Here is a 72,089-nt window from a genome sequence, read left to right on the forward strand (position 1 = left end):
TCTCCTAAGTCCCAAATCACCTCCTGAATCTATCCAAACCATCAAAATTTACAAGCGAGTCCTTTTTGACATAAGTCAACATCCGGTTGACTTTTCCAACCAAAGCTTACTCAAAAGAGACTAAATGTCTCATTCCTTTCCAAAACCTCTCCGAACCCGAACCAACCAATCCTATATCACATAATACAATTGAAAAAGACAATAAAAAGTAGAAATGAGGTAAACGAAGTGGTAACTCATGAAACGACCGGTCGGGTCGTTACACAATGCCACAGATTAAGATCTTTTGTGCCTTGGCATTCTTCTACACAACCTTGACTTCTTCATTATTATATTTCTCTCTAGTTGTAGGGCCATTTACTTCACTCTTATCATCTTTTTCCACGGGAACATTTGGCGCTCTCTCAACGATGTCCCAGAGTTCTAAATCTTCGTTTTTTAGAAAAATCTTGCATTCCTTTTTTCACCATCAATAGTATTTTCCATTGAGCAATGGTGGCCTTATTGTTAATTGTCCTTCTTGAATGCCCGGAGGTGCAGCCATTTTAGGTTCCTTTAAGGTGTTAACCTTTGCTGAAAGAACCTTCTCTGATAACAATTTTATTTTAGGATGCAGCTAGACATAAGGGGGTGAGTTGTGGCTTGCCCCATTTTCGCGTGCCAAAAAATATGGTTCTTTGATTTAACTATTTTGACACAAAATTGGAAGTGAAGTGCGAAAATTAAACACCATAACACTTTTACATGGAAACCCTCTTTATTTAAAAGCGTAACAAATCATAACCTCCCCTAGTAGGATTTGCTCAAAACTTCACTATCTTCAAAGAGAAATTTTAGGTTACAACCCAATAACCAAAGGGACTAACTCTAGTACCTTACCTCTAAAATAAATCTCAATTGTAGCTAATAAGCTTTTGGTTACAACATTATAACCAAGGAGACTAAGGCCTCATTTATTTGCACTTAATGGAAGTCTGAACCGTAATTATTTAGATCTCAAACATTAAGTATGTTTGTTTACATTACAACTACTTAATGTGTTTAAATAGGTCTGTATGATTAAGATCTATAATCAACTACTTAAATAGGTCAGACATTTATTTGCACTTAATGGAAGTCTAAACCGTAATTATTTAGATCTCAGATATTAAGTATGTTTGTTTACATTACAACTACTTAATGTGTTTAAATAGGTCTGTATGATTAAGATCTATAATAAAGACTTTATTTCATTAAGATGCTATTTTCCACATTCATTACCAACTGTTGTCACCGCCTACCATTATCAATTACCTCTACCACTATACTCAACCACCACCATCACCACCATACTCAACCATAGCCGCCATCGCTACCACCACCCACCACCCTCACCATCATACTCAACTACAACCATACACTCACTCACCTCAACTACTACAACCAACCACCTTATCACCATCAATAACCATAGCCAGCACTACCCACCATTATAAAATACCACCCACCTACCATCACCTTTCTCAATCATAACCACAACCACAGCCACCACCCACCATTAATAACCATCATCACCCACCACTACTATCCTCAATCATAATCGTCATTGCTATCAATCACCACTAACTACTACCCAGAATTATCACAATCAACCAAAACCGCCGCCTCTAGTCGGCATTCACAAGCACCCTTATTAGCCATCACCACCGTCAACACACACACACACACATATATATATATATTGAAAGAATATTAGATTAATTAGTATTTTGTTTAAATTTATATTTGTTATTTTTTAAATAAAGATAAATTTTATACATTCAGATGTTAAAAAATAATAACTGGTCTTAATTATTTAATATTCATATCTGAATGTACATCTTAATATCCAATGTGTATTCAGATTTATATGTCTTAATCTTAACGCACATCTTGATATTCAGATATGTATTCAAATTCAGACGTCTTAATCTTAAAAAAATAAATAAGGCCTAACTCTAGTACTCTTCCCCTACAATCAACCTAATTGTAGCTACCCCTTTCTAAGCTAATTTAGCTTATAATGCGAAACAAAACTCTTTAGAATTGTTTACGTTTGTTTACTTTTCTTTATAAACAAAATAGGTTACAATTTAAGAACAACAAACTCAACCTAAACAACGAAAGAACTTCAGCAGCTTCATCTTCTGTATCTGGTTCTTTAGTTAAGCAGCTTGAATCCTTGAAAGTATATTCTTGCTATGAATGTTATTTTCTTTGGATGATTCTCTGTATTTGTGCAGCACAACCTTAGTTAAAATGGCAGCAAACTAATGTTTTACATATGCATGAGGTTGGATAAAAGTCTTCTCCAAGTTATGCTCCAAAACCTAAAAAAAAATCGATTAAGAAAAAGAATCCTTTTAGAATTTGGCTTCGTTATTTTTTCCCAACTCCTTAAGCCTTTTCCTTTCATGCAAGTATTTCATAATTGTTGAATCCTTTTCGAACCCGAGTTCCTCCAGTTAATATTTTCTTATAGCCCAACACTACTTTCAAGAGTTCTAGTTTGTTGTCAGTTGTTGGTTAATCGTCAAAACTACTTTTAAGCACATATTCTTCAGACATCTACTTTAAGAGACCTGGTTGTACTGTCAACTATTTGTTAATCATCAAAACTAATTTAAGCTCAGACATGATCCATTAAACTCTGATGCTCATCCACTCGTTAGTGCTATTTGCCTCGGGTAGAAAGTTTCTGCTTCATTATAGAGTAAAGAATGGGCATAGATATTTCACAAAATAGTAGTACCATGCCTTGTAACGACCTGGCCGGTAGTTTTGAGTATTTTATCCCCATTTCCCCAATTTAATGCTTTACATATTTGTACTTACAAAAATGTGACTTGCGGGGATGGTTGGTTGGGTTTCGGAGAGATTTTGGGTTAAATTGGTACACTTAGTCCCTTGGTTGGATGCTTAAGTTGTAAGAGTAGACCGGAGTTTAACTTTTGAGTAGACGATTCCGGAATGGATGCGGAAATCCTGGGCAAACTTTATAATTCGAAGGGTTTGGTCATTTTCTCATTTTTGGAGATGTGGATCACGGCTAGGGGAGATTTTGGAGGGCTTTTCATCATAATTGAAGGAGTAAGAAATTCTTATTTGATTTTGGTGTTGGATATTGATTACCCATAGAATATTACACCTAATCCGTATGAACAAAAGGTGGGATTTGGAAGTTTTGACTTTGCATAATTGATTCAAGATCTTAGGTTTATCACTTGGAATATTTTTCTATGGCTTTTATTGATGATATTAAGTTATTTTGGCTTGATTCGAGCTGTCCAGGGGTTGATTCACGGGGGAAGGAATTCTTAGAGTACTGATTTGGATTTCTTGAGGTAAGTATCTTACCTAAACATGGTTGAGGCACTAGTTGCATGAGTTATTTATAATAGTTACATGCTATAGGTGGCACACATGTGTGGGGTTGAGCCCATGTGCGTGCACCAGGCTATTATTCGTGCCCGGGATAGTGCTTAGGTTATGATATGTCTTGAATTGGGTGCCAAGTTTAATAATGTGATGTTTCTTATACATGTACCCCTGTTATGAGCTATTTGAACAATATTTAAGGTTATATAGAGGTTTAATCCATGAATGAACTTGATAAAGATAGTCAGATGAAATTTCCTAATTGAGTTGTGATAGCACACTTTGCACATGCATACACCTTAACATGTCACTTATACTAGTCCAGGAGTATGATATTTGATGTTCACAAATCATGTACTTGTATTCTTACATATCTGCTTTATGTATGGTATGGATTGGACTGGTAGCACGTGACCACGCCGTACGGATTATGCTATTGAGCATGTGACCATGCTGGATGGATTGTGATATTGAGCATGTTACCATGCTGGGAGGACTGTGATATTGAGCCTTTGACCAAGCCAGGTAGATTGTGATATTGAGCCCGTGACCAAGCCTGGTGGATGTGATATTGGCTTGTGAGTTGTCTATGCAGAACGTGAGTTATCCGTGCAAATTTGAGATATTTATATTATTGGCACGTGAGTTGTCCGCACATCACGTGAATTGTTCGTGCTATTGATACTATTAGCACGTGAGTTGTTCGTGCAGCGTGTGGATATGGATCAATCCTCCTAGGGGCACCCTCTCATGTTCCTTCTTGATGGTGTACATGCGGTTTGAGGAAAGTTGGTCAGTGGTTTAGAACATTTATTAAGATTTTGAGGAAAAGATGGCTAGTGTTTGATTTGTTTATTGCATTTCATCTTTACTCGCAATTTCCTTGGTTGTTTACCTAATTTATTTGCATATCTTCTTTATATGTAGGATTATTGTCTACACAGTGTATGTTAAGTTATTGTGTACACTAAGGTGGTTTTAATCTGTAATTCATGACTTGATCATCTTATTCTTCTGTACTTGTTGGAATTGTGAACTATACAGGTGATTAGTGAGTAGCATTTATAATCTTGCTTCTATTACCTCACCGATGTTAGTAATGATACTTTCTATGGCGTATTTGCAGAATTGTTGAGCATAAATGCGAAGGAGGAGGCTAGGATTTGAGTCCGCAGATGTAGAAGATTAGGTACAGATACGAAGGCGCATCTACGATGCTGAAGGTGCAGAAGCGCGATCGCAGATGCGACTGGGTAACCGCAGAAGTGGGATGTTAGGATCCAAGTGAGGATCACAGGTGCGGTCTTTTTTTCTCAAAAGCGGCACCACAAATGCGGTTAAGCGTCCGAAAATGCGAAAATGCTGCAGACTTTATAATTCGAACGGCTTGGTGATTTTCTCATTTTTAGAGTTGTGGAGCTCGGCTAAGGGAGATATTTTTGCTGGGGGTGGGGGATTTTCATCACAATTAAAGGGGTATGTAATCCTTACTTGATTTAAGTGTTAGATATTAATTGCCCGTAGATTATTAAACCTAATTTGTATGAATTAAAGGTAGGATTTGGGGGGGGGTTCGACTATTATTTTGGAAAGTGAGAATGTATTATTTGAGGGTCAATATGAGGTTGGAATTGGATGAAACACATATAATTGGACATGTATCGACATGGGTGTTTAGAATTTATGAGTTTTGTCGGGTTTCGGAGTGTGGGCCCGAGATTGACTTTTTGGGTTGATCTTGCATAGCGGAATCAAGATCTTAGCTTTATCACTGGGAATAGTTTTCTATGGCTTTTATTGATTATATTAAGTTATTTTAGCTAGATTTGAGCCGTCCGGAGATTGATACATGCGGGAAAGGGCTTTTTAGAGTACTGATTTGGCTTGCTTGAGGTATGTATATTACTTAAACTTGGTTGAGACACTAGTTAACTGAGTTATTTGTGATAGCTACATGCTATGGCTGGCACACATGTGTGGGGTTGAGCCCATGTGCTTTCATCGGGGTATTATTCATGCTCAGGGCAGTGCTTAGATTATGATATGCCTTGAATTGGTTTCTAAGCTTAATGCTATGATGTTTCTTCTATTTGTACCCCTATTGTAAGCTATGTGAACTATGTTTGAGGTTACATAGAGGTTAATCTCCTTATTGAACTTGATAATTGATACTTTCATGATATATTTCCTTGATTTGAGCTGTGATAGCATGGTTTGCATATGTAAACGCCTTAGTATGTCACTTATACAGTCAGGAGTACGAAATTTGATATTATAACAACCTTGCCAGTCGCTTTAAGTGTTGTGGCTCCGTTCCCCCATTTACTGCTTATTCTATGCTCAATTGTTGTTATGTGACTTGATGGGGTGTTTGGTTTGGTTCTAGGGATATTTCGGAACGAATTGGGATACTTAGTTCCAAGGTTGGAAGCCTAAGTTGAAAGAGTTGATCGAATATTGACTTACATGCAAATGGCTCCAGAATGGAGTTTTGATGGCTTCAATAGCTCTACAAGGTGATTTTGGACTTAAGAGTGTGTCCACATATTGATTTGGAGGTTCGTAGATGAGTTTGGTTTGAATTGGTAAAAGTTGGAAAAATAAAAGTTTGGAGAGTTGAGAAGTTTGATCGAGAGTTGACTTTGTGGTTACCGGGCACAGATTTTGGTTCCAAGAGTTGAATTATGACTTATGTGCAAAATTTGAGGTTAATCGGAGTTGGTTTTGTATGTTTCGGCATTAGTTTTGAAAGTTAGAAGTTCATAAGTTCATTATGCTTGAATCGATGTGCGATTTGTGGTTTTAATATTGTTTAATTTGATTTGACGCTTTGAGAGAGTTCGTATGATATTTTAGTACTTGTTGGTATGTTTGGTTGATGTCTTGGGGCCTCTGGTGTGATTCAGATCATGATCGGCGCATTTCATAACTTTGAAAATAGCCGATTTTTGCTGTTGTTGATTTTCTTATATGCGATCGGGTAATGACCCAGCCAGTCGTTTTGAGCATTTGCACTTCGCTCGGTTGTTTGAGCGAATGAGAATATCATTATGATGTATTATGACTTATGTGATTTTCAGGCTATTGAGAATTGATTTAGAAGAATGATTCTCAGCTAGAAGCTCTAAATTGGAAAGGTTTGACCAAGTTTGACTTTTTAGTATTTGAACTCGAATTGAATTTCTGATGGTTCCATCAGCTCCGTTAGGTGATTTTGGACTTAGGAGCGCGCCCGGATTGTGATTTGGAGGTCCACGGTAGAATTTGGCTTGAAATGGCGAAAGTTAAAATTCTGGAAAGTATGACCGGGAGTGGACTGCTTGATATCGGGGTCGGATTCCGATTCCATAAGTTGGAGCAGGTTTGTAATGTCAAATGTGAAATGTGCGCAAAATTTGAGGTCAATCGGACGTGATTTGACAAGTTTCGGCATCGATTGTGGAAGTTTGAAGTTTCAAAGTTTATTGATTTCGAGTTAGGTGTGATTCGTCATTTTGATGTTGTTATGTGTGATTTGAGGACTTGAGTAGGTTCGTGTTATGTTATAGACGTGTCAGTATATTTATACAGGGTCCCGAGTGGCTCGAGTGAGTTTCGGGCGAGGTTCGAAGCATTTTGGAAATTTTGGCTAAGGCTGGTGGCTGCTTGTTCTGGTGTGACTGCACTTGCGGCTGGTTTTGCGCAGGTGCGATGGTCCCATAAGCGTTAGAGGGTCGCAGAAGCGAGAAAGGGATCTAGGCATGAGGATCGCAGGTGTGGGTGCTTGGACGCACCTGCGCAATCGCAGATGCGGTTCAAGTGCACAGATGCGCGATCGCAAAAGCCGCTTAATGACCGCAAGTGCGAGGTCTTGCTGAGTCAGGCTGTTTCCTAGAAGCAGTGGTCGCAGATGCAACAATTTGTCCGCAAATGCGGAATCGCTGGGCAGGATGTTATAAGTTCGATGGTTGGTCATTTTTATCACATATTGAGCCATGGACTTCAGAATGGAGCAATTGTTGGAGCAAATTTCATCACAAGGATTGGGGTAAGTGCTTTCTACTCTGTTTTGGTTATATTCCATGAATCTATCTTCGATTTTAGCTTTTGGTTAATGAATTTTAAAGAGGAAATTGGGAGTTTTTGCCTAAAGTTTCATAATATGAAATTTGAGTTTTGAACACCAATTTGGAGTCAGATTTGAGTAAAACTAGTATGGTTGGACTCGTAATTGAATGGGTTGTCAGATTTTGTAAGTTTTGTCGGGTTCCAAGGCGGGGCCGAAGTGTGACTTTAGGCCAGTTTTGGGTTTTAATTGAGGAATTGATCTTTATCATCTAGAGTTGTTTCCTTGGGCTTTATTTGATGAATTTGAGTTGCTTTTGGCTAGTTTTGAGCCATTTGGAGGTTGGTATGCACGAGATGGAATTCTTGGAGTATCGCTTGGCTTGCTCGATATTATAATTTGCTATTTAGAGGTAAGTAACTCTTCAAAACGTAGTGCTAAGGGTATGAAACTCCGAATTACATGCTACGTGATTGATGTTGAGGTGACGCACATGTTATGTGACAGGCGTGTAGGCGTGCACCCTGTGAATTGTGACTCTGTTATTTTTATGGCACTGTTTAGTGGCCCTATTTGTTGATATCTATGTTTTCGCCATGTGATAAAGCAACTGAGTTGTCAATCATGCTCGATATCAAGTTTAGGCTTTATGCTGATATTGTTAGGACCGATAATGGTCGTTTCTTGTTGTCATCTCACTGATTTCATTGATATTTCAAACTCAGTCTTATTCATGCATTCATATCATATCTCAGTCTCAGTTGTTGTTTATTGATACATCATATTATTGTTGTCGGGCTAGTTTCATAACATTGTGAGCCCATGAGTGAAACTGGAGAGATTGATGGCTGAGTGAGGCTGAGAGCCTGATTATAAGTGACAATTATGGGATTGGGCTGCACGCTGCAGCAGGTTATGTTGATTTATGCCTAGATCTGGGTGTAGGAGCCCCTTCGGAGTCTGTACACACCCCTAGTGAGCGCGATTGACTATATTGAGGGATGGATCTTCCCTGGACATGGATGTTGTCCGAAGTATTTATATACCTGGAGATGGATCTTCTCCATGGGGCCGGATTGGCCTTCTTACTAAGTGACTGATGGTCAGTGATATATATATTCCGGGATGGATCTTCTTTGGACCGTATGGGCCATATATAGTACCGAGTGGTTGAGCATGATGAGTGTAAAGTGAGAGACAGTGAGATTGAGTACTCTGAGAGTGTTAGTGCATGATTCATCTTTGAGATACATGGCATTGGCATGCACACATGGCATACAAGCATAGAGATGCAGTTTTTCCTCATGCTGTACGGTATCACGTCATTCATGACTTTTTACACACATTGATATGTTGGCATAGAGAGGTATTTTACACTTGCTATTTGGAATGAAAATAAAACATCTTATTTATTGTGGAATGTGTTTTCGGAAAAATTACTATCTTCAAACTATCTCATATTTTTTGACGATTTCAGTAAAGGATTTGGGTTTTCACTAATATTCTTGAAAAGTGGAACTGTTTTCAAAAAATTGTGATAAAGTTGAGCATTTTATCTCTGAGTTACTTCCTTATTTATTTGCTCTACGTTGTTATGAATTGTTGTTGGCTACTGGTGTTGGACCCGACCATGTTCCATCTTGTCACTACTTTCAACTTAAGGTTAGGTTTGTTACTTACTAGTACATGGGGTCGGTTGTACTGATACTATACTTCTGCACACTGTGTGCAGATATTGGTTGTTGCTGTTGCTGTGTTCGATGGTTGCTTGATTTTAAGGTGTACCTGCGTCTCTGTTGTAGCTGCCTCTTGTTTATGGTAGGCTTAGTTTTATAAAACTCTATTTATGTACTTTTCAAACAGAAGATGCATTTACTTTATATCAGCTTGGTAAACTCTATTTTTAGAAGCTCATGATTTGTACTACCAGTCCTTGAGAAATGTATAAGATTCAAAGAATTCCTTTTGTTTAATTGTGTTATCAATATTATTGGAATTAGATAGTTATTTGTAGGCTTACCTAGCAGGTTGGATTAGGTTCCATCACGACTAGTGGATTTTAGGTCGTGACAAATTGGTATCAAAGTTCTAGGTTCATAGGTTCTACAAGTCATGAGCAAGTGTGTAGTAGAGTCTTTGCGGATCGGTATGATAATGTCCATATCTATCTTTGAGAGGCTATAGGACATTTAGGACATACTTCCCATCTTTCTTCCCTTATCGTGTGCCATTTATTCAGCTTGAAGTGTAACTCTTTGAATTCTCTCCACGCATTTGTATGCGCATATGATCGCTCGGTATCATCTATGCATGGACGACTTATGATTCCAGGGATGAGGTGCGAGATGTGATGTCAGTATGCTGATGATGGGCCAGCCTGGAGAACTTAAGGCCGAGTTATGAATGTAGCTTCAGCACAGAGGTGTTGATTGTGTGAGCACATACTTTTGGACCTATATGCCCGGTAGTATCCCTATTAGTGGAATTTTGATTGGATGACTATGTGATGAGTATGATGCGACTGCGAGATGTGTTCACATGGGTTGAATGTGACGAGAAAAGTTTGTTTGAGACATAGAAAGGACTATTGGGTGGTTGATTTCTGTCTTGATTTGACGTATAGTCTCGAGTTATGGGTGTATTGAAGGATCTTTTTATGTTGTTTAGTCGATAAGTGAAGTAGATTTTCATGTCGTGATATGAGTTCAGACTCAGGATTATTAAGTGATTTCATAATAGTTATGACTGTGGAAGGGTATAAAGAGATGTTAGTTGAGGTGAAGCAGGTGGGTTATCTCTTACGGGGTCTCCTGCGGGTTGTGTGATCTCTATGTTGTTTTGTAGCGAGTTCTCTTTTACTAGTGAATTATATGTGTTGCAGTTTGAGTTTGGATCATTTATGAGAGTTGGCTTGACTGTTACAAGGGTGAATGCGAGATTTGCAAATGATTGAGATATTAGATGGTTTGTGTTACATGAGCTTATGAAGGATTTAGTTGAATTTCAGTGCGGGATTTTGGGCAGCAACAGAGTATGGGTATTGTAAGTTATCAAATGCTTTAACTCTTTGGTTTTGATCCAAGTGGGGGAGTCTGCTATTGATAGTTTGATTGCGCAGTTATATGTTGTATTGGTTTCAGTTTGAGGTATACCGGTGAATCAGTTATAGCTTACAGAGGTTGAGACCGAGGATGACTTGAGTAAGGGAATTACTGGATATGGGTTGTATTACACTCTATGGGTATATGGAAATCATGGAATAATTGAGTGGTTATTCGTGAAGGATGTAGTGTTCATGGAGTAAAATTGTGCTCGGTTACTTAGAGGTATGAATTACTTTTTAGGGTGTTGGGGTGCAAATGGGGCACAGGTCGTTCGGTCCGTTTGGGCTGTGCTATTGAGATTTGACTAGAGTGCATGACTGTCGAGAATGGTTCTAATGAGTTCAAGATTATATGTGGCAATTGAGAATGTTGCGGATTTGTATATAGCTAGAAACTGAGAGTTACATTGGATGGTGTCGAGACTCGCAATATTTCCATATCATTATGGATTCTACATTCAATATTAGGAAGGTAAAATGAACAGCTTTAAATTCACAGAAGGTCTCTTTAGAGTGGGTATCTCGGTTGTGGTACTTTTGGGGGTGCTTAAGAGAGCATTCAACGGCTATGAGCCTTAGGGCGGTGTTGTTTTATGCTAAGGTCTCATGTGGTGAGTCTCAGTTGAGGATTGTGGTATTATGGCAAGGAGAATTATCAATTTGAAGGTGATTCAGAAGGAACTCGGAGAAATAGGAAAGCTTGGTAGTAGGTTGGATCGGCACGGTAATGGATATGATCGGTTCATTGGGTGATTATGAAGTGGTGAGTTTCTACAGGTGTTTCATGGAAATGCTCATGGGTTTTGGCGACCTGCGTGGCTTGGTTGATTTAGAGAGATTCAGTTTTGATCGCTTAGGTATGTGAAAATGGGCTTCGAAGAGTTCTCAATGGTTTCTACCACGGTTCGAGGAATATATTTCCTACTGGCGTGAAGAGCATGTGATGTATAGTGATTTTCTCCGGATTAAATCAAATAGAAAGTTCTTGGCTAATTGAGTACGTAGTTGCTTATGACTCGGAGTAGATTACGAAGTTACGTATTTTTCATATGATGACATGGTATATGCGGCGTGTTGTGTAGGCTTGAGATTTGCATGTGAGGCCAAGGTTCAATTTTGAAGGGAAGGACATGAATTCTTAGGCAACATGGACGATCTTAGATGACAACAACAACAACGATAACAACAACAACAAACCCAGTTTGATCCCAACAGGCGAGGTCTGGGGAGGATAGTCTATACGCAAACCTTACCCCTACCTAATGCAGGTGGAGAGGCTGTTTCCAATAGACTCACGGCTCAGGAAGGGCAAGAAGAAGAAAAGGAAAGCAAGGAAGAAAGAAAGATGGAAGAGAAAAGAAAAAGGGAGAGATACATGATAAGTGGTACCAAATAATAACAACATGGAATACAATACCTTAGGCGAACAAAACCACATAACATAATAAAAATATAAGAATATAAAGGGACATGCATGCTACTAAGACTATCAGTGAACAATTATAAATTACCTACTAACCTTATACCTTAATCTTTGACCTCTACACCCTCATATCAAGGGTTATGTCCTCAGTGAGCTGAAGCAGTGCCATGTCCTGCCTAATCACCTCTTCCCAATACTTCTTAGTCCTACCTCGAACTCTTATCAAACTCTTCATGGCCAACCTCTCACACCTTCTAATAGTAGCATCAATGCTTCTTATCTTAACATGTCCAAACCATCTCAGCCTCGATCTCAGATGACTAGGTAAATGATATTACTATTTAGTATGGTTTGATGAGAGTATACATTTCAGGGGGGCAATGTATCTTGATTTATGGATAGTACTATGGCACTCTCCTGGTTGATCGATTGTTGATATTCAAATTTTGCTATGTGATATGGAAGAATTATAGAAGTATTCCTCATGGGATGATCGTGTATAAGAGATGTGTTAGGTATTCGGGCGGTGGACTTGAGATTAGATATGGGGATTCGTGTGCTCTATGGATTTAGAGTTTGGGAGTTCTCATGAATGGATTGTTTCATAGTTATGGATTGTGAAGTTGTGGCCGAAGCTAGCCAGATGATAGTATGTGTTATGATTCAGTCATTGTAGACTTTTGGAGGGTTATCTATCTATTTGTGGGTGACCGGAGTTGATTTGTGGGTCCATTGGTAGGCCCAATTAGGATGTGTATTCTACAGAGTCGGATTGGTTGGCTCCATACTGCTATTATTGAGGGATGTGCCTTTCGGTTGATGTTGAGCTTATTCGTAATCTAAAATGATCTGTGAGTTACTCTTCTATGCTATGAAGAGTTGTGATTCGTTGGTTATATGCACATATAGTGCAGTTCTATTTGGTCTTTATAGCATAATTTGAGCGAGATGAGTATTTGGGGTGTTGCATGATTGATTGCACATTGGTTATGTCCTTTCGGGCTTGTGTGGCATTGCGTCATTTGCTTCTCCGTGGTTATGGTAATGCACTTTGGGAACTTGATGCCGAATCGCGCACGGTTGTTGATTTTGAGCAAGGTGTCTTGAGGTATATGCCATGGGCTAGTGTTTGGATAGGGTCACGCATTACAGCGGAGTTATATTGAGGTATCATCCTTTATGTTAGATTCATGTGTTTTGGTTCTACGGTGTGTGATGAGTTCTTAGCATTGCGTTGTGGTGGTACCCATTGAGCTTCCGAGATAGTTCTCTCATTTGAGTCATTTTCTATGATTTGAGTATATCCGGATTGTTCCTTACTAGTGCACAGATTGCACGGGTTGTGGCTTTAGATTGTATAGGTGTGGTGTGTCACTAGAGTGATTATGTTAGATGAGATGAGGTCATCGGACCTAGAATGGGTGTTATCTGATCTTATTGCGGTATATTTGGAAGGATATTGTTGTTGATCAGCTTAGAAATTTGTTATAGTTCCTATCTAAGGAGAGGGAGTTCCACAACTGGTCGATCCGATGAATGGTTATGAGTTCTGCGTGTTTCATACATCATTTGTAGTGTACGAAGGTTTTAGAATGAGGCTTTGTTTGATATGAGGTTTATTACTGGTATTGGGTTACTTTGAGAAGCTACTGTGATTAGAATTTTCGCTACGAGTATTTGAGTTCTGCGGTATATGATGTGATTAGATCTTGGGTTATGATTACAGCTTGTTCAGACTTATACAATGTGTAAATGCGAGATTCTGATCTTATAGAAAATTTCGGATGTGAAAATTTGGTTCTAAGGTTTATGGGCTAGGTTAAATTATCAAAATTTTAGTTATGTTGTGATTATCAGACCTATATGGGATAGGGTGATATGGGATCAACCTTGAGTATGTGCATGGTAAGGTTACACTGCGGTTGATAGCTTTGAGAACAAGTTTGGGCACGTTCGTGAACGAACATATGTTTAAGTAGGGGAGGATGTAACGACCCAACTGGTCGTTTTGAACATTTGCACTTTGCTCGGTTTTATGAGGGCATGAGAAGCTCAGTATGATGTATTATGACTTATGTCAATTGTCAGTTTTGGTTTACAAGTTATTCAGAATTGATTTGGAAGAATGATTCTCAACTAGAAGCTCTAAATTGGAAAAGTTTGACAAGTTTGACTTTTTAGTATTTGACCTCAGATTGAATTTTTGATGGTTCAGTTAGCTCCATTGGGTGATTTTGGACTTAGGAGTGCGTCCGAATTGTGATTTGGGGGTCCGCAATAGAATTTGGCTTGAAATGGCGAAAGTTGAAATTTTGGAAAGTTTGATTGGGAGTGGACTATTTGATATTTGGGTTGGATTCCGATTCCGGAAGTTGGAAGAGGTCCGTAATGTCAAATGTGACTTATGCACAAAATTTGAGGTCAATCGGACATGATTTGATAGGTTTCGGCATCGGTTGTGGAAGTTTGACGTTTCAAAGCTCATTAATTTCGAGTTGATGTGTGATTCATCATTTTGATGTTGTTATGTGTGATTTGAGGCCTTGAGTAGGTCTGTATTATGTTATGGGACCTGTCGGTATATTTAGATGGGGTCCCGAGTGGCTCGGGTGAGTTTCAGGCGAGGTTCAGAGCATTTTGGAAATTTTGGCTAAGGTTGGTAGCTGCTGGTTCTGATGTGATCGCACCTGCGGAAGGTTTTGCGTAGGTGCAATGGTCGCAGAAGCATTAGAGGGTCGTAGAAGCGAGAAAGGGAGTTGGGTATGAGGATCGCATGTGTGGGTGCTTGGACACACCTGGGCAACCGCAGATGCGGTTCAAGTGCACAGAAGCGCGATCGCAGAAACGACTTAAAGACCGCAGGTGCGAGGTATTGCTGAGTCATGCTATTTCACAGAAGCGAAGTCCTACCGTAGAAGAGGTGGTCGTAGATCCGACAATTTGTCCACAAATGCGGAATCGCTGGGCAGAATGTTATAAGTTTGAGGGTTGGTAATTTTTATTACATATTGAGCCATGGTCTTCGGAATGGAGCGATTTTTGGAGCAAATTTCATCACAAGGATTAGAGGAAGTGTTCTCTACTCAGTTTTGGTTATATTCAATAAATCTATCTTCCATTTTAGCCTTTGGTTGATGAATTTTAAAACGGAAATTGGGGGTTTTGGCTTAAAGTTTCATAATATGAATTTTTGAGTTTTGAACACCGATTTGGAGTAGGATTTGAGTGAAACTTGTATGGTTGGACTAGTAATTGAATGGGTTGTCAGATTTTGTGAGTTTTTTCGGGTTCTGAGGCGCGGGCCCCGAGTGTGACTTTTGGCCGGTTTTGGATTTTGATTAAGGATTCGACCTTTATCATCTAGAATTGTTTCCTTGGGCTTTATTTGATTAATTTGAGTTGCTTTTCGCTAGTTTTGAGTTGTTCGTAGGTTGGTACATGCGAGATGGAATTCTTGGAGAATCGCTTGGCTTGCTCAGTATTGGAATTTGCTTATTAGAGGTAAGCAACTCTCCTAAACTTAGTGCTGAGGGTACGAAACCCCGAATTATATGCTACGTGATTGATATTGAGGTGATGCACATGCTAGGTGACGGGCGTGTTGGCGTGCACCCTGTGAATTGTGACTTTGTTGTTTTCATGGCACTGTTTAGTGGCCCTATTTGTTGATATATGTGTTTTCACCATGTGATAAAATAATTGAGCTATCAATCATGCTAGATATCATGTTTAGGCTTTATGCTTATATTCTTAGGACCCATAGTGGTCGATTCTTGCTGTCATCTCACTGATTTTATTGATATTTCATACTCATTCATATTCATGAATTCATATCACATCTCAGTTTCAGTTGTTATTTATTGGTAAATCATATCATTGTTGTCGGGCTAGTTTCATGACGTTTGAGCCCGTGAGTGAGACTGGAGAGATTGATGGCTCAGTGAGGCGAGCCTGATTATGAGTGACACTTTTGGGATCAGGCTGCACGCCGCAGCAGGTTATGTTGATTTATGCCTAGATCTGGCTTATGATAGCGCTTGGGTCGTAGGAGCCCCTCCGGAGTCTATACACACCCCTAGTGAGCGCGATTGACTATTTTGACGGATGGATCTTCCCTGGACATGGATCATGTCCGAAGCATTTATATACCTGGAGATGGATCTTCTCTATGGGGCCGGATTGGCCTTCTTACTAAGTGACTGATGGTCAGTGATGTATATATTCCGGGATGGATCTTCTTTGGACCGTATGGGCCATATATAGTACCGAGTGGTTGAACATGATGAGCGAAAAGTGTGAGACAGTGAGATTGAGTACTCTGAGAGTGTGAGTACATGATTCATCTCTAAGATACATGGCATTGTCTTGCACACATGACATACAGGCATAGAGATGCATTTTTCCTCATGTTGTACGGTATCACGTCATTCATGGCTTTTTACACACATTGATATGTGGGCATAGAGAGGTATTTTACACTTGCTATTTGGAAGGAAAATGAAACATCTTATTCATTGTGGAAATGATTTTTGGAAAAATTACAGTTTTCAAACTATCTCATATTTTTCAACGATTTTGGTAAAAGATTTGGGTTTTCACTGATATTCTTGAAAAGTGGAAACATTTTCGAAAAATTGTGAAATATTTGAGCATTTTATCTCTGAGTTACTTCCTTATTTATATGCTTTATGTAGTTATGAATTGTTGTTGGCTACTGGTGTTGGACCCTATCATGTTCCAGCTCATCACTACTTTCAACCTAAGGTTAGGTTTGTTACTTACCAGTACATGGGGTCGGTTGTACTGGTACTACACTTCTGCACATTGCGTGCAGATGTTGGCTGTTGTTGTTGTTGTGTTTGATGGTTGCTGGATTTGAAGGTGTACCTTTGTAGCTGCCTCTTGTTCATGGTAGCCTTAGTTTTATAAAATTCTGTTTATGTACTTTTTAAGCAGAAGATGTATTTACTTCATATAAGCTTGGTAAACTCTTTTTTAGAAGCTCATGATTTGTACTACCAGTCCTTGGAAAATGTATAAGATTCAGAAAATTCCTTTTGTTTAATTGTGTCATCAACATTATTGGAATTTGATAGTTATTCGTTGGCTTACCTAGCGGGTTGGGTTAGGTGTCATCACGACTAGTGGATTTTGGGTCATGACAGATCGCGAGTGGAGGATCGCGATCGCGAAGAGTGTTGTAGGAAGATGGAGATTTTGTGCTATGCGTTTGCCAGAGAGTGTCTGTGATCGTGAAGCTTGGGAAGTCAGTGCATCGCGAACGCGTGGGTTAAGTTGTGTTTGTTCTTCGCGATTCACACGATTTGTTCTTCGCAATCACATGAGGAGGTTCACGATCACATAGTGTGATGAGTGTGTGAGTCGCGTTCGCAAAGCATTATTTTTGGCAGCCTATGAATTTGTGCTTCGAGATCGTGAAGAATTTCCCGCGATCACGAAGAAAAGCATCTAGGCATACTTTTAAATATAAAAAATGAGGGTTAGAGTTACATTTCAGAATTTTATTTTTGGAGCTCGAATTGAGGCGATTCTTCGAGCGATTTTCAAGGAAGTGATTGGGGTAAGTGATTCTAACTCAAATTTGGTTAATATACATGAATATATCATTGTTTCCATCATTTAATTAGTATTTTGGGTTGAAAAATTAGGAAAATTGTAAAAACTTCATAGGCTTAAATTTGAGGGTTTGAAGGTCGAGATGTGATTGGAATTGAGTATATATTTGCACGGTTTGAGGTAATTAATACTTCTAAACTTGGTTTTGAGGGTATGAATCTATGAAATACGTGTTGTGTGATCGGTTTTGAGGTGACGCACATGCTAGTTGATGGGCGTGTGGGCATACAACGTAGAAATTGTGACTCAGTCAATTCTGTGGAACTGTGTAGTCATTGTATCTGAATATTATTACTGTACTCTATGTGCTAGAGAATTGAAGCTGTGATTTATATTAAAAATCATGTTTAGGCTATGTGATGGTACTATTGGGACCCACAACAGTCGTTCTTTTGTTGTTGAGTTATTTGCTTAATTTGTAGTTATGTATACATTCATCATTTAATATCATATCTCAGTCTCTCTTTTCATTTATTGTCACATCATGTATCATTGTTTTGGGATGATTGGCATAGTGTTGTGAGCCCGAGAGAATGGAAAGATTGATGACTAAGTGAGGCCGAGGTCCTATTTGTGAGTGATATTGATGGGATCGGGCTGCACGCCGCAGCGAGTACTATTAACTCATAATGGGATCGGGCTGCATGCCACATGAGGTATTATTCATTCATGATGGATTGGATTGTGTGCCGCAACAAGTTTTATTAGCGCTTGGGCAGGATCCGACCCTTCGGAGTCTGACATACTAGTAGTGAGCGTATGTACAGTACAGTGTTGAGTGACTTAGTGTGATGACCAAGAATTAAGATAGTCAGATTGAGTACTCTGAGAGTGTGAGTATTTGAGGTTTTCATTATGCTGCATCACATGTGACATGCACATTGACATGTAGATATAGAGATGTAATATTCCTCATATCAGTCATACTTGACATATTTTATCTGCATTGAGCTTAACTGTTAAACTTGGAAGCATGCTTACATTCTTGCATTGTGTACCAACAGATTATGAATTACTCTGAAATACTATTGTCATATTTCCTATCATTTCTGTACTATTAAATTCTGTACTTAGAATGTATTGGTTGAGCTCGTCACTGCTTTCAGCTCAAGGTTAGTCTTGTCATTTATTGAGTAAATTGGGTCGGTTGTACTCATACTACACTCCACACTTCATGTACCAACATATTATGAATTACTCTGAAATACTATTGTCATATTTCCTATCATTTCTGTACTGTTAAATTAGACTGTATTGGTTGAGCTCGTCATTGCTTTCAGCTCAAGGTTATTCTTGTTACTTATTGAGTACATTAGGTCGGTTGTACTCATACTACACTCTGCACTTCATGTGCAGATCTAGGTACTTCCGAGCACGGAGGTTGCTAGTGCTGGAGCTTATTCAGTTCTGAGACTATCGAGGTAGCTTCCTTGGCGTTCGCAGACCTTGATTCTCCTCCTTTTTCTTTTAGTTTATTTATACTGGTCTACCTTCCTAGACAGTATTTTAGCAGTCAGACCATGTTACTGTATAGATGCTTATGTACTCAGTGACACCCGACTTTTGAGAAATTCTATAATGAGTTTTTGTGCTTTTTTCCAAATATTAGGAGATTTTTTTTACTGAAGCCAATTTCAGTATGTTTAAATTAAAGATGCATGTTATTCGTGAGTTGTCGGCTTGCCTAGTATCGCGATAGGTGCCATCACGGTACATGTGATTTTGGGTCGTGACAGATGTTCATAGATCATGTACCTTTATTCTTGCATATTTGTTTTTCTATGTTATATGGATTGGACCGGTAGCACGTGACCACATTATACGGATTGTTGTATTGAGTCTGTCACCATGCCAGGTGGATTATGATATTGAGTATGTGACCAGGTCGAGCTGATTGTGATATTGAGAATGTGACTATGCTAGGCGGATTGTGATATTGGCACGTGCGTTATCCGTACAACACATGAGTTTTTCGAGCGGATCCAAGATATTGATATTATTGGTGCGTGAGTTATTCATATAGTACGTGAGTTGTCCGTATAGTTGATACTATTAGCAAGTGAGTTGTCTGTGCAACAACTGAGTTATCTGTGCAGTGTATGGATATGAATCCATCTACCTAGGGTCAACCCCTCGTGTTACTTCTTGATGGTGTACACACGATTTGAGAAAAGTTGATTAGTGGTTTGGTTCAGTTATTGAGATTCTGAGGAAATGTTGGCCATCATTTGATTTGGTTATTGCATTTCATCTTTACTTGCAATTTCCTCCTTTGTTTACCTACTTTGTTTGCGTATCTTCTTTATATTTGGAAGTTATCCGTTAAAGTAAAACGCAGTATAGTATTGCGTATTATTTTATTTTTTTTAAATAATTCGCAGTACTATACTCCGTTTTACTTAAACGCAGTACAGTACTGCATTTCACTTATTAATGCCAGTTCTGAAGGAATGCATAGAACATTTTTTTGTAAAACGCAGTATAATACTGCGTTTTACACTGAAACGTACTAGTATACTGCGTTTTACTCTGATTTTTGGCCCCACCAATAATTAACTAACATAACAATAATTTAAATACATAAAACGTAGTATTGTACTGTGTTTTACATAGAAAAATTCTACACCCCAAGCTCGGACTTGCCTTATTTAAAGGAGTTTCAATTTTTTGAAAATCCATTCAATACTTTACTTCAAACCTACGTTCATACTTCTCTCTTCTTCTTATCAATCATTTTTTTACAATGTCTGAAGTGCCAAAAATAAGGATTTCACTATATATTGGGGGGGGGGTGAGGTTGTGCTGGAGAATAACTCTGTGAGGTATAGCTCACCTCCACAGTGTCATGTTAAATTGCTGCTTACTATGGAGTACGATAAACTGGTATCGTTGTTACGTAAAAAAATGAGTGATAGGAGGCGTTCGGCTAACCTTAAAGTAACCGGTAGATTTCCGTATTCAGTGACTCCGTAGGAGTTTGCTTATTATTCTGAGTTTAACATCAAGGATGATGAAACTCTTAGAGATTTTTTGCGGATTCCGGATGAATACAGGGAATTTATTGTAATAAAATTATTGGAAATGTACGTCAAGGTGGAAGACGTTCCCAATAATGAGGGCGTGCATAGTAGGGATAACCCCCAGTCATCGGGTGGTTATTCTAGAGTAGTTTTTGCCAGATAGATTGCTGATGAAAGAGCTTGGGTTGATTTAAACTTATCACCACCGGCGAATGAGCAGCCACAAAATAATTTTTCGACTTTATATAATCAACAAGACGACTGGTAAACTTCAATTTTACTACGCTTTAGTGATGTTTATTTTATGTTTTAATTGGATTTGTATTAACACTCATATTTTTCATAGGGGGTACTGTTCGGATATGAATTTTACAAGTTATGACCCCTCCCCTAGTTGGAATATGCGTATTTACTCGTGATTTGGCAGATGTGCAGAGTTAGGAAGATGATAGTGATTATGACAACAATGCAAATGAGTTTGGGGATGACACACCCTTCCATGATGAGGGTGATGATGAGGAGGAAGTGAATGTTGAACCTGAGCTGACGAGGGAGCATATTCCTCCACCTCCCGCTAGACCAAGAGTGTACGAGTCCCACGTGCCATTTCATGAGCGGAATATTCCCTACCTTGATAATTTGCCAATCATGCCGAACGTGGATGCCCTCACAAGGGATGATGATGAATTTCAGTCAGCGATTTTTGAGGCCCGGTAGCACCGAGTTATCTTTAATTATTATGCGTGTCAATTTCAACATTTTTAGAATTTTGTTAGTTTAAGGAATTAAATTAAAAATTATTGAATTGGACTGAATAATTATGTATGGGTTCCAGGCTCGATATTTGAGGCCCGGTAGCACGAAGTTATCCTTAATTATTATGTGTGTCAATTTCAATATTTTTAGAATTTTGTTAGCTTAATAAATTAAATAATTAATTATGTTTAAAATTGGACTGAATAATTATGTATGGGTTCCATGGTTGATTTTTGAGGCCCGATAGCACCGAGTTATTCCTAATTATTATGCGTGTCAATTTTCAACATTTTTAGAATTTTGTTAGTTTAAGGAATTAAATTAAAAATTATTGATTTGGACTGAATAATTATGTATGGGTTCCAGGCTCGATATTGGAGTTAATTTTACAACATATATTAATTTGTTACTTTTGGAAGTTTATTATTATAAATTAAATAATTAATTTTGTAAAGTGTAATTGGATAGAGTTTGCAGTTACTACATACTTAAACTACATAGACTCTACGCTAAAATGTTCTACATTTTACTACGCTAAAAGGCTCTATATTTTACTACGCTAAAAGGCTCTATATTTTACTACACTAAAAGGCTTTATATTTTACTATGCTAAAATGCTATTTATTTTACTACGCTAAAATGTCACTATTACATATAAAAACAACTAACATAAAATACAAATATGAACAACAAACAAAATAAATAATATTAATTTTTTATTTAACCAAATAAAAACATAACATTAACAATACAAATAATTTATCAAATTTTAATAATTTTTTGTACCAAAGCTAATAAATCAATTCGGGTATAAATAAGATACAAATTTAAACACAAACATAATACAAATTAACATGGAAACACATTAAACAATACAAATATGCATGTACTATAAGAGTTTCGACATAAACAAAATTAAAATACCTCGATTTAATTTTTTTGAATTTGATTGAAATCGAATTTTTGCACCCGAAAGAAGGAATTCAAAGTTTGTCTTGTGTGTGGGACCTACACTCCTTGCTCTTTAGGTGACGGGTGGGGCCCAAATCTTCTTTTTTTAACTTTGACGCGGGAGGAGGGGGGACCAGCAGTGCTCGAATTTTTTTAATGGGGGAGTCTCGGTTCTGTTGTTGTCCAAGGAAGAAAGGGATTTATTTTATTAAAGCAATTCGCAGTACTATACTGCGTTTTAGTTAGACGTAGTATAGTACTGGGAATTGCTTTAATAAAATATAGCTGAGCCCAAATTAATAAATGAAATGCAGTACTGTACTACGTTAAAGTAAAACGCAATATAGTACTACGAATTAGTTAAAAAAATAATTTTTAAATAATATATTGTACTATACTGCATTTTACTGTAATGGCTAACTTTCCGTTAAAGTAAAACGCAATGTGTTTTACCTAGTTATATAAAAAAAAAATTCTAGCATTAGAAATATACTTTTTGTCCAAAAAAAAAAACATCAAAGAAGTTTCCGGTAGAAAGCCTACCTAACAAAGGGGGTAGAAAGTTACTTCTAGATAGATGTGTACGAAGTAACAATAGATTATGCTAAAACGCAGGTAGTGATTGTGACGACATTTATAGGACTGACAGTTGCCCAAGGAGCAGAGCAGTTCTACAGGATAAAGATAAAGGGCAGATCTAGACTTCAGTTATGAGTTTGGACCATTCGGTTAAATTCAATAGCTTTAGTTCAAATTTAATTTTAATATTTATCTTAAAAAATTTATTAAATTTATACAAATTAATAATTTAGAACTCAATAGCTCAAATAACTAAAATCTTCAATCTATAAGTTTCAAATCATGAAGAGGTATACCTTACTTTAACAGCTTAAATTTCTTTACATTAAGGCTTTGTAACAAATGCTGGTATATTTTGTTGTTATTACTGTTCTAATTCACAATTTGTGACACCAGGGACATGAATGTGGCCGGTAATTTCATCTAACATCAAGTGAAAATGTTGCCTACATCGTTTGACTTGTAATGTACTAAAGCTGATGCCATATCTCTTTGGTTGCCTTCACATCTCTCTTCTGATTAGTTCTAATGATCACTGCTCCCTTAGTTTTAATTTAGATAGGTAGTTTGACTCGGTATGAAGTTTAAGAAAATAAAGAAGATTTTTGAAATGTGTGATTTTAAAACTTAAGAGGTAAAAGCTTTGTGAGACCATGATATTTTTGTATGGTTATAAAAGCTTCTTATTAAGGATAAAATGAGTAAAATGAAGAATTTAAAGTTCAATTATTTTTAAATTTAAAAATATATTATTTATTTTGAAACAGACAAAAAAGAAAAGTACCTTATCTAATTTGTAACAAATGGATTATATATTTTTTTCGTATTTCTTTTATCTACATGATCCACTGACAAAAACAAATGGACAGGAATATAACACACACCCACTCTCTCTTTCTATATATGTGTATATCACCTAAAATGAGCCCTTGTGGGCCCTGGATCAATAAACGGTCTGAGTTCTTATGAAGGGGGGAAAATTGGGATGCTAGCTGTTAGAAATTCCAACATTTATTAAATTAGTACTTAACATCCCCCCCACCCCCCACCCCCCAAAAAAAGAATATAAAGAAAGAAAAGCTTACATGAGTTCGTAGACCTCATAAAATAGAGGACAAATGTGAATACCATTAACGTGTAGTTGACTAGTTGCAGTGTTAATTTACATTCATTAACATCCAAAAGTAGTCCTTGGTGGACTTTCTGAAGAAACTTATGAGTGAGGGGTGGCTAATTCGCCTACACATTAAGCTATTAACAAAAATACAACGTTAGTTTATTCATTTTCTCAGGGTTGAATCAGGGGTGGTGACGTGAGGAGCACTGTTAAGTAAAATTGCTGCTGTCACATTGGACGTCATATGGAGCAACTTTCTACGAGTTTCTTTCACCATCAATTGCATGAGTTCTTTGAAAAGAACACGGGTGTTTGAAAGGCCATTATTTAGACGGAACGTACATTTCTTAAACGCAACCAAGAGGGGTTGCTTTTATGGTAAGCAACCTCCACTTCCAATTAAGAGGTTGTGAGTTTGAGTCTTCCCAAGAGCAAGGTGGGAAGTTCTTGGAGAGAAGGATGACAAGAGTCTATTTTGAAACAGTTTCTCTACCCCAGGGTAGGGGTAAGGTCTGCGTACACACTACCCTCCCTATACCCCATTAAGTGGGATTATATTGGGTTGTTGTTGTTGTTGTACATTTCTTAAACGCCACCCTCCATGACAAATTTGGAAAAAGATTATGGGTGTTTTTAGGATGAAGGTATTAATTCTTCGAAAATTATTTTGACATTTAATTTATTTAAAGTAAAATTCGTGTTTAAACATAATTTTGACTTTCAAATACTCCTTTTACCGTTTCAACCAAATATTGGCCGAAGGCCTAGCAAATTATTAATTTCCAATGAATCTCAATTCATTTTTTTTTTTGGTTTGCTCATGAACTGCCACTTCCTTGGGTTTATTCCATAATATAAAAGGGATAAATTCATTTTAGATTGGTGTGAGATCGCGTAATAGTGGGGCTCATGGGGCATGTGAACCCATGCTTTTTTCCTAGATCATGTATATTAGTGTTGTATTTTATAAAAAATACATATATATATGGCAGAATATATTTATAGCTCCTTAAAGTTATTACACTTTTCACTTAAACGCTCCATCTTAAGTCCGTTCCATTTGAACACTCGATCGAACACATCTCAAATATTTCATTTAGTCACAATTTGGTGATATCGGATATGACATAGTGCGCGTATTATACCATTTTTGACAGCGCGATAGATCAAATTTTTTTATAATTTTTTTTCTCTTTCCTTTTTCCTCCTATTCTTTCACACACAATCGCCCAGGTCAACACCTTCCTCTCTTTCCCTCCATCGGTCCACTAATCTATTAATTAACTTGAGGCATTGCGATCTTGGCGTCGTATCAGCCTTAAAATGGATGACGGGGAGGATAGGATCTTCCTCCAAAGTAGGGACCAACGTTATCAGTTTCCTCCGTGTGTTGCAAAATTCCCGAGAGAGAGAGAGAGAGAGAGAGTTATTTATAGGGACCAATGCTAAGCTTTGCATTTTATTTAATTTATTTATCATTTTGGGGTCAAATTGATTCTCTTATTTATAAATCATGTTATAAATTTAACTGTACCGTTTTACGGGTAAACGGTTTGGCACCCACCATGGGGCTTAGACAATTGCGTAATTGAGTTTATCCTTGCACCTATTAGCAACATGTTTAATTCTTTGTTTCTTTGCGAAAAATCATAAGAAAATGTCAGATAACGATGTCAGCATTACACACAATGCTGAGACACAAGGAAATATGCCTCGATACGAAGATTCGATCAGTGATACCTCAATAAGGGAGATGTAGTTATGCAGATCCATGGCGGGCAATATCCACGACACATTCGAGAGGCAACTCCTGATGATGCTGAAAACAAGCACGTTTTGGAAACAGAGAGAATCTTAAGGGAGCAACAAAATGCTATTATGGGTCATCTCTCGTGACAAGATCAGGTCATGACAGAGTTGAAGCAAGCTTTGTGGGGTGCTTCCAACAACACGAATAGAAGAGGTCCAGTTGCTCTCGGTGCTCCCGCAAACCAAATAGCATAAAAGGATTAATAACTACACCCCAAGGAGTGAGGTCAGCTTCGACGGGGCCGGGTAATGGAAACGGATCTGGTAACAATAACAGGAATGATCCCTTTAAAATCGAACTCATGCAATTTATGAGGGAAATAAATACCCGAATGGATCAAATCTCGGGCGTAGCCGAACTTAAAGAAGTACACCCAATTTCTATTCAAACCAAGCGTGGGTGTTGGCCCAAGTAAAGGTGAAGTTTTGAAGACTGACAAAGGAACTCAGAGGTGGACCAGGTCCATCTTGTGAAGCACAGTTATGATCAACCCAAACATATGAGATGCACGTGAAGGAGATAAACCTAACTTATCTGAAGTGATATCTCCTGATCATGATCGAAAAGATTGCATATTGGATAAGGAGAAAGACTCCTTACACAAAGAGAACACGATTTAGGAAAAGGATAGAGTTAGAGTAGGAGATCAACTAGAACTCTTCCACCTTAAATATCAGTGTTGTTCTCTTTACAGGTAATGCAAATAAGCAGAAGCAAAACGTGAATTGAGAGCAAAATAGCAAGACAATTTTGTAAGAAATTTATGTGTGATTCAAGCGTGCAAACCTGAAGCTACTTGAACCAGATAGAAGAACCAGTTCCAAGTGTCTATCTTTTATTCTAGTTCAATTGTAGTAGGTGATTTTACATTGTACCTTTCAGCTTATATAGAAGCAATTGTATTAGGTACTTAGAGTTTTCAAGTTAGAGTTAACTTGAAGTTATCACAACAATTGAGGCTGTGTGCCACAACGGGATTAGAGTCAATCCTAGGTTTACAAAAGAGTTTTTGTAAATACAGTTTTTGGCTCAGTGATTTTAGTGGAGAGTTTTGGAAAATCCTGCTAGAAGGTAGGTCGTGGTTTTTTAACCTTTTGAGTCAGGTGTTTTCCACATAAAATCGTTGTGTTCTTTATTTTCTGTATTTATTATTTCGCAACAGTAGTAGTTTGAACACATAGAAGAACCAGATCCTTCTATAATCAAGATAAGCGAAAATTGGGTACCACACAAATGCCTCCCCCCCCTGCGTGGTATTAAAGTATAAAACATCAATTGGTATCAGAGCGGGTTATCCTTGAAGAAGCTGACACCTTAGAAACAAATCAAGATGAGTGCACTACCTGAAAACTTGGAAGGATAATCCACTACTAGGTATCCACTCTTTAATGGCCAGCACTATTCCTGGTGGAAGAACAGGATGAGAGACCATATCATAGGAGAAGACTTGGAACTTTGGAACATTGTTACTGATGGTCCCTGTTACAACCCATATCCATATGTGTTAGTTCATTCCATATATTAGTTAACATAAATCCAAGAAGGAATTATCTTTGAGATGATAAGAAGTCAATCCTATTGGTCTTAAGTGATACAAGAGTGTATAAGGGTGATTAACCAGTATTAGAAGTTAAACGAATCAAGGATGTTGTAACTCGAATTTTCAGGTAATCTAGCGGTGCTTAATACACTCAAGAGGTCATTTATGAAGGTATTTTAATCATATAATATCCGTATCATAAGTCTTGAAGTCAAACGAGTTATGAAACAAAAGTCGACAAAAGTTGTCGCAACTTAGGTTCATAATTTTACTTAAACATTAGGTCAAATGTTTCTAATCTTTTCTCATAATTTACAAGGAATTACGGGGTGATCTACCCACCAAATTAAAGATCTATGAGTCTAGTTTCCAACGCATTAAACCGTTCATCGATACGATCTCGGAGTAGAGAGATATTCGCGTTTTCGCGAGACTGCGCCAATCACCTCTCTATGGGGCCCACTAAGTCGGTTTAAGATATTTGGACCTATATAGGATGACTACAACCCGTTTTAAGTCATTTATTTTCACTATTTTCAGACCTTAGAACCCTAGGAATATCCTCTCAAGGTTCTCTCAAGATTCAAGACCCAAACAAAGGGCAAACAACACAAATCAAGTGTCGGGAATTCCGTGGCGCTAGTAAGTCTCTTGTTCTTCTTGTTGTTGCTCATTTTTGTGTCGTTCCAGCCCGTGTGGGAGGTTGTTTTAAAGGGTTTATGTTCTGTAAATACTCCCTCATGTTCTTAATATCAATCCTAGGTGATTTCAAGCCTTCTAAAGTGATTCTAGTGCCGAAAAACACTAATTGATCGCTAGTTTTGTTTTTTTTGTTGTGTGGCAGCATTGGAGGAATATTTCATGGAAATTTAAGGTCAAATTAGAGTTGTTCTTTCTGTATAAAGGTAAGGAACCTCTTACTCTATATGTATTTAAGATTATCCAAGTTGCGGCTAAGCCATTGAAGCTAGAACTTGTGAGATATATATCGAAAGGTTTGGTAGTAATGTTATTGTTTTGTGGACTGTTTTGCGTTGTTGTTGGGCTGCGTATTTTACTACTATCTTGTGGAGTTTTGGAGGAGGAAGGGTGTGGGGAAACACCATATATATGTAGGGTTATGGGCTGATAGTTATTCGTAACATTTCCAGATTGTTTGACACGACTATGGTGGTCGTCGTATGTATGGAGTGATTAGGCTGTGTGTGGACTATATTGGGAGGCTCAATATGTTTATTATTGATGTTGTTTGGGCTGTTTGGTGACTATTTTGAATGGTGTGAGGTCATATATATAGGGGAGGTGCTGTCCGTTTCATCGTAAAATAGGGTGTGGTCGATACATAATAGTTATGACGCTTAAATGATAACGATAGTATCGTTTCTCTTATTGTAGACTAAGGAGTTTTGACAATTGCATAGCTTGAGATTGGGGAAGTATATACAAGGTATGTGAGGCTATCCCTTTCCTTCTTTTGCACGACTCCGATTGCACATAATGTAATGAACGATCTTCCAAGATACTCTACTCTTAGAAGCTAGCAGTACTTACATTGTTTTCCCTCTTATGGAATGATTGATGTTAATGTTGCTTCTCTTAGTCTTATGTTATCAATGTTGTTGGTACTTCCTGATTCTTATAAGGTTCATAGTGAAGAGTTAGTCCTAATAACGTGTACAGAGGATACCGACCTTACGTCACTCCGAAAGGTTTAGAATGTGATTCCATGAGTCGAGCATGCATTATATATATGTATCTATTTTACTCTACCGAGCCACGCTATAGTTGGCCGGGTACGGCACCTATTGTGCAACCACTGATCAGTTGGGTTTTACCGAGCTCCACGTGGCCGGGTACGATTCTACCGAGCCTATTATGGCCGGGTACGATATGATGATGATGATGCCCACAGAGGCGAATGCTTTAAAGGTTTATGTATTTATACATATGTATCATGTATTTCATGTAAGTAGCCCTCAGAGGTACTAAGATGTTACAGGTGGTATATTCTTTATCCTTGCTTACATTACTGATCGTATTTATGGTTCCTTGCCTTACATACTCAGTACTTTATTCGTACTGACGTCCTTTTATTTGTGGACGCTGCATGTCGTGCTGCAGGTCCTGATAGACAGACAGGTGCAGCTCCCCCACCACAGTAGACTGTCCAGTTCAGCGGTGATTGGCGAGATCCCTTCTCCGGACTTGCCTTGGTCTTGGTATGCAATTTTTGTTATAGACATTATGGGTATGTCGGGGCCCTGTTCCGGCTATGTTGCAACACTTATGTTCTTTTAGAGGCTCATAGACAGGTGTCGACTCATGTATAGTTTGGTATGCCTTGTCGGCTAGTTTTTGTTGTATAGTCTTTCATAGTAGCGTGGTAGCTCATACCTTATATGTAGTTTCTTGATTGTTTGGTCATCCCCTGCTATGTATGTTCATGCCGTCATATTTTATTGCTGGTTGTCCATGATCTAGGTCTACCATTTATATTGATCTCGTCAGCCTTAAAAGATAATAATGAAGGTTAGATGAAATGTACGTTGGTGCTCGGCAAGTGTGGTCGGGTGCTAGTCATGGCCCTTCAGTTTGGGTCGTGACAAACTTGGTATCAGAGCAAGTCTGTCCTAGGGGTTGTCTATGAGCCGTGTCTAGTAGAGTCTTGATTATGGATGTGTAGCGCGCCACATTTATAATCAGGAGGCTACATGACATCTAGGGTTGTTACCTTCTTCCTGAATCTAGATCGTGCGTAGAGTTGAGTCGTAAGTGTTCGTCTCTAATATTCACCTTTTTTTCCAGTGATGCCTTCGACTAGGAAGCAAACGATTAGTAGACGGCTTGATACAGCAGCGGGAGAGGGTACCAGTCAGGTGCCCCAAGTCAGAGCAGGACAAAGTGAGGCTCAAAGTGAGATGCCCTCTCATACCTCATCTACTCCATCTCCTCCAGAGGATATTAGAAGGCACCCAGCACCTCCAGTTCCTCCGTCTGACACTCCAGACCAGGATATGCGGAGTGCTTTGCAGTTATTGACTAGCTTGGTAGTTGCTCAGGCTCAGAGGCAGAATACAGGTGCTGCTGAGAAACCAGTTAGTACAAGAGTTCGTGATTTTATTAATTTAGACCCTCCAGTGTTTACCGGATCAGACCCCAAGGAGGACCCACAGACTTTTATTGACCAGGTTCATCGTACACTTCGGGTTATGCATGTTAGTGATACAGAGGCAGTAGAGTTGGCTTCTTATCGGTTATGGGATTTAGCGGTTCTCTGGTATGATAGTTGGGAGAGATCCAGGGGTCCGAACCCTCCTCCAGCTGTGTGGAAGGAATTTTCTGAGGCCTTTCTTCGTCACTACTTGCCAGTTGAGATACGACGAGCTAGAGCTGATAAGTTCTTGAACCTTAGACAAGGTAATATGAGTGTACGAGAGTACAGTATGCAGTTTGATTCTTTGGCAAGGTATGCTCCCCATATGGTGGCCGAGATGAGTGATAGGGTGCATATGTTCGTGAATGGGTTGGGACCACATCTGATAAATGAGTGTACGACAGCCTCCTTGGTGGAGGGCATGTATATTTCCCGTATTCAAGCTTATGCCCAGACCCTAGAGGATCATAAGCGCCAGCAGAGGGCAGTTAGGGAGCAGGATAGGGGCCAGCATAAGAGGGCGAGATTTGCAGGGTATTCTGATGACTTTAGAGGCCGCATCAGGCCACAGTTTTTGAGGAGTTCGGCGCCACCTGTAGCTAGTGCTCCTCCACAGTTTCAGAGGCCTCGATATGATCGATCCTATTCTGGTCCAGGTCAGAGTTCGCGGGCATCTGGCTCGCAACATCCCAGGGATACTAGTCAGATGAGACCCCCAACACCACATTGTGATCAGTGCGGCAAGGCCCACTTTGGACTATGTCGTCGAGGTTCTGATGCATGCTATTCGTGCGGGCAGCCTGGCCATATGATGCGGGATTGTCCTAATAGAGGAGGTGATGGTATGGCTCAGCCGACCGGATCTGTGTCTGGTTCTTCCTCATCAGTTCGACCTCCAGCACGGGGTTTTCAGCAGTCGACAGGTCGTGGTAGGGGTAGAGGTGCAGTGCCGAGTTCGAGTGGTGCTCAAAATCGAACCTATGCTCTAGTAGGTCGACAGGATCTCGAGTCGTCTCCAGATGTCGTTACAGGTATTATATCTGTGTTTTCTTATGATGTATATGCGCTGATTGATCCGGGATCTACATTATCATATGTTACACCCTTTGTGGCTAATAAGTTTGGCATTGAACCTGTTGATAAGTAAACCTCTCGCGGTATCTACTCCGATAGGAGATTCTGTGATTGCTAGAAGGGTATATAGAGGTTGCACTGTGATGATTTGTAGTCGTCAAACCTCGGCAAATTTATTTGAGTTAGAAATGGTTGATTTTGATGTGATAATGGGAATGGACTGGTTGGCCTCATGCTATGCAAATGTTGACTGTCGTACGAAGATGGTTAGGTTCCAATTTCCGGGTGAACTCGTCATTGAATAGAAAGGGAACATTGCTACACCGAAAGGTAGGTTTATTTCCTATCTTAAGGCAAGGAAAATGATCTCAAAAGGTTACATTTATCATCTCGTTCGCGTTAGGGATGCGGAGGCGAAACCGCCTACTTTACAATCAATCCCTGTGGTCAACGAATTCCCAGATGTTTTCCCAAATGAACTCCCAGGCCTTCCTCCTAAAAGGGAGATTGAGTTTAGCATTGATGTGTTACCTGACACTCAACCGATCTCTATTCCTCCATACAGAATGGCCCCGACAGAGTTGCGAGAGTTGAAGGTGCAGTTGAAGGACTTGCTGGATAAGGGATTTATTAGGCCTAGCACTTCACCTTGGGGTGCACCAGTCCTATTCGTGCGGAAGAAAGACGGGTCATTACGGATGTGTATCGACTATCGACAGTTGAATAAGTCTACTATAAAGAACAAGTATCCACTTCCAAGAATTGATGACCTTTTTGACCAACTCCAGGGTGCCAAGTATTTCTCTAAGATTGATTTACATTCAGGGTATCATCAGGTGAGGGTTAGGGAGAAGGATATTCCAAAGACGGCCTTCCGGACAAGATATGGGCACTTTGAGTTCTTGGTGATGTCGTTCGGGCTAACAAATGCCCCAGCAGCTTTTATGGATCTCATGAATACTATATTCAGGCCCTATCATGATGTGTTCGTGATTGTATTCATTGATGACATTCTAGTGTATTCTCGTTCGGAGGTGGAACATGCGGGCCACTTGCGGATAGTATTACAGACGCTTCAGGATCGTAAGTTATATGCTAAGCTCTCCAAATGTGAATTCTGGCTGAACTCAGTAGCATTCCTTGGCCATGTGATATCTGATGAGGGTATTAGTGTCGACACTCAGAAGATCGATGCAGTAAAGAATTGGCCGAGACCTACAACACCATCAGAAGTCCGTAGCTTCCTAGGACTAGCAGGATATTATAGGCGGTTTGTAGAAGGATTTTCCTCTATATCATCACCATTGACTAAGTTAACACAAAAAGCTACCAAATTCCAGTGGTCTGACACTTGTGAACGTAGTTTTCAGGAGCTGAAGAATCGATTGACATCTGCACCAGTGCTCACTCTTCCTGAAGGAACAGAAGGTTATGTGGTATATTGTGATGCCTCAGGTATAGGTTTGGGGTGCGTATTGATGCAGTGTGGGAATGTGATTGCTTATGCATCAAGACAATTGAAGAAGCATGAAAAGAATTATCCAACCCATGATTTGGAATTGGCTGCAGTAATATATGCTTTGAAGATATGGCGGCACTACTTATACGACGTCCATGTTGACATCTACACAGATCACAAGAGTTTACAATACATCTTCAAGCAGAAAGAGTTGAATTTGAGGCAGCGTAGGTGGCTTGAATTATTGAAAGACTACGACGTCGAGATATTGTATCATCCCGGTAAAGCCAATGTTGTGGCAGACGCTCTCAGCCGTAAATCAATGGGAAGCTTAGTACATATTGAGGCAGGTAGATGGGGGTTGATTAAAGAGCTTCATCAGCTAGCCAATATGAGAATCAGATTGTTAGACTCTAATGACGGAGGTGTTACTGTACAGAATACATCAGAATCATCTTTGGTAGCCGAGGTAAAAGCACGACAATATGAAGATCCTATCTTAATACGATTAAGAGAAAGCATTCAACAGTGTAAAAGTATGGCTTTTAGGATCGGAAAAGATGGGGCACTGAGATACCAGAGCCGATTGTGTGTGCCTAATGTGGCAGGGTTGCGAGAGAAGATTATGAATGAGATTCATCAATCCCGATATTCCATCCATCCTGGCTCGACAAAGATGTATCATGATGTCAAGGAGCAGTATTGGTGGGATAATATGAAGAAGTCTATTGCTGAATTTGTAGCCCAGTGTCCCAATTGTCAACAAGTAAAGATAGAACATCAGAAACCCGGTGGATTGCTTCAAAATATAGAGATTCCGACCTTGAAGGGGAGGTGATTAATATGGACTTCATTATTGGATTACCTCGCTCTTATCATAAGTTTGACTCCATCTGGGTGATAATTGATCGACTTACAAAATGTGCCCATTTTCTGCCAGTGAAGACAACTTACGCGGCTGAAGATTATGCAAAGTTGTATATCAAGGAGATTGTTAGGCTTCATGTTGTGCCCATATCTATTATATCAGACCGAGGAGCTCAATTTACGGCTAACTTTTGGAGGTCTTTCCAGAAGGGTTTAGGCACACAAGTAAATCTCAGCACTGCATTTCATTCGCAGACTGACGGACAGGCTGAACGTACCATTCAGACACTGGAAGATATGCTACGAGCATGTCTTCTAGATTTTAAGGGGAATTGGGATGATCATCTTCCACTCATAGAATTCGCCTATAACAATAGCTACCATTCCAGTATTAAAATGGCCCCATACGAGGCACTATACGGGAGGAGATGTAGATCACCAGTTGGATGGTTCGAAGTCGGTGAAACAAAATTATATGGGCCAGATTTGATTCACCAAGCTATTGAGAAGGTGAAAGTGATACAGGAGCGATTGAGGACGGCACAAAGCAGGCAAAAATCTTATTCTGATGTCCGACGTCGTGATCTAGAGTTTGAGGTTGGTGATTGGGTTTTCCTGAGGATCTCACCAATAAAGGGTATTATGCGTTTTGGGAAGAAAGGTAAGCTGAGTCCAAGGTATATCGGGCCGTATAAAATTCTTCGACGGATTGGACAGGTTGCTTATGAGTTAGAATTGCCATCCGAATTGGAATTTGTCCACCCGATATTCCATGTATCTATGTTGAGAAAATGTATTGGAGACCCTTCTCGAGTCGTCCCTATCAAAGATGTACAAGTTACAGAGGACCTATCATATGAAGAAGTGCCAGTGGCGATATTAGATCGGCAAGTCCGCAAGCTGAGAACAAAAGATGTAGCTTCCGTCAAAGTATTGTGGAGGAACAAAAATATGGAAGAAATGACATGGGAAGCAGAAAAGGAGATGAAGTCAAAATACCCTTACGTATTCCAGAATGAAGATAACAAGGATGCTGGTGGAAGACAGGATACATTGGAAGAAGAAACGGCTCTATGAGGTAAGCAATAATTTGAGAATACTCCTCCTTAATACAAAATGGTGATATGTAAATAATGTAAATACGCATAATGCTTTGTGTAGACTTGTGAAACCATATGTTGGGCTTAATTACTTGCAAGTTTTGCTAGTGACCATTTTATAGGGGAAAATTGATCGTAAATTTCCATTGGAATCCACGATGATTTAAACTCCCCATAAACCCTTACATTCGAGGACGAATGTTCCTAAGGGGGGGAGGGTGTTACAACCCATATCCACATGTGTTAGTTCATTCCATATATTAGTTAACATAAATCCAAGAAGGAATTATCTTTGAGATGATAAGAAGTCAATCCTATTGGTCTTAAGTGATACAAGAGTGTATAAGGGTGATTAACCAGTATTAGAAGTTAAACGAATCAAGGATGTTGTAACTCGAATTTTCAGGTAATCTAGCGGTGCTTAATACACTCAAGAGGTCATTTATGAAGGTATTTTAATCATATAATATCTGTATCATAAGTCTTGAAGTCAAACGAGTTATGAAACAAAAGTCGACAAAAGTTGTCGCAACTTAGGTTCATAATTTTACTTAAACATTAGGTCAAATGTTTCTAATCTTTTCTCATAATTTACAAGGAATTACGGGGTGATCTACCCACCAAATTAAATATCTATGAGTCTAGTTTTCAACGCATTAAACCGTTCATCGATACGATCTCGGATTAGAGAGATATTCGCGTTTTCGCGAGACTGCGCCAAGCACCTCTCTATGGGGCCCACTAAGTCGGTTTAAGATATTTGGACCTATATAGGATGACTACAACCCGTTTTAAGTCATTTATTTTCACTATTTTCAGACCTTAGAACCCTAGGAATATCCTCTCAAGGTTCTCTCAAGATTCAAGACCCAAACAAAGGGCAAACAACACAAATCAAGTGTCGGGAATTCCGTGGAGCTAGTAAGTCTCTTGTTCTTCTTGTTGTTGCTCATTTTTGTGTCGTTCCAGCCCGTGTGGGAGGTTGTTTTAAAGGGTTTATGTTCTGTAAATACTCCCTCATGTTCTTAATATCAATCCTAGGTGATTTCAAGCCTTCTAAAGTGATTCTAGTGCCGAAAAACACTAATTGATCGCTAGTTTTGTTTTTTTTGTTGTGTGGCAGCATTGGAGGAATATTTCATGGAAATTTAAGGTCAAATTAGAGTTGTTCTTTCTGTATAAAGGTAAGGAACCTCTTACTCTATATGTATTTAAGATTATCCAAGTTGCGGCTAAGCCATTGAAGCTAGAACTTGTGAGATATATATCGAAAGGTTTGGTAGTAATGTTATTGTTTTGTGGACTGTTTTGCGTTGTTGTTGGGCTGCGTATTTTACTACTATCTTGTGGAGTTTTGGAGGAGGAAGGGTGTGGGGAAACACCATATATATGTAGGGTTATGGGCTGATAGTTATTCGTAACATTTCCAGATTGTTTGACACGACTATGGTGGTCGTCGTATGTATGGAGTGATTAGGCTGTGTGTGGACTATATTGGGAGGCTCAATATGTTTATTATTGATGTTGTTTGGGCTGTTTGGTGACTATTTTGAATGGTGTGAGGTCATATATATAGGGGAGGTGCTGTCCGTTTCATCGTAAAATAGGGTGTGGTCGATACATAATAGTTATGACGCTTAAATGATAACGATAGTATCGTTTCTCTTATTGTAGACTAAGGAGTTTTGACAATTGCATAGCTTGAGATTGGGGAAGTATATACAAGGTATGTGAGGCTATCCCTTTCCTTCTTTTGCACGACTCCGATTGCACATAATGTAATGAACGATCTTCCAAGATACTCTACTCTTAGAAGCTAGCAGTACTTACATTGTTTTCCCTCTTATGGAATGATTGATGTTAATGTTGCTTCTCTTAGTCTTATGTTATCAATGTTGTTGGTACTTCCTGATTCTTATAAGGTTCATAGTGAAGAGTTAGTCCTAATAACGTGTACAGAGGATACCGACCTTACGTCACTCCGAAAGGTTTAGAATGTGATTCCATGAGTCGAGCATGCATTATATATATGTATCTATTTTACTCTACCGAGCCACGCTATAGTTGGCCGGGTACGGCACCTATTGTGCAACCACTGATCAGTTGGGTTTTACCGAGCTTCACGTGGCCGGGTACGATTCTACCGAGCCTATTATGGCCGGGTACGATATGATGATGATGATGCCCACAGAGGCGAATGCTTTAAAGGTTTATGTATTTATACATATGTATCATGTATTTCATGTAAGTAGCCCTCAGAGGTACTAAGATGTTACAGGTGGTATATTCTTTATCCTTGCTTACATTACTGATCGTATTTATGGTTCCTTGCCTTACATACTCAGTACTTTATTCGTACTGACGTCCTTTTATTTGTGGATGCTGCATGTCGTGCTGGAGGTCCTGATAGACAGACAGGTACAGCTCCCCCACCACAATAGACTGTCCAATTCAGCGGTGATTGGCGAGATCCCTTCTCCGGACTTGCCTTGGTCTTGGTATGCAATTTTTGTTATAGACATTATGGGTATGTCGGGGCCCTGTTCCAGCTCTGTTGCAACACTTATGTTCTTTTAGAGGCTCATAGACAGGTGTCGGCTCATGTATAGTTTGGTATGCCTTGTCGGCTAGTTTTTGTTGTATAGTCTTTCATAGTAGCGTGGTAGCTCATACCTTATATGTAGTTTCTTGATTGTCTGGTCATCCCCTGCTATGTATGTTCATGCCGTCATATTTTATTGCTGGTTGTCCATGATCTAGGTCTACCATTTATATTGATCTCGTCAGCCTTAAAAGATAATAATGAAGGTTAGATGAAATGTACGTTGGTGCTCGGCAAGTGTGGTCGGGTGCTAGTCATGGCCCTTCAGTTTGGGTCGTGACAGTCCCCTGGCTACTACAAAGAAGAATGCTGAAGGAGTGGATGTGCCAAAGACAAGAGATGACTGTACTGCTGAAGATTTGAAGAAATGAGAAAAGAATTCCAAGGCGAAGAAATATGTTGACTAGGTCCAGACGAGTACAGAAGAATTCAAAGATGTACTACTGCTAAGGAGATCCGGGACACTCTACAAGTGACCCATAAAGGAACTCCTCAAGTAAAGAGATCAAGAGGAACACTACTGTATTCTCAATATGAGAATTTCACCATGAAGGAAGGTGAAACCATCCAATAGATGTACACAAGGTTCACAACACTAACAAATGAACTTATGTCTCTTGGAAGAATTATCCTTAAAGAAGACAAGGTTGAGAAAATCTTGACAAGGGTCTTGCCAGTAACTTGGGAAAGCAAAATCACTGCTATGCAGGAATCTAAGAACATTGCTACTCTCAAATTGGATGAGCTGATTGGAAACCTCACTGCCTATGAACTGAGAAGGCAAACCATGAAGATGGATTCACCCAAGAAGGAAAGAAGCCCGACTCTAAGAATAGTTGAAGGTGCAGACTTAGAGGATGATGAAATGACTATGATCACAAGGGATTTCAAGAAGTACCTAATAAGAGGAAAGAGTTCTTCAAGAGGTGCAACCTTCAACAAATCAAGAGCCCCTGAAAAACAAACCAACGAGGGCTGCTACAAATATGGAAAAATTGACCACATGATCAAGAACTGTCCTCAATGGGAAATTGAATGGAAGAAAGAAAGGGCTGAACAAAGAAACAAGAAGAAGGAACAGGTTCAATCCAAGAAGAACAAAGGATCAACAAAGGCTATGGTTGCTGTTTGGGGAGAAAGCTCAGATGAGGATTCAGAAGATGAAGCTGGAGATGAACAAGCAATTATGGCAATTGGAGAATCAGACAATGAACAAGAGGTAGGTGTGATTCATCTCAAAGACAAGATTAAATTTTTGTCTAAAGAAAAGCTATCTGAATTATTGCTATACTTTATTAATTAGTTTGAGATCATAAGCAATGAGAAGGAACATCTGTCTAGGAAAAGTGTGATCCTAAAAGCCAAGTGCAAAAATTTGGAACTCAGGGCTAGTGAAAGAGACAATAAAAATACTGAGTTTAAGAACCAGGTTTTTGAACTTGACACCACTATCTTAGAACTTAAATCTGAAAATCTAAAACTGAAATTAGGAACAGGTAAAAAGAAAGTTGATCACACACATCTCACATTAGAAGAAAATCTAGGAAAAATGAAGGATGAGTTGTACAAGAGAGATGAGCCGATAAGAGTCCTAAAAGAAGATCTAGGCAAGGTGAAGCATGAACTAGACAGAACTTGCAAATGGAATAAGTCCTCTGATGCACTGTCCTGGCTATAAGAGCACCACAGTAGCTATAAGAGAGGACTTAGCTATGGGACCCCAGCACCTAAGTGGGATCCCAAAAGCAAGTATATCACACTTCCTGAGAACAAAATCTGCACAAACTGTGGCAAGAGTGGTCATTACAAAAGTGAATGTAATGCAAAAAAAAAGGCCAGTCAAAAGAACAAAATCTTTGTTCAAGAGAAAAATAGACAGCCTGGATGGGTTAAAAGGAATTTAATTCACCCATTTGCCTATAGAAAGGGACCCAAACTAGTTTTGGTTCCTAAGACTAACCCCTGATTTCGTTTTGCAAGTCCAAGTGAAGGAAAGTAGCCAAATATGGTACATGGATAGTGGCTGCTCAAAGCATATGGCTGGAAGTAAGAACCAGTTCCTTTCACTTGAGAACCTAAAAGGAGGTAATGTCTCCTTTGGAAATGGAATGAAAGGTGAGATTATTGGGGTTGGAAAGGTAGGTAAAACAGACTCATATTCTATTGAGAATGTCTACTTGATAGATGGCTTGAAATATAACCTAATCAGTGTATCACAACTGTGTGACAGATGTAACCTGGTAGCATTCACCTCGACCAAATGTTTTGTGATTAATCTTACCATTGACAAGATTGTTTTGCAAAAAAGAGTTAACAATATTTACATTGTAGATTTGTCCACTCTTTCAGAAAACAAACTCACTTGCTTAAGTGTGTTGGACAATGACCCCCTCCTATAGCACAAAAGACATGGTCATGCAAGACTAAATCAACTCACCAAATTAGTCTCTGAGGACCTGGTAATAGGGTTACCTAACATTAAGTTCAAGGAAGACAAAGTTTGTGAGGCTTGTACAAGGGGAAAACAGGTAAGATCCTCTTTTAAAAGCAAGAAAGTGGTAAGCACGACCAGGTCGATAGAACTGGTTCATATGGATCTCTGTGGTCCTATGAGAACATTGAGCATAGGTGGTAAGAAATATGTGATGGTACTTGTTGATGATTACTCTAGGTTTACTTGGGTATTGTTTTTAACATCTAAGGATGAAGCATTCGACATGTTTACTGCCTTTGTTAGAAAAACTCAGAAACAACTAGGTAATCAACTTGCATCAATTAGGTCTGATCATGGAACTGAATTTGAAAATGCTAAGTTTGCTGAATTTTATGATGAGCATGGTATAGATCATAATTTCTCTGCCCCTAGGACTCCTCAACAAAATGGAGTAGTTGAAAGAAAAAATATGACTCTTGAAGATATGACTAGGATTATGCTTCTTTCTAGTAAACTGCCCCATAGCTTCTAGGCAGAGGCTGTAAATACTACATGTTACATCATTAATAGGTGCATGACTAGACCTCTTGTAGAGAAGACTCCCTATGAGTTACTTAAAGGGATAAAACCAAATATATCTCATCTTAGGTCATTTGGATGCCAGTGCTTTGTGCATAATAATGGAAAGGACTCCCTAGATAAGTTTGATCCCAGAAGTGATGAGGGAGTATTCTTGGGATATTCTTTACATAGCAAAGCTTATAAAGTGTACAACAAAAGAACTTTGTGTGTAGAAGAAAGTGTACATGTAGGTTTTGATAAAACTCACATTCTTTCTGAGAGACTGGAACATGAAGATGAAGCTATTGGGATGGCAAAAGAATTGAGTGAAGTCACAGCTCAAGCTGAAGCTACACCAAAAGAAGGAACAGGTGATGGAACAGGTTCTTCCATCCAGGGCAGCCTGACAGGGGGAACTGAACAAAGAAGAAGTGAATCTAACTAACAAATGGAACCTGTCTATGAGCCTGTTCCTCAGCAACAGAACATGGGAGAAACTCCATACAGAAATCAGTTGGTTGTGAAACCTTACACGTATCAAAGTTATCCCATTGAGAACATCCTTACTGACCCAACTTCTGGAGTTAAAACTAGATCTCAATTAAAGAATCTGTGTGCCTTTGATGCATTCTTATCTCTTATTGAACCTAAAAATATTGTTGAAGCCTTGCAGGATGCAGACTGGTGAATGCAATGCAAAATGAACTCAATCAGTTTGAAAGAAGTCAAATGTGGCATCTGGTCACAAGACCCAAGGACAGATCAGTCATTGGCACTAAATGGGTCTTCAGAAACAAACTTGATGAAGATGGAACAGTTACAAGGAACAAGGCAAGATTGGTAGTCCAAGGTTATAGCCAAGAGAAAGGCATAGATTATGATGAGACCTTTGCTCCAGTTGCAAGACTGGAGGCAATAAGACTCCTCACAGCCTTTGCAGCACACATGGAATTTACCCTTCACCAAATGGATGTGAAGAGTGCCTTCCTAAATGGATACTCAAAGGAAGAAGTCTTTGTCAAACAACCTCCAGGGTTTGAAAATAAGGAGTGTCCAGATCAAGTATACAAACTGGACAAGGCCTTATATGGACTGAAGCAGGCTCCTATAGCATGGTATGAATGCCTATCCAAATTCCTGCTTGAACATGGATACAAAAGAGGTAAGATTGACAACACTCTATTCTTGAGGGAAAAAGGTAAGGATCTACTAGTAGTTCAAATATATGTCGATGACATAATTTTTTGGGCAACCACTGAAAAACTGAGTAAGGAATTTGCTAAATTAATGGGGAGTGAGTTTGAAATAAGTATGATGGGTGAGCTTAACTTCTTCCTAGGTTTACAGATCAAACAAAACCCAAATGGAACTATGATCCATCAGCAGAAATATGCAAAAGAGTTGATTAAGAAGTTTAAAATGGATGAATCAAAAGAAATAGACAAACCCATCGCAACAGCTACTAAATTAGACATAGATGAACTTGGTTCATCTATTAATCAGAAGTTGTATAGGGGTATAATTGGTTCACTTTTGTATCTTATTGTTAGCAGACTTGACATAGTTTTTAGTGTAGGGCTTTGTGCTCGTTTTTGTTTTCAGGAAAATCCTAAGGAATCCCACTTGACTGTTGTCAAGAGGATACTGAGATATTTGAAAAACAAATCTTTGCCTTTGGTACCCTAAAGGTAGTAACTTTAATCTAGTAGGATGTGCTGATGCTGATAATGCAAGTTTCCTTGTGGATAGGAAAAGCACCTCAGGTATGACTCATTTTCTTGGGTCATGTCTAGTATCATGGGCCACTAAAAAGCAAAACTCAGTGGCCTTGTCTACTACTGAGGCTGAATATGTTGCTGCTGCCTTTTGTTGTGCTTAATTATTGTGGATCAAACAGCATTTGATGGATTTTGGCATTGAAGTTGGTTGCATCCCTATCTTTTATGATAACACTAGTGCTATAAGTATGACCAAGAACCCGGTTCATTATAAGAGGACTAAGCACATAGATGTTAGACATCATTTCTTACGGGACAGCTATGAGAAAGGATTGATTACTTTAGAATTCGGTGCTACTGATAAACAAATTGCTGACATATTTACTAAAGCACTAAGTAGAGAAAGATTTGAAAGGAACATGTTAGAATTAGGGATGATTAAAATCACCTAATGGGACCAGCTCAGAATGCACAATGAAAAAAAATGAAAAAAAAATTGCCTAGGAAATCTGGAACTTGCGTAAATATCTAGATTAATTTTTACTCTGTTTCATATTGTAAATAGTATAATCCTATGACATGTGTTGATATGACTCACTGATCTCTAACAAAATTTTCTCTATTTTGGTAAATTGAGGCATGATCAAGAGAATTTTAAATGAAGAACCTGGTTCATCAGTATTGGTTCATCTGAATAACGAGATATGTTTTCTATGCTCTGCACAATTAGAAATATAAATATTTAAATCATGAGCAGAGTCTTACCTATGTTCAAAAATATCAGAAAATCATATCCGTTTATTTTTGAACTAGTTCTGTCCCACTAGAATTCTCACCACATAAAATGCCTTAAATCTAGGAAAGCTTAACCGTTCATTCAACCTGAAATTTCAAGTTGATTAGACCTCTAATTGACTGCTACCATTAGTCATTAAATAAGTTTCTTTATTTAAATACCCATCATCACCCTCTTACACCCTCATTATTCCAAACCGTCAAAAATCTAGTTTACTCTCAATTTTTCTCTCTTCCAAAATCCTAACTCACAAATTCTATCAAGTCATCAGTTACAATGTTGAACCCTCAAGATAATCCAGGCACTCCTCCACCACCATATCCTTCTAGTTCCTCCACCCAGTATAAACCCTCAACCTAAGAAAAGACATGTCAAAATGCTCGCTCGAAAAACTATAGCCACAGGTGCACTGTCAAAGAGATTAAACGCACAATTGTTGGCTACCCAAGCCCAAGAATCCGAACACTCAGATGACTCTTTCAAATCTGCAAGTGAGGGGGAAGGACATGTGTCTTCTAGCTCTGAGAAGATTTAGAGTTCCACTGCTGAGGTATGTTTTATATTGGTTGAAAGTGTAGAAAATAGGCTTGTTCTTGTTGGGACTGTTAGAGATGTGGAAATGCCTGAATTGAGAAGGAGAGGAGGTAAAAATAAAAATGAAAAAGAAAAAGAGAGAGAGGGTACAAACAATGATGTGAGAGGAACAGGGGTAGAAGTAATTGATTCATCACCTACCTCTGAGATGATTAGACCAGCAATTTGTGGAGCTGAGGGAGAAATTGTGGGAGAAAGTGGCAAGAACACAGGGGGAAGTGGATCAGGGGAGGCTGCTGAGGGTTTGGTAAATTTGATTTCTCATGTGGATGAACCCGATTCATCTGTTGAAGAAACCCTAGCAGACCTTCTGAGGAAAGTAGATGCCAGCTACAATCCTAAGAAAAGAAGAACTTCAACGCCCAATATTCCAAGCACTACAAAGAACATCAAGAAAAGAAAGTCTAATTCCCTTGCCAAAAGGGAAAGCCACAAGAAGTATGGCGAAACAGAGTGAGAGTGAGTTACAAAAGGCTTTAGCTGAAAGCAAGAAGAAGAGGATAAATAAAGTAAAAGCAAAGGTTGCAGAGACTTCTGAGGTTGTTGATGTTGGGGAGATGGAACAGGTCCATCAGGAGGAACACACAATTGTGGAGGTTCAGACACCCAAGCCTAAAAAGACTAAGACCCCTTCCAAGAAGTCTTTATCAGCGTCAAAGGCTGTTGAATCTTCATTGGCCAAGAGGACAAGGTCTGCAATGAAAAACAAACCTGTTAGAATTGCTGAAGATGAGGAATGGAGTGGTGAAGAAGAGAGTGTGTCTGATGGTGAACAAGACAAGCTGGCCAAGTTTTGCAAAAGACAATTTTTGAAGGGAAGATTGCTGAAAGACTTGGTGGAACTAGGAATGGTTTGTTTGGTTGATGCACTAGCTGTTCAGGGCTAGAAGGACATGGTCCTTCAGATGGATGGAAGGCTAGCTTGGAATGAAATCGTTGAATTCATGGCCAATGTAGAGGTCAAGGATGGCAGAGTCACCAACCAAGAGAAAGGAGTTCAAGTGACCTTCGATGCAAAGAAGCTGGGAGAGATTCTTGACATCCCTGCTGAGGTATATGATGACTACACTAGGCAAAGATGGCCAAGTCTGGATTCCCTTCCTCCTGCCCTTGAAATCACTAGGAGATTCTGTGATGTTGAAGAAGTGAATGAGGCCAAGTTTGTGAACAAGAGTGAAATGAAGCCACTACACAAAATCCTCTTTGAGTTGTCAACAAGTGCCTACTGCCCAGACAGGAAAGAAGGCACATTGCTAACTATATGGACTTAGTCCTGATGGAGTGCCTTGAAAGTGGAAGGAAAATCAATTGGCCTGCATTCATCATCAAGCTACTGGACAGGGTTATCAATGGCTCCAAGGCCCATGCCACCCCTTATGGATTTATTCTGACTACTGTTCTTTATCGGTGCAAGGTACCTCTGAAGAAGTGGGAAATGGCCACAAGCAAGGACCATTTAGGCATTAATACTCTGATTGCTTTTGACTATCTAGTCAATGCCATTCCCAATGAACCTGGTTCATCCAAGAAGATACCTATCAACAGTAAAGTGAGGGCTCTAGTTTAGGAAAGTGGGGCCAAAGATGCTAAGATAGCTAGGCTGAAGGCTCAATTAGCAGAGGTTGGATCTGAGAGGGATGCTCTCAGAACTAAGCTTACCAAGGAAAATGAGAAGAATGATGGGATTCTTCACAATATGCTGAATCTTCTCCAAGACCAAAACCACCCCTCTAGCTCCCCTAAGCCTTAGGAATTCTAGCCTTTATCTCCTGAACATGTCTAGTACCACCAGTGACCCAGATTAGGGATTTCTCTTACTTTTTGCTCATGTTTTGAATTTTTTTGCTTTCTGTTTGTGGATTGTGGTAGCAACATATCTTCTATCAATGATATCTACTGTTTTTGCTCTTGTTGGCTGTTAATATTTCCTTCGTAATTTAAATATGTTTGCCGAATTACTGATGATTGATCTATGATTGCACTTGCAGTTTCCCCAGTGGATATGAGTAATTGTTAAATTTCTGGGACTCACACTTTGTTTATGCAACTTTTCGATGATGCCAAAAGGGGGAAGAGATATTGTGCTTTACATATTCTGAATAAGTGATATTTATAACCTAATGAACCTAGTCCTTGATGATAAGTAAATTTTTCTAACTTTGTATTAATGAATAAGCTGAGTTCTGAAAGGGCCTAAGTGAGTCAAAAGCATAGAGTTTGTCATCATCAAAAAGGGGGAATTTGTAGGCCCAAGTAAAGGAGAAGTTTTGAAGACTGACAAAGGAACTTAGACATGGACCAAGTCCATCTTGTGAAGCACAGTTAAGATCAACCCAAACATGTGAGATGCACGTGAAGGAGATAAACCTAACTTATCAGAAGTGATATCTCGTGATCATGATCGAAAATGTTGCATATTGGATAAGGAGAAAGACTCCTTACACAAAGAGAACACGGTTTAGGAAAAGGATAGAGTTAGAGTATGAGATCAACTAGAACTCTTTCACCATGGAAGAGTAACATCTGTATCCTAGTAAATCTCTAATTGCTAACTCCTTAAATATCAGTGGCATTCTCTTTTACAGGTAATGCACATAAGCAGAAGCAAAACGTGAATTGAGAGAAAAATAGCAAGGCAATTTTGCAAGAAATTTATATGTGATTCAAGCGTGCAAACCTGAAGCTACTTGAACCAGATAGAAGAACCACTTCCAAGTGTCTATCTTTTATTCTTGTTCAATTATAGTAGGTGATTTTACATTGTACCTTCCAACTTATATAGAAGCAATTGTATTAGGTACTTAGAGTTTTCAAGTTAGAGTTAACTTGAAGTAGTCACAATAGTTGAGGTTGTATGCCACAACGGGATTAGAGTTAATCCTAGGTTTACAAAACCCTTAAGAAGGTTGTCACGCTATCTCTCATTGGGAAGGTTGTCACGCTAAGAAAAAAAAAAGAAAAAAAAATGGACTCAAACCCTTAAGAAGGTTGTCACGCTATCTCTCATTGGGAAGAGCCACCCAGTTCGCACAACACTCTACCCTTGGAAAGAACCGTGACATTAAGAAAACCAAGGGCTTATTGCAAACGCCAACACAAAACAAAAAGGTTATGAGCCTGCTATGCAACTAAAAATGAAAAACTTTAACAAAAATAGAAAAACCGAATGAATATGTACAATAGGGGAGTAGAATATACAACCGGGGAGGAAAATGAATATGTACATAAAGTAGAAAAGTAACTAGAATGAAAAGTTATGTACATGCCAACTATCAACTAGCAATATAAGCTAAGAGTCAAATAAATATGTACAGTCATCTCAAATGTATCAACCATCAAAATACAAAATAGTAGGGCGCACCCTTACGAATAAAAGTTGGCATTGTCCCCAATGCCAACTACCAAAATAAGCATATAAACAGAGAAAGGATATAGAGTAGCTCCTCAAGCCTGATCCGTCGCCATGGGCTGATCAGTGGTCCCCTGGTCCTCTGTACTGGCGGGAACCTCAGACTGGTCCCCGTCCTGCTACTGCTCTGCTATTGGGACAGGGGTCGGGTCATGGACCGGCTGAACATCTGGTAGGGCACTAAAAGTGTCCTCCTGAACCTGTGCTACCTCTATCACAACACCCTCAGTGCTAGGAAGCTTCCTCTTCTTCCTTGGGTGCCTAGGCTCCTCCTCCTGCTGTGGCTCCGGTACAGCTACTGTTGGTGGAGGTGCTGACTCATCAAAGAACAAGTTTAAAGGCAGCTGGTCTGCCTTTAGCTTGTCAACCTCAGCTCAGAGCTCCCTCACCTCTTCCTTAGATGCCCGGGATTTTTTCATCTTCTTGTGTTCTCTGGCAAGCTTCTTTAGAGCTTTGCCATATGCATCAACTGCCTTTGTCAAGGTAGCCTGAGTAGCCAAAATCTTCTCCTGGTTGGCCAGAAGTGTCTTCAATGTCTCCTCGATGGACTGAGGAATCTCAACGGTGGCTGGAACAGACTGGGCCGCAACTTTGGTAGCCAAAGTGGACAACTTGGATGTCGAGACTGACATCCAGTTGTTCAAACTGGCCAATGTCTTTGCTAATTGCTGGGCCGTGAGGGGGTTGGATTTGGATGTGGGAACCACTGGGCCACTTGAAGAACTGGGACATGCAGAGGAGGATGGGATGTCCGGAACAGTAGTGGCAGCAGGAGTAGGTGGCTCAATAGAAGCCTCTACCGCAACTGGCTCCTCAGACTGGCCAGTCGGGGCAGAGGTGGATGCTTTTCCCTTATTATCCCCCTTCGGGTTGTCTGGCCTCTGAATATTAAACCATGAGAACGGCGACACCGGCCGGACTTCAACATCAAAAGGGTATTTTATCACCTTTGCATCTTCAAAGTACATTGTTAGGGTGTTCGGGTAGGGTAGTTTCTGTCCGTATCAATGCCAATGGATGTGATCACACTGTACATAACATTACCCACATTGATGGGGAAACCTGCCATGATGGATGCAATGAGAACCGCTCGGGCGATTGGAATGGTCTGGTCATGGGACGAAGGGTCCAACCTGTTGTTTACAAAAGTTAACCATCCTCGCGTCTCAAAATTGAGGTCATTTCGCAGTATTTTCTTCCCCACCTGAATCCACTCCGGAACAGTACCCGTCTGAGCTATGAACTGTGCCACCCAAGGATGAGCTTCCTCTTTCAACGCTAACTTCTCTCTGTATAGAGAGTCATCCTCATCATTGAAACCCAAATACTCGTTCAACGCCTCTCCTGAGAACACTATCTTCTTATCCCGCACTTTGGTTGCAATTGACCCTTCTTTTGTGTGGGCCACATTGCTATAGAATTCCTTCACCATATGTTCATTTGCATTGACCAGCTCATCTTTAAAGAAATCGCACCCCACTCTAGTAAGAAATTGTTCATGGACTTGGGGAAGGTAGGATAACAAATCCCGGGTGACTACTCTTCTTTCTTGAATCACCTTCTTCTTGGGCCACACTTCCCGAAATTTATGAAAGGCCACCTCGCTGACAAATCTGTCATGCCATACAAGTTTCTAGTTCTTTCAATTCCCCCAACTCTAAGTACCCCACTATCCGAGATCTCCTCATCACTCTTTTTTTTATCTTCTGCACCCTCCCCGGATTCTGAAGTTGTAGGGGAAGTGGAGTATTTGGCATTGCCTGCTTCTGAGCCCTCACACGACTCAGGTTGTATAACAGTTGGAGCTTTAGCTGGGCCTGCGGGGGCTTTCCCCGAATCAATTGAGACATCATGGGAGGGGAGGTACTCACTCCCCGACTGCTCCTTATCACACACCACCTGCTTTCTTGTTTTTAGTTTTGATTGGGGAGTGAGTTTCTTCAATTTTGTTTTACCTCCCCGGGAGGGGTCACCTCCTCGTCCGGGTTGTTTAGCTCCTCGCCCTCGTTGTTTAACCATTTTATGCACACAAATAATTCTAACATTGTTAGTTCAGGCAATTGCAGAGTTTCAGTACAGAGCAGAAACACGGATAGGGAACAGATAATAGCATTGCGGACAGCACAAACAAGGCATGCGAACCGCACTGACCAAGTTAGGAAATGAACCCTCTCTGATTAAGAACTATGTGGACCACATGAACAAGGGGTGCGGCTGCGTGGGGGCCAATGCGGTCCGCACAAACTGGTCATGCGGCCGCATTGGCCATACTATTAAAAACTGGTGCCCTCTGAACCTTACCCACGCGGACCGCGCAAACATGGGATGCGGCCGCATGGGGCATGGCGCGGACCGCACAAACTGGTCATGCGGCCGCGCTGGGATAATCAACCTTTTGGTTTAAGGTTTACGTGGACCGCATAGCAGAATGATGCGGCCGCGTAAAAGGCATACGAATCGCATAATTAGGGGGTGCGGCCGCACTGGGCTTTAATTACAGGGGCAATTAGGGTTTTACAAAAAAACTCAAATCTTTCACGTTTTAGCATCCTACTTTGTCCTACTCATTTATAACATTCCCATCATTTCAAAGAACAACAAGAACAATATAAAACTATCCTAATCATGAAACGACGAAGAACAAAAAAGAAAAACGAAGAAGTTATGACTAGGAGAACATGTATAAAATTTAAATTAATACTAAGTAAAGACTAATGTGAGAGATATGTTACCAGGAAAGCAAAAAAATGCTCTTGATATTAACACTAAGAGGGGTCTCTGAATGTGAACAGTAACTTTTAGGGCTCAGGGGTTAATTTTGGCGAAAAGTTATAATGAAGATCCTAATGGACTATTTATAGGAAACACTGTGGGGCCCATAACTTACCGTCCAGTGCGGCCGCATAATTAGGGGGTGTGGGCCGCACTGGGACTTTACCATTTACCTGTAGTTGCAGCGAAGGCGCGCGGACCGCATGAGATGGGTTGCGGCCGCATGAGAACCACGCGGGCCACACAAAGTGGGCCGCGGCCGCGTGAACACAGTTCAGAGACTTGGCAATATTTTCTTTGGCCGGTGCGGACCGCACAAAGTCGGATTGCGGCCGCACGGTCACTGTTCAAAGACTGTGCACTTTTTGCACAATTATTTTGCACTGGTTCAATCACAATTCCTGCAACATCTCACAAACCATTAGCTCAAAAATCCTAATCTACAACAGAAATCAAAAAAAAAAAAAAAGACATGGGTTGCCTCCCAAGAAGCGCCTGATTTAACATCGTGGCACGACACATGTTACCATCAGAGTCACTTCAAATGAATGAGTGCCACCACGGGGGTGTCATCAAACTTTCCCAAGTAATGCTTGACACGATGCCCATTGACCCGGAAAACTTCACCATTTTTGTTTTTGAGATCAATAGCTCCAAATGGGGTTACACCAACAACTTCAAATGGACCACTCCACTTAGACTTAAGCTTTACCGGGAATAACCTCAACCGGGAGTTGAAAAGAAGAACCACATCACCAACTTTGAATTCCTTCCCTCGGGCATACTTATCATGAAGGTACTTCATCTTGTCCTTGTACAAGGACGCGCTGGAGTAGGCATGAAATCTAAACTCGTCTAGCTCATTGAGTTGCTCAACCCGGAGATTCGCAGCGACATCCCATTCTAAGTTTAATTTTCTCAAGGCCTACATTGACTTATGCTCCAATTCCATCGGAAGATGACAAGCTTTCCCAAACACCAACCGGTACGGAGACATACCAATCGGGGTCTTGTAAGCTGTCCGATAGGCCCAAAGAGCATCATCTAGTTTCTTCGACCAATCGGTCCTATTGGTATTGACAGTTTTGGACAAAATACTCTTGATCTCTCGGTTGGAAACGTCAACTTGACCACTCGCTTGAGGATGATAAGGAGTGGTCACCTTGTGATTTACACCACACTTGGCAAGCAATGAGTCAAAAGCCCGGTTGCAAAAATGAGAACCACCATCACTAATGATAGCACGTGGAGTGCCAAACCTTGTGAAGATACTCTTTTTCAAAAACGCCACCACACTTCGAGCTTCATTGTTGGGCAAAGCGACGGCTTCGACCCATTTCGACACATAGTCAACCGCTACTAAGATATAGGTGTTCCCACAAGAACTCACGAACGGCCCCATAAAGTCGATACCCCACACATAAAAAATGTCCACCTCTAGAATTGTGTTGAGAGGCATCTAATCCTTTTTATAAATCCCACCGGCTCGTTGGCATTTATCACATCTCTTGACAAAATCACCGACATCTTTAAAAAAGGAGGGCCAATAGAAACCGCAACTAAGCACCTTAGAAGTCGTCCTCACCCCGCCATGATGGCCACCATAGGGAGAGGAATGACAAGCCTCCAAAATACTCAATTGTTCTTTTTCCGGGACACATCGTCGAATCACACCATCGATGCAAATCTTGAACAAATATGGCTCATCCCAATAATAATCCAAACTATCCCGCTTGAGCTTCTTCCTTTGGTTAGAAGGGAGCTCATACGGGATTATACCGGTCACAAGATAATTTGCCACATCGGCAAACCACGGCATATCATGCATAGATACCGCAAGGAGTTGTTCATCCGGGAACACATCATTGATCTCAAGGCCGTCAGAAGGCCTCTCCTCTTCCTCCAAGCGGGACAAGTGGTCTGCCACTTGATTTTCACTTCCTTTCCGGTCCACAATTTCTAGATCAAACTCTTGAAGAAGTAGCACCCATCTCATCAACCTTGCTTTTGAATCTTTCTTGGTCATCAAATACCTAAGGGCAACATGATCGGTATGGATAATCACTTTGGCCCCCATAAGGTATGGTCGGAACTTTTCCATGGCAAACACAATAGCTAGCAACTCCTTCTCGGTGACTGTATAGTTTCTTTGAGCTTCATTCATCATCTTGTTAGAGTAGTACACCGGATGGAACATCTTGTTGATCCTTTGGCCCAAGACCGCCCCTACCTCAACATCACTAGCGTCGCACATGAGCTCAAATGGAAAGCTCCAATTGGGTGCGGTAATGATAGGGGTAGTTGTCAACTTGTGTTTTAGAAGCTCGAACGCCTCCATGCATTTCTCATCAAAGAAAAACTTGGACTCCTTCTCTAACAACTTGCACAACGGGTTAACTACATTAGAGAAATCTTTGATGAACCTTCGGTAGAAACCCGCATGCCCCAAAAAGCTCCTCACCCCTTTGACAAAAGTAGGGGGAGGTAACCTTGAAATAACTTCAATCTTGGGTTTGTCAACTTCAATACCTCTCTGCGAAATCTTATGACCCAATACAAAACCCTCTTCTACCATAAAATGACATTTTTTCCAATTGAGAATTAGGTTTGTATCTTCACATCGGGCCAACACACGATCCAAATTTGTCAAGCATTCTTCAAAGGAGTCCCCCACCACGCAAAAATCATCCATAAAGACCTCCAATATATCTTCCACCATGTCGGTGAAAATTACCATCATACATCGTTGAAAGGTCGCTGGGGCATTACACAATCCAAACAACATCCTCGAAAATGCCAATGTGCCATAGGGACAAGTAAAGGTCGTCTTTTCGTGATCTTCCGGGGCGATGAGAATCTGATTGTACCCCGAATACCCATCTAAAAAGCAATAGAACGACCGACCCGCAAGACGATCAAGCATTTGGTCGAGGAACGACAACGGGAAATGATCCTTTCGAGTCACCTTGTTAAGCTTTTTATAGTCCATACAAACTCTCCATCCCGTCACCATCCGAGTAGGAATAAACTCATTGTTAGCATTGGTTACCACAGTCATCCCGCCCTTCTTCGGTACGCATTGCATCGGAGAAGTCCATGAGCTGTCAGAAATAGGATACACCACACCAGCGTCAAGCCACTTGATAACTTCCTTCTTGACCACTTCTTGCATAGCTTCGTTGAGTCGCCTTTGGTGTTCAAGTGAGGGCCTTGCATCCTCCTCCAATATGATCTTATACATACAAAAGGTGGGGCTTATACCCCGAATATCTTCCAATGTCCATACGATCGCCCTCTTGCGCTTTTGTAGAACCGCCAAAGTGGCATCAACCTGCACGTTAGTCAAGCAAGACGAAATAATAACAGGCAAAGTGAAATTAGGGCCCAAGTATTCATACCTGAGGTGAGAAGGAAGTGGTTTCAACTCCAACACTGGCAGCTCCTCAATAGATGGCTTGGTTGGGGGAGTTTTGCGATTCTCAATATCCAAGGATAACTTCCTAGGCTCATAAGAATACGAGCCCATACCATGCAAAGCATTTACACATTCAACTCTCCCAGCATCATCATCAACATCCATGTTCAAGAGCACGGCTTCAAGTGAGTCCTCAACATTCACCATTGCGCTTGTGTCATCCACTATCACCACTGTGACAATGTCAACAAACGAGCACACCTCGGTGCTATTCGATTGCCTCATAGATTTGCACACATGGAACACCACTTTTTCATCACCAACTCGAAAGGTCAACTCTCCCGCCTCAACATCCACCAAAGCCTTCCCAGTAGCTAGGAAAGGTCTTCCAAGTATAATTGGCACCTCAAAATCCACCTCACAATCCAAAATAACAAAATCGGACGACAATATGAACTTATCAACACGAACAAGGACATCATCAATAATCCACAAAGGCCGCTTCATTGACCGGTCCGCCATTTGAAGCCTCATAGAAGTTGGGCGAGGTTGCCCGATTACCAAGGTCTTGAAGACCGAATATGGCATTAAATTGATACTTTCCCCCAAGTCACAAAGGGCTTTTTCAAAGTCGGCACTTCCAATGGTACATGGGATAGTGAATGCACCGGGGTCCTCAAGTTTCGGAGCCATAGAATGCACAATTGCGCTCACTTGATGGGTCATCTTGATTGTCTCACACTCCATTTATCTCTTTTTTGTAACCAACTCTTTCATGAACTTTGCGTACCCCGACATTTGCTCGAGTGCCTCCACCAAAGGCACGTTGATAGTCAAACTCTTCATCATCTCAATGAATTTCTTAAATTGGTTGTCACCCTTTTGCTTGGCCAACTATTGAGGATAGGGTGGAAGAGGTCGAGGTAAGGGTGCTTGGGCTTTGGGCACCGCCGGCTCAGGTATATCAATCACGTGTTCCCTAGACGGGTTAACGACCTCTTGTGTTTCCTCCTCAACCTCATGAACATCAATCCGCACATCATCTCTCACACTTGGTTCAACTACATATTCAACCACCAAAGGCATTTCATTATCTCGTAACTCATCTTCATCCACCATAACTTGGTTTACTCTTGAGGCATGCACATCACCGCCTCTTCCACTTCGCGTTGTCACCGCCATCACATGATTATTGTGCCCACCCTTGGGGTTTGCTACCGTATCACTTGGTAGAGCACCCTTTGGGCAAGTATTTAAAGACTAAGAGATTTGGCCTAATTGCACTTCCAAGTTCCGGATAGATGTGTTATGCGAAGCTAATTGGGCCTTGGAATCTTGGTTCTTTTTCATCATTTGCTCGAACATGCTTTCAATTCTCCCCATCTCGCTTCCGGACGAACTCGGACCTTGATAAGGAAATGGGGGTGGATTGTTAGGTTGTTGGTACATGGGGGGACCTTTGAAAACCTTTCCCCTAGTTGCCTTGGTTCCCGTTATTGTTCCACCCTCCTTGATTGTTGTTGTTGACCCAATTATTGTTACTACCATGCAAATTTCCTTGGTTGACTTGATTACCCCAATTGTTGTTTTGGTAGTTGTTATTCCAATTACCTCCGCATTGTTGTTGACTGCCCCAATTACCTTGAAAACGCCATTGTTGATTTGAAGAGTTACCTCTATTCCCTTGATAGCTGTTGCCATATTGGACTTCTTCGCTTTGATAATCATAGCACTCATTTGAATAACCACCACCATCATTGTTGTTGTCATATTGTTCACAATTACCTTGAGGTTGTTGTCCTCTTTGCCTTTTTTTCAACATAGAAACACCTTCCATTGCGTTAACTTGGCGCGGGTTTTGGACTTGTTGCAATTGCGCCTTTGCCAATTGATTCATAGTTGTTGTAATCTCGGCAATAGCTTGTCCATGATCATGCAATTCCTTGTGCAAATGGATGACCGTGGGGTCACCTTGGGGCACGTTTGCTCGGCTTTGCCATGCCGAAGAGGTGTCGGCCATTTCATCCAGTACATCACATGCCTCTTGGTAAGAAAGTTTCATAAAGTTCCCTCCGGCCAATTGGTTCACGATGCATTGATTTGTGGTGTTGATGCCCTGATAAAAGGTTTGTTGAATCATAGCCTCGGTCACATCGTTATTAGGGCACTCTTTCACCATTGTTCTATATCTTTCCCATATCTCATACAAAGGTTTCGTCGGCTCTTGCTGAAAGCTAGAATTTCATCCCGAAGAGCTGCCATATGACTTGGAGAGAAGAACTTGGTAATAAATTTGTCCGCCAATTCATCCCATGTTGTAACAGAATGATTGGGGAGCCTTTCTAACCAATCCAATGCTTTACCCCAAAGAGAAAATGGGAAAAGCCTCAATTTCAACGCATCATCGGACACGTTTGTCTGCTTGCTACCCCAACATGTATCCACGAACCCCTTCAAGTGCTTGTAGGCATTTTGATCATAGGCACCCGTGAAATTATCTCTCTGCTCGAGCAAGGTCAGCATAACATTTGTGATTTGAAAGTTCCCCGCCCGGATGCGGGGAGGAACAATAGCACTGGCGTATCCTTGATTTGGTAAAACTCTGGGAGCCACTCTCGGTGGTGCCGGAGGAGGGTCTGGAATATTGTTGTTCTCATTTGCATTTATATTGACATGTCGGCCCCTCCATGGAAGTTGAGGTAAGACCTCATCTTGTTCTAGATCCTCTACCTCCTCCCCCGCTATCACATTGCCGAGAGGGTCATTTGCATTAAAAGCCATTGTACCTGATTGATCGACACAAACAAAATTAGTAATCAAGAAGGAAAGAGCAGCAAAACACAAAACTAGTTACACAAATAGTCAACACTGTAAACTCCCCGGCAACGACGCCAAAAAGTGATCGCAGCAAACTCAACCTCACACAACGGTAGAAAGAGCGGGCGCTAAGATTTTTACCCGAATAGTGGTATCGGGGTCAATTTCCACAGGGAGCTTGGAATGGAGTTGCGTATTTGTTCAGACTAGGAATGCATGCTTGCTCCAAATTGTACTTCTAAAAGTTTTTGGGGTTTTTGTTTAGTAACTACTATTATCAACTGCAAATTTAGGCTATTTTATGCTAAAGGGGTATGTTCTAAGTTGTGATTAATATAGAGGAAGACACTAGGGTCGTGGCATCACCTAGGTGGTTAACTAACGGGTAGAGACTACTAATAATAGATTGACAGAGTTGGGATCAATGTTATAACCGTTGCACAACTATACCCACTCTCACACCTCTCGGTAGTGAGAGCATTTTGCCCAATTGATTCTTTCGAGACCAATTGGGTAGGCCAATTAGACCAAACAACTAGGGTTCAAGTAGGGTGATTACTCTCTCGAGGTTTAACCCGTTAATTGGGACTACCATTTCTCATGGGTCCACCCCAATTCCTTGTTGGGTCAACTTTGGGATCATAGACTCTCTTTCTCAAGAAGAGTCAAGACCCACTAAGCTAGAATGATGGGATTCTTCACAATATGCTGAATCTTCTCCAAGACCAAAACCACCCCTCTAGCTCCCCTAAGCCTTAGGAATTCTAGCCTTTATCTCCTGAACATGTCTAGTACCACCAGTGACCCAGATTAGGGATTTCTCTTACTTTTTGCTCATGTTTTGAATTTTTTTGCTTTCTGTTTGTGGATTGTGGTAGCAACATATCTTCTATCAATGATATCTACTGTTTTTACTCTTGTTGGCTGTTAATATTTCCTTCGTAATTTAAATATGTTTGCCTAATTACTGATGATTGATCTATGATTGCACTTGCAGTTGCCCCAGTGGATATGAGTAATTGTTAAAATTCTGGGACTCACACTTTGTTTATGCAACTTTTCGATGATGCCAAAAGGGGGAAGAGATATTGTGCTTTACATATTCTGAATAAGTGATATTTATAACCTAATGAGCCTAGTCCTTGATGATAAGTAAATTTTTCTAACTTTGTATTAATGAATAAGCTGAGTTCTGAAAGGGCCTAAGTGAGTCAAAAGCATAGAGTTTGTCATCATCAAAAAGGGGGAATTTGTAGGCCCAAGTAAAGGAGAAGTTTTGAAGACTAACAAAGGAACTTAGACATGGACCAAATCCATCTTGTGAAACACAGTTAAGATCAACCCAAACATGTGAGATGCACGTGAAGGAGATAAACCTAACTTATCAGAAGTGATATCTCGTGATCATGATCGAAAATATTGCATATTGGATAAGGAGAAAGACTCCTTACACAAAGAGAAGACGGTTTAGGAAAAGGATAGAGTTAGAGTATGAGATCAACTAGAACTCTTTCATCATGGAAGAGTAACATCTGTATCCTAGTAAATCTCTAATTGCTAACTCCTTAAATATCAGTGGCATTCTCTTTTACAGGTAATGCACATAAGCAGAAGCAAAACGTGAATTGAGAGAAAAATAGCAAGGCAATTTTGCAAGAAATTTATATGTGATTCAAGCGTGCAAACCTGAAGCTACTTGAACCAGATAGAAGAACCACTTCCAAGTGTCTATCTTTTATTCTTGTTCAATTATAGTAGGTGATTTTACATTGTACCTTCCAACTTATATAGAAGCAATTGTATTAGGTACTTAGAGTTTTCAAGTTAGAGTTAACTTGAAGTTGTCACAATAGTTGAGGTTGTATGCCACAACGGGATTAGAGTTAATCCTAGGTTTACAAAAGAGTTTTTGTAAATGCAGTTTTTGGCTCAGTAATTTTAGTGGAGAGTTTGGGAAAATCCTACTGAAAGGTCGGTCGTGGTTTTTTCACCTTTTGAGCCAGGTGTTTTCTATGTAAAATCTCTGTGTTCTTTATTTTCTATATTTATTATTCCGCGATAGTAGTAGTTGGAACACATAGAAGAACCAGGTCCTTTTATAATCAAGTTAAGCGAAAATTTGGTACAATATGAATCACCCCCCTCTTGTGTGGTATTGAAGTATAAAACATCACGCGATACCAAAGCTAATTTCAAAGCGGTTCAAAATGGCAGACGTGCCAAAATATGACGGGACCTCGAATCCTCAAGAGAACATCACCACCTATACAATGGCGGTAAAGGAAACGACTTAGCTCCACCCGAGATTGAGGTAGTCTTGTTGAAAAGGTTCAGGGAGGACCTCACAAACGGGGCCCTGACATGGTATTCACATTTACCCGAGCACTCAATAGATTCCTTCGATATGCTTACGAATTATTTTATCAAAGCCCATGCTGGGGCCAGGAATATATAGGCCCGAAAGGTCGACATATTCAGAATTTCACAAGGAGAGTCCGAGTTATTGTGAGAGTCCATAACCAGATTTCAGAAGAAAAGAATGCTTCTACCGGTCGTGCCAGATGAATGGGTAGCTGGGGAATTTAGTAAAGGGCTGAATTCGAGGAGTTGTGATGCTTCCCAAAAACTAAAAAAAAGTCTGCTCGAGTTCCAGGCGACAACATGGGCAGATGAGCACAACAACTACTAATCAAAGATAAGAATAGAGGATGACCAGCTCAGTTTTCCAGCATCAACATAGGGTTAGGACTGAGTGAAGAATAAGGAAATGTTGAAGGATGATTTCGACACAGATCGACGGTCTTTTAGAGGTCGTTTTTTGCCCTACAAAAAGGTCGAAGAACGCAGCAGAGGTTTCTGGTCGGCGGATAGCTTTGCTACCGATAGGAGAGTTGATCGTGGCCAGAATAACAGATCATTGCAAAAAAAAAAAAGAGGTATCGGGCTCTCAAGATTCTAGTTATACCATATTGTCCGTGTATAACTTCAAGTTAGCCTAGTGGAACTTGTGTCGGTGATGAGGAACATTAAGGAACCACGATCCCGAGGCTGATGAGATCCGAACCCAGTCAGAGGGATCCTAACATATGGTGTGAGTATCATAGGACCAGCGGTAACCGGATTAGGGACTGCAACATTTGCACCAGGAGGTGGCGACATTGCTAAAAAATGGCCATCTCAGAGAGTTCTTAAGTGGCCGGGATAAAAATAGTTACGGTCGCAACTAGGACAACGTAGATCCCTCAAAGATGGACAAGACCCTCTTCATCTAATGATCAACATGATTTTTGGAGGAAACAAGATCAATGGTGTAACCTTCTCAACTGCAAAAAAATACAAAGGTATCGGTAACCCATAGCAAAAGACTCCGGGAAGTCGCCGATGACGATATCACCTTCACAGAAGAGGACACCGATGGACTCATGCTATTGCACAATGATGCCCTGGTAATTTCTCTTAATATTTTAGATTTTAAAATTAAACGTGTCTTGGCGGACCCATGGAGTTCAGCCAATATTATCTAATGGAGAGTGCTGGAACAAGCCAAGCTAACTAGAAGCATCATACCGGCCAGAAAACTTCTCATCGGGATAAACTTAGCAAGCATGATAACCCGATGGGAGATTTTGCTGCCCACTAATGCCGAAGAGGTAATGAAGACGGCCCTATTTGAAGTAGTAGATGGTGACATGAGTTACAACATTATTCTTGGAAGACTATAGTTACACGAGATGAAGGATGTGCCGTCGACATACCATCAACTTTTGAAATTCCTAACTCTAGAGGGAATTAAGAAAATAAAAGGAAATCAACTGGCGATAAAGGAAATGAATGCAATCTTGGTTTCTAATAGCAAAGGGAGGGAACTTGTGGCATAGCAATTACAAGAACTGACACCTACTACTAAGTCAACCGAAGTCGACAAAATGAGGGGGGGGGTCATTGGAATCCCATCAGGTGCCAAGTTATGTCCAAGTACCAAAAGAAACAGACGCAACCAAATCCACAATAGAAGAACTCGAACAAGTCGCTTTTTTCAAGAAATTCTTGGAGAGGAAATCCCACTTGGGGATAGGACTAAACCCCTAGCTCAGGTCAAGATTTATAAAATTTCTCAAATTTAATATAGATTGTTATTTGATCGCAGCAAACTCAACCTCACACAACGGTAGGAAGAGCGGGCACTAAGACTTTTACCCGAATAGTGGTATCGGGGTCAATTTCCACAGGGAGCTTGGAATGGAGTTGCGTATTTGTTCAGACTAGGAATGCGTTCTTGCTCCTAATTGTACTTCTAAAAGTTTTTGGGGTTTTTTGTTTAATAACTACTATTATCAACTGCAAATTTAGGTTATTTTATGCTAAAGGGGTATGTTCTAAGTTGTGATTAATATAGAGGAAGACACTAGGGTCGTGGCATCACCTAGGTGGTTAACTAACGGGTAGAGACTACTAATAATAGATTGACAGAGTTGGGATCAATGTTGTAACCATTGCATAACTATACCCACTCTCACACCTCTCAGTAGTGAGAGCAATTTTACCCAATTGATTCTCTCGAGACCAATTGGGTAGGCCAATTAGACCAAACAACTAGGGTTCAAGTAGGGTGATTACTCTCTCGAGGTTTAACCCGTTAATTGGGACTACCATTTCTCATGGGTCCACCCCAATTCCTTGTTGGGTCAACTTTAGGATCATAGACTCTCTTTCTCAAGAAGAGTCAAGACCCACTAAGCTAGAATCAATGTTTGCAACCATCAATCCTTAATTAAACCATAAAATTAACCCAAATAACAAACACCCAATATCAATCTATCATTAAGAAGCAACACCCATTAATTACCCACACTAGGGTTGAGCCACAACCCTAGCTAATGGATTTAGCTAGACATAATTAAAGAAGAAACTGAAGAAATAGAAGATGAAACAACCATATTAATTAATTGCCAATGTTAAACTATAATAATCTATGATAAAACTAAGCTAAAAATACCCAAGATAGGCCAAAACATAAGTCTTATGAGTGCAGCAGCTATCAGATGTAAAATAATCTCCCTAAAAATGGTAAAATGTTCTATTAATAGTGGGCTGGAAAAACTGGACAAAAATGCCCCTGCGGGGTTAGTGCGGACCGCATAAAGTTGGCACGCGGCCGCACTGGGTTTCTTGACCTCTGAATTTTGCTCTCTAAAAATGGTGATACGGACCGCATAAAGATGGAATGCGGCCGCATGAATACTGACGCGGACCGCACAAAGTTGTTGTGCGGCCGCATGAATAGTTTGGCAGCTTCTCTGAACTTCTTGGACGCAGACGACGTGACCATAGAGTGTGGCCGCATGGAGAGTGATGCAGGCCGCATGAAGTGGGATGCGGCCGCGTGGTTTGCTTCTGGAATAGGACACTCTTGAACTTTTTTTTACGCGACCACATAGCAAGATTATGCGGCCGCATGAGTGAGACGCGGGCCGCATGAACTTGACTTGTAGTTTCACAGTTTCTTAACTCCTATGGTGCAGCCGCATGACATGATGGTGCAGTCCGCCTGAAGTTCTGAATGTCCTTACTTTAATGATCTTTGACACTTGAGCAGGTTTCACTCCGATTTGAGCCGATCTTTGACGATTTGTCACTTTATAGCTCAAACCTGCAATCAAGCGCAATCTGTAAGCATTTTGGGACTATTTTATAGCGAATTACACTCAAAGAGTAGGCAAGTATGGGTATAAAATATGTTAAAATCCTACTTATCATTATGCATGGTCGCATGTTCTTATGACAGGTATCCCGCTAGAGGTGTCCGGGCACAAGTTAAGCCTAGATCACAACTTCCCTCCGGTATGAAAGAAGAAATGCCCCATTGCCGTCAAAGAAGAGATAACTCAATTGCTTGATATCGGTTCAATCCGGGAGGTAAAGTATCCTGACTGACTAGCTAATGGAGTGGTAGTTCCAAAGAAGAATAATAAATTTTGCATTTGCGTAAATTATAGGGATAATACATAAGATTCTCCCTAAACTTGTCCCTGAAACTCAATTTCCCATTCAACCTTTACGGGTGTTCCTTTTCCATCCTATACTTGTCCGAAATGAATTTAATACCACCCTAAAAGTTGATGTGGCAAAAAATTAAAAAAATTAAAGTTGAGGCGCGTATTATTAAAAAAAGACTTTTTTGACAAAGAACCCCACCCCCTTTTTCTCTTCATCTTCACCCCTCCCCCCCCCCCCCCCGAAACCCCTCTTTCTTCTCCATTTTCACTCCACTACTTTGTAAGGGCAGATTTTCTTGCTCTTTTCCCTTTTCTTTTCTTTCTCCAACTTTTCCTCTCTGCTCCTTTTATTTTCCATCAGCAAAACCTCCATTGCGGCCTATCCCCCTTCCTCTTCCCGGCAGAAAATTAAGATGGAAAATTAACCAGATATTGTAAAACTCATCAGTTGTAATCTCACCTTTTACTATTGAAAACCCATGACAATGCATTAACATGGAAAAAGTCAATTAAACTATAAAATCCCACCAGATGTTGGCCGAAAAATTTCTTTCGATGCTGTTGAAAAATTTCTTCTGATGCCACCAGATTTTGGTATTACAATGCCAAATATCTCGATTAAATTGAAAACTAATTTATCTAAATCTAAATTTTGTAATTGTGGTAAAAGATTGAACTGTAGACGGGAGTATGAGAAAGAGATTTTCTATAAGGAAGGAGATGCAAATTTTAAAAAGAGAAATAATAATAAGGAGTAAAAATTAAAAAATATAAGTAAAAAAAAAAGAAGGTAAAATCAACTTGAATCTGCGGGATAATAAATGGCCAAGACATAGGGAGAGTGTGCAACACCTTCCACCATGAGGCTAGTTGTATATGTCTCAGGGAGGTATTAAATTCATTTCGCACAAATATAGGATGGAAAAGGAACACCCGTAAAGGTTGAATGGGAAACTTAGTTTTGGGTACAAGTTCAGGGAGAATCTTATGCATTATCCCTAAATTATGAGGATCTGAATAAGGTGTGCCCAAAAGAATCATTCTCATTGCCAAAAATTGATCAAATAATTAATGCGACGACCGGGCATGAGTTGATGAGTTTTCTCGATGCTTATTCCGGGTATAACAATATTATAATGAACCTGGAGGATTAGGAAAAAACTTCATTCATAAAAAACTTTGGCATATATTTCTATAATGTGACGCCTTTTAGGCTTAAGAACGCTGGAGCCACTTATCATAGGCTTGTGAACAAAATATTTAAAAACAAATAGAAAAAAAATGGAAGTTTACATAGATAATATGTTAGTTAAGTCTTTGAACATAGGTGATCATCTTAAACACCTCTAAGAAACCTTTGACATCCTAAGGAAGCATAACATGAAATTTAACCCAAAAGTGTGCATTTTGAGTCAACTATGGTAAGTTCTTGGGGTTCCTGGTGTCACAAAAGTGGATCGAAGTCAATCCCGATAAAATTAAAGCAATCAAGGACATTCCCGACCAGCTATCAAATTTGAAAGAGGTTAACAAGAAGACTGACCGCTTTAAGCAGGTTCATTCACCAGTCTTAAGAAAAATGTCACCACTTCTTCTCATGCTAGCAGGCTTCGAAAGATTTAAAAAGATATTTATTGAGCCCTCCATTATCGAAATAGGAGGAAGATCAATAGTTGCTGATTTACTTAGCGGTCTCGGAGGTAGCGTTAAGTGACGTCTTAATCTGTGAAGATGAAGGTATGAAATCTCCTGTCTATTATGTTAGTAAAATTTTAACAGGAGCAGAAACTTGCTACCCACACATCGAAAAATTAGCCTTAGCTCTTGTAGTTGCCGCTCGAAAGCTTAGGCCTTATTTTCAATCCCACCCGATAGCCGTGGTGACAACCTTTTCCCTGTGGAATATCCTTCACAAACCTGAACTTTCAGGTTGACTGTCCAAATGGGCAGTCAAAATGAGTGAATTTTACATAGAGTATAAACTTAGGACTGCGATCAAGTCACAAGTTTTGGCCTACATTTTCCCTGATGAAGACGAGTATAAGGCTTTGATTGTAGGACTCGAGCTGGCCCGGGGACTGGACTCTGAGGTCATAGAAATTATATGTAATTCCTAACTGGTGGTAAATCAGGTATGTATGATCTTCGATACCAAAGAGGAACATATACAACATTATGTAGTGAAAGTCCAAACTATGCTCGCACGGTTCAAGGAATGGCTAATCACCCATATCCCGAGGGAAGAAAACGCAGAAGGTGTCGTGCTGGCCAACCTGGGCTCATCCACAGAGATGAAGGGATCCGACTCTAGTACGGTTGTACAACTATGAGGTAAATTCGACTAGTGTGGTTTGGGACTGGAGAAATGAAATGATCAACTATCTCGTGCACGGGAAACTACCTGAAGATCCCAAAGCATCCCGGGCGCTACGCACTAAAGTAGCTTGTTACTACTCCAGGGGAGGCCAATTGTATAGAAAGTCTTTCCAAGGCCCATTGGCCCAGTGTTTAGGAACCTCTAACGTTAATTACGTCATGAGAGAACTTCATGAAGGAATCTATTGAAATCACTCAGGTGAGAACTTGTTGGTATTAAAGCTAATTAGGGCAGGATACTATTGGCCCCTGATGGAACAAGACGCTAAAATATTTGTGTATAAATATGACAATTGTCAACACCACACGCCATTGGTGCTTCAAGCAACGAAACTATTAAATTCGGTATTGTCACCCTATCCATTCATGAAATGGGGGATAGATATAATCGGTCCACTGTTGTCGGCTCCCAATAATGTAAGATTTCTTTTGATTTTAACTTACTGCTTTTCTAAGTGAGTCGAACCAGTTCCTTACCAGAAAATTGGCGAGCGGGAAGTGGTTGATTTCTTATGGGAGAACATAATTTGAAGGTTCGAAATACCAAAGGAGATAGATTGCGACAATAATCCACAATTTATAGCCGCAAAGGTCACAAAATTCATTGAATACTTGAAAATCCAAAAAATCACATCTTTTCCATACCATCCAAGCGCAAACATCCAAGCGAAATCTACAAACAAAGTGATTATTCAAAATCTCAAAAAGAGATTGGAAGCAGCGAAAGCCGAATGGCGGAAGAGTTATCGGGAATGCTATGGGCATACCAAATGACGGCCAAGTCAAGAATGGGAGAGACATATTTCTCTCTCATATACGGAGCAGAAGCCCTAATCCCGGTGGAAGTGGGAGAACCTACCATGAGATACTTTCGGGTAGATGAAGAGGCAAATAATGAAGCATTGTTGGTCAGGTTGGAGCTGCTTGACGAACACAGGGAGTTGGCACATATAGGGATGGTGGCCCAGAAACAAAGAATGGAAAGATACTATAATCGAAGAGCCAATCTCCATTATTTCAAAGTATGAGACTAGGTTTTAAGGAAAGTAACTGAAAACACCTGATAACTCAATATGGGAAAGCTGGGTGCGACATGGGAAGGCCCCTACCGAGTTTCAGTTGTCACCGAGAAAGGATCATACGAATTGAAAAATCAAGACAGTTTAAAATTGCCGGGCAACGAGAATATAGCACTCCTCAAAAGATACTATTGCTGATGAGCACCGCCTCTACTGAAAGTATGTGCTGCATTCTTTTTTTCTTCGTCTAGTTTTTCTCCTAATTGAGTTTTTCTGCAAGGTTTTTAATAAGGCAGCAGGAAATCATAGTACGAAGGAAGACCATCAGCAGAAATAAGACCTTTAAACGACAATGCATGGAATTAATGAACCACTACGGGATGGTTAAATAATCTTTTACTCGATAGCAATGTTCCTAACCGGAAATAAAGCTTGCTATCGGAGCAAAGGTTACCCGACCGCTCACGAGTTCAAACCAGTGGGGGTGGTTAGATAATCTTTGGCTCTATAGCAAAGTTTCTAACGGGAAATGAAGATTGCTATCATACCAAAGATTATCTTCACTAGTGGAATCATCAAATAAGCAAGACTTCTATTGTTCCAATTCACATTTTTTGCATTCAAGCACTTGGGGGGGGGGGAATGATATACGAATACGGCAACCTAACTGCCACGTAAATTGGGACTACAAAATTTGTGAACAAAGATGTATCATCAGGAATGGAGACAATGCAGCTAGCCCTGTAGAAACAAGTTGTATAAATTAGCCACAAGTAACGACAATTTCTTTTCAACACAACGAATGGTTATGTACTTTTGAAAATGGAAGGAATAAAGTAAGGTCTTTTTCATTTTATCTTGTTCCTTGTCCAAATGATGAATTAATTTTATCATTTAAAAGTTAATCAAGTACTTCAAATTCTAGTGCCGGAATGAAAAAAAGACGTCCTCTTCTAGAGCACCGTAAACATAAGAGGGCTCTCTCTTATAAAACTCTCATAGTAAAGGGTTGTTTTTGAAAGGATTTATGCCCAAAACCGAAATGCTATTAGGGAAAAATACACTCGAAGCCTGGTATAATTAGACACAAAAAAATAAACTTTACGCAATGCTTAAACAAAAAGTACTTTTATATAACTTGCGTTCCAAGAAACACAAATACAAAATTATGAAAAGAAAAAGAAAGGAAAATACTAAAATATTGTGTCCCCAGAACTTGGGGGAAGAGAAGCATATGCGCCCCCAGGAGAAGCAGGTGGATCTGCTGCCGACTCGGGACCTTGGCCTTCATCATCCCCTTCAAGTTCCTCCTCAGTTCCTGAGAATTGGAACCAGAACTAGAAGAGTCAGTTGCATCAGACTGAACCGGGAGGCCACTTAAGGCAGTTGACTCCAACTTACGAGCCTTGGTGATCTCGACATCAAAATCAATGACGACCGCTTTGGCCTCTTCCAAGATTTTTCTCCTCGTGCTCTACATAGAATATATTGTTTCAACAATAAGGAAATCCACTCATCACTGAAGCTCTAGTTTAAGTTGATCAACCTCGGTCGAAACATTTATTCGCTCGGATCTTGTGGCATGAAGGCTGAGATCAAGGTCACAGATAGTGGAATTAAAAACTTTATTATGATCCATGAGCTTCTTATACTTCTCTTCCATCTAGGAACACTTCTCCTCAATAGCAGTAGCCTCTTCAACTTTGGAGTTCAAGGCTACCTCCAAATTATTCGGTTTTTTAGTTGAGGCAACCTCGCGCTCGGCGGTAACAAGAGCAACATTTTGGACCTCAGACCACTTTGCCTTGGCCTCTTGAAATTGTAACTTTAACAGGGCAGCCTCTTGGTGAGGTTATCGCCTCCTGGTCCCTCTGCTGTAACCTAGCCTCCAACTCAATGGCTTCGGCAGCTTGTGCTTCCAGTGTTGGGAGGCGAGTAGCAATTTGGTCCTACTCGGCCAACAAATGATCCCGCTCGGATGTGAGTTTTTTTTATCGAGGATAAACTTCTGAAGGACCTCGAAAGCAAGAAAGTTCGCCTGCAAATAAAAAACTCAAATCAGAAATCATGTCATAACAAGACAAAAAGAAGCAACAAAAGGAAGAAATATCGTACCGCTACTGCATTGTGCATGGCGTTGTTTACTATATACTACCCCGAAAGAGAGTTTATTTTCCTTTTATCTTTCTTTGAAGCCAACAGCTTTAGGTAATTGGCAAGTTCCACCAGCCGATACAGTAAGTGGAACACAGTAGAGATAGAGAGAGAGATGCTCCTCCTCCTCTGGGGATCTGTAGAAGCGGTAGAATAGATATGCCCCAAATTCCCATAGTCTAGGGATTAGGGAAGGGGGACATCCACCTCTTGGGTTTCTGTAGCTAGTGGGGTGATGTAGCAATTGCTGGTGGTGAAGGCATGGCTGGGGAAGAAGGAGATAAAGCTGATGGCATTGTGGATTGAGATGCAGCTGTGGCAAAAGCAGTACTAGTTATTGGTTTCTTGTCAAGTGAGGATAGAAAAGGCCTGGTACCCAGCGTCAGTGTACCAGGAGCAGTGATTAGGGTTCGGAAGCGAGAATTGACATCCTCCACAATATCACACCCTCCCCAAAGCACTTGGAAATCATCCTCGGTTGGTGTTATTAGCTCTTCAAATTAAGCATTTTGTTGAGCTGGTGAAGGTCGTTGTCTTCTCTATAGGGAATTTCCTTCATCACTGGCTCCCTCATCATCACCAATCACCATAGTGGATGCGGATGGCTCAGGCGCGGCGTTCTTTACCATTTTACTTTTCCCCTCGGTCGTAGACAAAAATCTCCTTTTTTGTTGCTTGTTTTCGGCCGGGGACTCTGAGAGAAAGTACCTGCACAGGGATAAAGTCCGATGGCACTCGTTTGGGTGAAAGCCTTCTGCAGCAACCTTGCCGCATCTATAGGATCTGCTAAAACATCCTCCTCGAGGAAAGTAATAGAGCCCTGCGGAAGACCTAAATTCAATGGAAAGAGGAGTTAGCCAATTTTCTTATGCTTTAGGTAAAAACGAGGTTAGTTTGAGAATCAACTTACCATGATTTTTGGCCTTCCACCCGTATTTGAGGCTAGTTCTTTCCACTGGCAGGTCTGAGGTACGGTAATATCCAAAATCTTCTGAACCCACTGGTCCAAGCATTCAACCCTTGGAGGTGTTCACTGAGTTGCTGTAATAGTGAAAAGAGAAGAATTAGTAACATTTTGAAACAGCTTTTAATCAGGGAAAAGACAGATGCTGAACTTACGTATATGAGTCCATAACTCAGGGAAAGATAGAGTTGTGGCAGGGATGATATCCCTGGTGACAACTATAACACACCACTCCATCCATCCATGGTCGTTGTCATCATCCATACTGGTGAGCAAAGCAGGGTGACCACGTTTGTTGAAGTTTATCACTCCCTCATGAAAGATACTGGGAGAGTAAAGACACATAATCATGTCAGCCAAGGAGAGGTCTTCTTCCGTCTCCTGGCATAACCTCCATAAATAGGTTATTGTTCGCCACACAGAGGGGATTACCTGTGCCAAGTAGACGTGATACCAGTAGCAAATCGCCAAAATTATAGGATCAAGTCCCCTGCTCAATAAGAATAGGCCCAAAGTGAAGGGAAACATGTAAACGTACATAAAACCCTTCTTAGGGAAAGTTACTCGCTCTGCCAGATCGGGAGCGATGATGTTCATATCATGGCAACCAAAGGCCTCCTTCATAGAAGGAATGCTAGAAGGATGGATGAAAGAAGGGTACACAGTATTATGATAGAGATTTCGATTTAACCAAATTGAGATAGAGATAGATTTCGATTTAACTAATTGAGATAGAGATTCCAGTATTGTGATCAGTTAATCCTAGTGAGTTCATGATTGATAGTTCAAATTATCTATGGTTACTATTTGATATGACTGTTTATATAACTAGTAATTTCCCGCAACACTATTCGTCAATCCATATTATATCAATCACATATCACTATGGTATTGAATCTATCATAAACGAATAAAACATGATATTCAATTGAGTGAGACTATTAGGTATATCCCTATCCTAATCGCAAAATATTTTCCCAAGACAGGGTTCTGAAACAAGCCCTCTTTTTTCAAGCATAGCATAATCACGTTTCTGCTCTAATCTAAATACCATTTTTCAAGCATAACATAAATGTTTAACTAAAAAATAGGAATTTTGGTCAAAGCTTATTTTTAGAAGTACTCGGGTTACTGATAATCAAGAAAAGGAATATTTTTGCAATGAGAAAGGAAAATTAGAGTCTGAAATAGCATGGCAATCAATATAAAGCAAAAGTAAATAAGTATGTTCCAGTAATAATCAGAATGTATCCATACAAATGACATTTCTCTTCCTTTTATAGCCATTTCTAAGTACAACATCTTTTCCCCCTCGTAATCGAGTCATTATGAGCTTTTAATGACATTATGAAACGTTATAATTGGCAACCGTAACTGTTTCGTGAAGATTCTATAACGTTTCTAATCATCCATGCTCATTAACTAAAGATCAACGAATCTGTACTTTTTGTTGTCTAGATTCACTCTACTGGTGTCTCTTCAAATTACTAAGAGACTCGAGCAACCATTTCTTCTTATCCCTTAGACGTTTTGCTCTTACCTATTAAGACTCACATCTCTTTAAGTACTCTTCTCCAGCTGTCTCTTTTTTAATGATCCACGTGTCTAGTCATGTCAGCCACATAATTAATTCCACGTGTAATATTTATTTTCCTCAATACAGATAGTCCCCCCACTTGCCAATTATTCAGCAATTGAATATTTGGGAAGTAGATCTTTTTTATGGCGGGAATTTTTGTTGCAGTTTCCCATGTATCATTATACCTTTTTCTGAACTGATGTGTCGTATGTCTCTTCCATTTAATGCCTACGACTTGTGGCAGTCATCGATTGGCTCTGCAACTCCGCAACGGGTTTTAGGGCTTTTTTGCGGTTGCTCCAGTCACGAAGTGGCAGTTTTCATAATGATGTCTCCATCATTACATTTTTTTGTATGACATTTGCTTCTGCATATAAATACATCATTTGCCTTTACTTTCATTAAAAAACTTTCTTCAGTGTCCCTTATTCATACCTTATTCTCGTTCTTCAATATGTTCTACTTCTTCATACAACTATGTCTTCATCAAACCCTGATCCTCGAAAAATACTCATTGTAGATGAAGTCCCTCTTGCTCCTACCAGAAGTTGGAGAGGTGGTAGGTTGCGTAGTTTAGGAGCAGTATCTGTACGGGGTTCTCCTTATCAACCTGGTTCTAATCCTCCATCATCTTCTAGAAGTAGGGCTTTTTTTCACATAGATCTTCTGCTAAAAATAGAGACTCTAGTGAACCAATTCGTGAACCTTCGTTTGATGAGATCATCTCTGTTGAAATTTCCTTTTATTTTGATAGAGAATGGATTAGAAATAAAGTTACTTCTATGACTTCTCATGATCGTGTTGATGTTTACCCTTCCCAAATTACTGAGGGTTTGATTTCTGTTGTACGTAGAGACTGTCATTGAAAATTTTATTTTCTAATTCTGGTTCCCAATGAAAACTAAAGGATCACTTCTTTTAAAGCTGGCTTTACTTTTATGTATACATATCCCTTCATATTAGGTTTTAGGCCTCCTATTGATCCAGTCATTGTTGAGTTTTGTCATTTTTTTAATGTGTATTTAGGACAAATTGGCCCTATTGTATGGAGGGATGTGGCATGCCTTAGGTATTTGGCAAACCTGGCTAAGTTACCATTCACCTTTTATCATCTAATCTATCTCTACTCTCTCAAATTATTCCGTCATGGGATTTTTACTCTCGTGGCGAGAAGTGAGAGAGTTTTAGTCAGCCCTGAGGATGATAAATATTGTGGTTGGTATGCCCGGTTCATTGTTGCCCCTACAAGTGGGTTAGTAGGTGAAGAGAACATGCCCTTTCCTGAGAAGTGGAACATTTCACGTGAGTTTTTCTTTCAATCTTTATTTTTTCTCTTTTTTATATAGAGCTTGTACTTCTTGTAACTGTTTTACTTTTCCCTTTCAGCAACCATAGGAACTGTTGAGGAGATTTCTAGTTTCCGTAGTTGGGTAGAAAAATTGTTAACAATTGCTCCTATGTAAGTAAGGTCTTGGAAGTATCTTTCAAATAGATTTGGATAGAAAGTTAAGACTCACGGTAACTTTCTCTTCCACTTTCTCCTTTATCATCGAACTTATTAACCTTTCTTTTTATTAGGGTTTCCCATTCGGAGTGTGAGTGCTGAATCAATTACTACCTCTAGGCTTTCTTTAGAAAAAGCTTGGGAAATAATTTTGAGTTCCTCATCAAAAAGAAAAGCTAATAGGCCACAGGATTCCGAAGATGAAAAGGAGAGGGAAGAAGGCTCATTGATTCGTAAGCCACGAGCCAGAAGACAGGTCATTTTTATGATGAAACTACTCCTCCTCGTCCTGTTTTTGTATTTGATCCTGAGAGTGCTACTTTAGTGAGTTCTAATGAAGAGATGCCT

The sequence above is a fragment of the Nicotiana tabacum genome, chromosome 11 (assembly GCF_000715075.1).
Source record: "Nicotiana tabacum cultivar K326 chromosome 11, ASM71507v2, whole genome shotgun sequence".
NCBI lineage: Eukaryota > Viridiplantae > Streptophyta > Magnoliopsida > Solanales > Solanaceae > Nicotiana > Nicotiana tabacum.